Source organism: Pteropus alecto, unplaced genomic scaffold, assembly GCF_000325575.1.
Source record: "Pteropus alecto unplaced genomic scaffold, ASM32557v1 scaffold78, whole genome shotgun sequence".
NCBI classification, from domain to species: Eukaryota; Metazoa; Chordata; class Mammalia; order Chiroptera; family Pteropodidae; genus Pteropus; species Pteropus alecto.
In genome coordinates this window covers 16436678-16492307 of record NW_006443124.1, presented here as the reverse complement: position 1 = coordinate 16492307, position 55630 = coordinate 16436678, and the positions used below count along the sequence as shown (strand labels likewise).

Below are 55630 nucleotides of genomic sequence, written 5' to 3'. Positions count from 1 at the left end.
CTCCAAGGCTCCTTTCCCCACTTGTGGCACAGATGGCCAGCCAGTCCCTAGCTGCTCTCAGATGTCTACAATGAAAACCAGTTGTGCAGTGAAACTTGATCATACTCAAGATGCACAATTTCATGAGTAAACAAAAGCAATGCTCAGGTCCCACTCTATTCCCACAAAGCCACTGACACATGATGTCGGCAGAAGAAAAAGTCAACACTGACGAACGAATAGGAGCTTCAAAACAAGATGGTTGAAAATATAATGAATTTACAACTTGTGTTAAAAATACAGCATGAGTTTTATTTTTATTAGATAGCCTTAAAGTATGAAGTAATAATACCATAAAGTGGCTTCCGTTTTCCTATGAGCCATCCCACGGAAGCATCCAGAAGGATGAACAGCATGGTAAATGATGGGATAATTTCTTTACCGCTTTGGCCAATTAGCCTGAGTACTAACTAGCTACATGTAAAGACATACAAATAATATGGAAATGTGGCCACAAAAAAGGGTATGATTGTCTATCAACAGATTGAAGAGGCCTTGAGAAATAAGATGAAGCTTAAATAGCTTTGGATCCTCTGAGTCCACCATAAATCAGATGTAAAATGAATGATGCCATATCTTGATATCATGTACTTTTTCAGAAAAATTGTGTGGAAAAATCAGCATTTATTCATTCTGTATTCATATGTGATAGGGTAGGCAATTGAGTGTGCACATGGTTGCAAACATTCTAAATGTTAAATGTGAGATAAATCATACTTATTTTATTAATTTTTGTTTTCATTTTTCAAAAAAAAATCTCAATTCAGCCTTTTGTAAGGATTTTTTACTCTTTTGAAATATCAGCTCCTGTTACATATGGATTCATTTTTTTTACATTTTACTTTTTCTTATGAAAATAAACATTCAGAAAGGTAGAGGGAATATGTAGTTATTATCTTGTACTTGTTACCTAGATTTTAAAAATTGTCAGGCTCTTGCCACATCTGCATCATCTATTTTCTTTGCTGAAGCATTTTAAAGTTATAGACATATGACAAGTTACCACTTGATACTTTAATGCAGCTCTAAAAAATAAAGGTCTTTTCCTATGCACTCATAATCCATTATCATACTTAAAAAATTAACAATAATTCTGTAATATCTCATAGCCAGTCCATATTCAAATTTCCCCAACTGACAAAAACCAGTCTTTCCCAGCATGTTACCCAGCAGGTAATTCCAGTCCCATCAGGTTGCCTCTTCAGCCAGATCCAGAGGACACTGCCTCTAGAAGAATCTTGTTTACTACAGGGCTGTTTCACTTCCTCCTTTCTCCCCTCTATTTTCTGTAACCTCCAAGTTAGATCTAAAGCTGTGTTGCCCAACACAATACCCAGTGGTCACACAGAGCTATCTGAATTTCAGTTTAACTATAGTAAATATTCTATTTCTCAGTCTCATGAGCCACACTGCCAGTGCTGAGGGGCCACCTGGGACTGGTGACCCCAGACAGGACAGCGCAAACCTAGAACATCTCCATCACCTCAGAGGGTCATAGCCAATGGGTGTGTTTCATATTGCACTGTTCAGAAAAGTGATTAGACTTTAACTGGCCGTTCCTGGCTCCAAGGTACTATGTCCTGACAGGCAGGATCTCCGAGATTATAACATGCCAAACACAACGTAAACTGTGTACATGTGGGAAAACTAGTAAAGCCCCAGGCACTCTGAGCTGATGGGCCAACTTGAAGTACCAATGAGGCCAGGAGGATCCATGTCTTTGTGAACTGCTTTGGGCTCAGGCAAATCACCAAACCACCCTGGGGTACTGTGTAGCTCAATTGCTAGACCACGCAAAGCAGAAGTGAGCAATCCACACCTGCAGCACACAGACAAGACCAAGCCTCCTGCAATGGGGAAGCAAACGGAGGTTTGGAAGCAGGAAGGTGACAGAACCAGCTCTAAGCCTTTGGAAGTCCAAGGGCTGGGGTTTCAGGGACAGAACGGAGGCAATGCAGCCCCAACACACAAGGAAACACCCTGGAGGATGACTGCAAACACAGGTATCCATTTGGGCAGTGGCACTTGGAGTAGCAGGACAGGGCCAGATTTGAGAGATGAGAATCCTCCAAAAGATTAGAAAGAAAAGCAAGAGTGACAGGCGATGGGCAAAGTGGGGAATCACACTCAGGAGAAGGCAGCAGGCAGATGAACCCCAAGGCGTAAGAAACGGGGCCCAAGCAGAGAGGAGAAAGGAGCTAGGGGACAAACCACACAGAGGGCAATGGCAAAAAAAAAAAAAAAAAAAATTGGGGGGCCATGAGGAGGGAAGATCAGGCCACGTTTTGGGGGTGGGATTTTTATTGTAGAAACTTTTGAGCATATCGTAAATTATAGAAAATAATATGTTAGGGTGTCTTCAATATTTTACTATTTGGGCCTAAAGTAATCAAACACATCCTCTTCACCAAAACCCCTCTTACCAAGTTTTCTCCAAAGGTGATCTCAGATAAAGTAAAAATTGAAAGAACTTAGAATTGCTATTTGTTGCTAGGAGAATTAAGATAATTTCCTGCACACTCAATTGTCTACCCTATCATATATTTTATAGTGCCCCATTTACAATTCTGAAATGAAATTCTGAAATACATAATAAACCTACCAACACTCAAAATTTCAAAATAATAACAAGGGAGAAGGTAGATGGAGTAAAAGGGGTCAAATATGTGGTGACAGAAAGAAATCTAACTATGAGAGGTGAATACACAATGTAAATATATATACCTTACTGTTAAAATGTACAGCTGAAATTTACCAGATTTTGTTAACCAATGTCACCATAAAAATATTAAAATATAATGTCCTAACTGTAATAAGAGAAATAAGTCTATAATATGTATTTCAATATGCAAATGAGGCACAACTACCACTAAAAGAAATGTAACCAGACATTTGTACCTTTACATAAAATACCCATGATTGTGACAGCACAGGCATTGTCTTAACATCCCAAATACCAAAAGCAACATAATTCTGGGTGACCAGTTTTCTAAATTGGTAAATAATTACTAGGTTTTGAACAAATCAACTTTGTTGCATTCTGAAAAAATTCAGAGTACATTTATAGTAGTCATCGTACTGCTCACCAATATTCCCAGACACCAGTAGGATGGAACTTTCTAACTCTCTTAAACTTAAAGGTGGCATATGACTTGCTTTGGCCAATGAAATGTGTATAAGCAAAGTCTGTCACTTCAGAGCTGGGCATTTAAATGTCGATGCAAAATTGCTCTGAGTTATGGGACCTCCAACAGCCCGGATCCCCCAGTGAAGCATGATGTAAAACACACTTGTTATGTTAAGTCACATACAATACTAAAACTCTCCCCCAACCTGGAAAAAAAAAGGTGTGTTTTTGTGCAAAATGGAATTAGGCTCCAGGCTCTGATCATTATAAAACTTTTCACTTAGGTGATTGTCCAGGCACTGCAGAGTCCTAAAGGATCCTGACAATTGCTTGTCATTCCGGACTACGTATCACTCATGTCCACCCCACTCCTTGATCACTGTGACAATTCAAACACCATCCCCAACAATTCCCCACTCACTCCCCTCCCCACTGTAAACAGCTGGCCTTAAACAACCAGGCAGATGATGAAAACTAATGAATAGGGTTGGACCAAGATGCCTAGAGAACCTGGTCTTCTAAACGAACTGCCACTGCCCACTCCACCGTTGCCAAATCTTCCGATTTTTCGAAAAGACCCAAATCCAGATTTCATGCAAAATCTTTGGATTTCTAAATATCTGCAACTTAAAATTTTTAAATTTAAATTTTAAGCTCTCTGGGAGTCAAACCAAACAGTCCTATTGGTTTGTTGAGGTCCCTGTGCAGCACTTTGCAAAGTGTCAAATACTAGTGAAACTTGAGTCCCTACTTTGCAAAATTTTCTATTCCAAGTGACAAAACAGACCATAACTCCTTACTAGTGTCTTCCCCAAACCGCATCAATTGGGTAACAGCCATTACAACTACTAACGTCTGCCTTGTGCTCCTTACTGCAAAATCTTATTTAATAATGAGGTAGGTTCTGTCATTGTCCCCATTTAGCTAATAGCAAACTCGAGACTTTCTGATTTCCAACCCACCACAATGTGCCCCTAACTACAAAGTTGTCCTGGTTATTTCATTTTTTAAATCCTGTTTCCTGCCTCACCTGCTTCCTTACCCACCCTTTTCAGGGCTTGTTCCGAAGACCGCTGCAGAAAAATGACTAAGTAGAATAAGTAAAATATGAAATGAAAATGAAGAGGAACCAGTGTCAAGAAGAAAACTGAGGCCCTGGGGGCTGTGATCAGGGCGGGCGTCCCGCTGCAGAGAAACGCGGGAGAATAACTTCCTGGGAACAAGTCCACCCGCTGGTGGGCACCGGGCGCTTCCCGGGTGAGGACTGGTGTCATCCCAAACCTACTTAGAGTGGAAGGAAGGAAAGGAGGATGGAGAAGGAGGACTTGGCGAACAGGAAGCGGGGCAACGAGGGCGCGGGAGCTCACGCCCGTCCGCCGCGGACACGTGACGCGGCCAAGATGGCCGATGGGGGAGACGGTTCCCCGGCCGGGCGGGAGCCAGGGCCGGGGCCGGGGCCGGAACCGGAGCCGGGAGAAGAGTTCGAGATCGTGGACCGGAGCCAGGTGCCGGGCCCGGGCGAGCTGCGGAGCGCCGGGAGGAGGCGGGCGGCGGCAGAGGGCTGGTCGGGACCCATCCTGACTCTGGCGCGCAGAGCTACCGGCAACCTGTCGGCGAGTTGCGGGAGCGCGCTGCGCGCGGCCGCGGGGCTGGGCGGTGCAGACGGCGGCGCGGATGGCGCGGCGCACGCAGGTAGGTCCGGCGGGCACGCCCCTCGTGCTCCCCGCAGGGTCCGCGGCAGTTGGCTCTGATACACGGGCTGGCGCGACCCTGGTAGACGAGTTGTACGAAACTCACGTGTCCACATGCCTGACTTCTGTGTTTTCTTTGCACCGGGTGGCGGCCGCGGATATCCACACATGGGGTGAGGTGGACTGGGGTGGCGAATTTCACTCTGTTCCCCAGACAGCATCTTTCTTCTCATTGGTGGACCTTAAGGAAATGTGCGAGTTTGAGCTTAGCTGATCCGTATGCATTTTAAAAGCACTTAAGTTCTCTGCTGTCAGTCTCAAAATTCCAGCGAGGTGACAGCGCACCACACGCCCCATTGAGTCAAGGCACCAAGGCGGAAGTCAGGAGGTGTGGTTGCAGGCAACTTAGCTATGCACTGGACACAGCAGCGCACTTCCCAGACTGTAATGTGGGGACTTTTGATTCACCCAGTGATCTGTCATAGTCCTTTTCAGCCCTGTGTCTAGAATAATTTCAGCACATTAGTGAGAAGGACGGAAACAATGTGTGACTCGGTAGCCCACATGTGGCTTGTGGCCGCATATGGCATAGCACACAGAACACTTTCTTCTCCATGGCAGTGCTAACTAAACACTGGAGCGCTGTCTAAGAAGCAACAATGTGCCCTGGAGGTTTCTTGATTCTGTCCTGTCCACTGGACAATTTGCTACAGAAGTCAGCACTAACACAGAAACAGTGAATTGTGAGAATTTCAGTGGTTAAGAAAGATTAATGAGTAGAGTTTAGAATCTGACTTCTTTTGAGATTCTGGCAATGGAAAGTAGGTGGAGAAGGTAATGAGAGAGCCTGTTCAACCCAGGATCTGGTTCCCTCTAGCTCCCCACATTTTTATGGGTCAGTGGGGTGTCTGTGTACCCACCCACTGGCAGACAGTCCCCAGAGTCAGGCCTGGGGTCTTCTGGAGGCCTCTTGGATAGTTCATGGCATGTAGTAAGCAAATAATAAATGTTAGTTGTTCAGTGATAAATAAAATGTGCCAGTGCCTAGAACAGTGCCTAACACAATAATAAATATTTGAACGAATGCATATTTGAAAAATACTTGTTTTCCATTTATGGTGGTGCTATGAATAATAGCCAACACTTATATTGTGTTTCCTAGGTGCCAGATCTTAGTCTTAGATCTGTGCATACATTAATTCATTTAATCTTCAATAATTTTATAGCAGGACTGGCTTTATAGTGTGTAATCAATGCAGGCTTTGGTTAATGTGGTCACACAAGGCCAGACACTGAGATGTGACCCATGCTTGATATTCTTAGTAATTATATGCCCGAATTTGTGTTTTTAAGTGAAGTCCAGTGGAACAAAGCAACGTGTGGGGGTCTGGGAGCCAGGCTCGTGTGGTCCCACCTTCCACTGCCTTCTTGGGACAGATTCTCGGCTGCCCTGACTCACTCGAACTGCCCTGGGGCTTCTCCCTACACCTCCCTGACCCCACTCCATGACCACTGCTGGCCCAGGGAGGATCGAGTCACACCTTCTGAATCTCAGGGTAGGGCAGGGTATCCACTGCCATGCCCCAGGCTGGCAGCACCACAGCACACTAGGCAGGCAACTGGGCAGGGGCCTCTCACCCACCCCAACCATATACAGATAGCATCCCTGCAGGAATGTTTTTTTGAAAGGGAGACTGACTTCCTACCTCCACCCACGAGCCCGCCCCATATGATAGGTGCCATTATTATCCCCTCTTTATAAAGAAGAAGACCAAATTAAAGGGAAGTGACTTGACCCAGTTACTCAGAAATGGCAGAGCCAGTGCTTAACCAAGACATCTGCCTCTCAAGCCCACGCTCTTAGTCATGACACCTTGATGCCTCAACGTCTCTAATTTTATAAGTAAAATGTCATAACGTACATATGGATTTTTTAAATTAGACAATGTAAAAAAATATATTAAGTAACTGCCTCTTGAATCTGGCAAAAATCATGAACATGGCTTACCAAAGGCTGACATGTGGGGAACAGCTGGGAGGAGCTGTGTGGCTAGCCCCTAAAGGTAACCGGAATTAGAAGCCATCTGGTAGGACGACAGTGCGGGTGAGGAGAGGAAATGGACCCAGGGCATTGCTCTGGGCATCGTGCTGGGCAGAGGCCTCAGAACAGCAGGTCAGGGGAAGACGTGGCCCTGGCGTCAGCCAGGTCGTAGGTCTCTGTCCCATTGATCTGCTGCCACAGCAGTGAGGACAGAGCTTTTTCAGAGGGAACAGTGAAGGAGCAAAGGTCAAATGTTAGCACTCTTGCCAGATAAAATTTTTTGGTGATCTAAGTTAAAGGAAAATGCTGTGGAATGTCGTGGAATGCTCTGAATGTTTGTTTTACAGTGTTATCCCACTTGCGGTCTGGAAGCTCAGCATATCACAGCAATTGTGTTCACTTAGTTGTCTTGTTTGATTTTTTGGTTGGTTGGTTGGTTGGTTTGTTTTAAGATAAATGCCTGTAGTAAAACAAACAAAAAAATCAATCCATACTAAAGAAGATTCCGTGTGGAGGCAGTCCTCCATCCCAGACACTGTCTCCAAGCCCGTCGTGTCTTACAGAGTGTCTGTGCTTGTAAACATCCTTTCGTCTCTACACACACACACACAGGTTTCACACAAACCACAGGACATACACACCAGGTTCCACATCTTGCTTTCTAGAGTGATGCCTCCTCCTAAAACAAAACACATTTATGGAATTAATGTACCTGCCACAATGTCTTGCACATGGGTACTCACCAAAGACGGCATTCTTTGATTTTAAAATTATGTATTTGCCATTAGGTAGGTGATACATATTATGCCTTTCTCTGTTCTCTTCCATGGGAAATTTTATTTTGTGGTGCAGCTCCTTCCAAAATGAAGCACAATAACTTTTCCTACTTCACATGGCTGAACATCTTAAGTTAGCCATTGAGATGGTAATGAAAATCTCTGAAAATTAGGAAAGTATAAAATAATGGTTTCTTTCCTTGTCAGGACAAAATAACACCATACTGAATTGTAAGATCTTTTGAGAAACCTACAGTCTATTCATAACTAAAACTCAACTCTGTAAGAATCTAATCACTTCTCTATAATTCAAATCCAAACCCAGCAACAACAAAAAAAACCTATACAGCCCATTTCCCCTCCTGAGTACTTATTATCTCAACCAAACATTACAACAAACCATCAGCCCTTTGAGCTGTTTGCAACTGGTAGTTGCATTTTTTTTCCTACCCTGCACAGTATGAAAGCATTAAACAAAATTTTTTAAGGCAATTAGCAGGTTTCACATAAAAATCCAGATCACCAGCTTCTCTTGAAAACTCTGATCTGACACTGTTGACAGCATTCCTCCAGCAAGAGGGTGGCTGGCTTCATGTGTTACAGGAAGCGACCCGACGGAGGAATTCAGACACTCAGACAACTTTGTTAGAGGAAGGAGAATTTATTAGGCCGGTGGAGCACATGCACAGCTCCATGCACGAGCTCGCTCTAGTTAGATTTATTACAGTTTATATACTTCTGCAGTGTCCATGCAAGGGGCACGTGATTCCTTTGTCTGAGGCTTCACATGTGCCTAATCCTTACTCAGATGGAGAGGAGGAGCTTTGGGTGGAGGGCTACAAGCAGGGAGGAATTTCCAGACCATTGGTCTTACAGGTTGTTTGTTTTGTAGAACCCACGACCTTGGCGTTATAAGCTCCATTATAGGATTCTTGAACAGAGGGACGGGACACCTAGGCTATAATAAGCAGGGTGCAGCACTTATTGATGCCGGCACCTGCTCAGTGGATTCCTAGCCAAAGGCTGAGCTCCATTTGTAACATAACAAGCTGTTTTACACAGTCTTGTTATTTCTACACAGCTACAGAGCTAAGGAAGAACATTAGTTGGTTGGCAAGCCATGAATCAACAGATGTGAGCTGGAGAGTCCTTGAGGTGGGGGAGGTAGCTATGGGAAAACATGTTAGGGGGAAAGCACTGGGCAGAATGAGGGGAGATAGCAGTTTTAACTTGCTGAGTCTGACATTTCTGCAGGCCCTTTCCTTTGTATTTTTTCAGATGCCTCCTCTCCTCCCTCACATGTTCTCTCCAGCTCATCCTCTCTCTGCGACACTCTATAGGTTACAGGCCTGGCCCCTCTTCTATGAGGGTCAAGGTCAAGATCCCTGATCAGACCATTTATTTGGCAATTCAATTAGTGTAGAATTTTATGACATTCTCTTTGTGTGTTGAACTATTATTAATTAAGCTTAGAGATGTGACTAGCTTGGCCAAGGTCACAAAGCTAGTAAAATTGAGAAATGGAACAGCTTAAAGATCCTTCCAGCTCAAACTTTCCTTAACTCTCTAAATTGAGCATGAGTAGGAATAGGTGACTAATTCAGCAGGGATGTGGATGGTGGCTACGTGGCTGTGTTTCCAGTGGTAGGAACAACTGCCACCCAACTCGGACCACCTACAACACATATTTTGTTCACATGACCCCCTAAAAAAACTTCAACTTTTAAAGTTGACATATACAATTCTTCATAATTTTAAATTTTAGAATACATTTTCTGGCTTATTGTAAATACTGACTTTTTAAAATAAAACTGTTACATCACTTTTAAGTGTATCAAGTGGTATGTAAATAATGATTTGATAAGCACAACATTCATCTTAAAAATAAACGTTATTTAATTTTAATTTTACATTTAATTTTACATTAATTAATTTTACATTTTTCCCTTTTTTTATTCCTTGAATTTCCATTCCACTTCAACGTTTTTAAATTTTTTATTGGTCATCTTCCCATATGTCTCAGCCAACAATATGTAAATAAATTAAAATTTAATAAACTTTTCTTGTGACTAAAGCTCTAAGTGTATAAAAATTTTCCGGAATGAATTACCATTAAAATTATTAGTAAAACTCAGTTGATAAAAGGCATATAATTTTATAAACATACATAAATTTTTCTTGGAATTGCTTAATTAGCTAAATGGTATTTTTTTTTCATTAGCACATATCCATAGATGAGTATATATGATTTACTGATAAGATGTGCTAGCACTCAATATCAATTTTATTTCTATTTTCTTTATATGATCCCAGAGAAATCTCCTTCATGTAAATATAAATGGATAGTTTTGTTAGAGCAGTATTGCTCAAGTCTGTGATCTCCTTCTAAAGTTATATGCCACAAATCATGTTGATATAATGTCAGTAATTATTATTTTTTGTTTATTTTTGTTCAAAGCAAATGAAAATTATTTGACTTGCAAAAAAGGATGGAACCTCGTCATATTAAGTAAATTTCTCAACCTCTGGGAAATTCTCCCCCAAAAAAGGCTTTCCCAAGACTTATCAAATGATAATTATACTTCTCATTCTTTCACTTAAGTTACCTTGTTTAACCCAGAACACTCAGAATGGTTGGGGACATCTAAATATTGCTGATTTCATTACACCTTTTGCCGATAAAATCTTTTTTACAAAAAGATTTATTTTACTTCAAATCCATTTTCATGAAAACCTTGGAGCTACAGTTTGGTTGGGCCCATTTAATTCATAGAACTTGTCCATCAAGTTAATGGCACATTAACTAGGGTATTGAGTACTGAGACTGGCTGGAAATAATTACATATATTTGTATTTGTGGGGGGAAATGTTTTTAACTTTATAAATTAAGGATACCCCGCAGAGGTCTAGAGGTCACCTCCACCCTACACCCCACCACAGCTAGGTTTCCTTATCTAATTGCAATAAAACGAGATTGGAAGCTTTTCCTGTTGTTGGTGACTCCATTGATCATCAAAGGAAGCTCCACCACCATGCGGTGTTGTGGGACTTTTCCCCACCCCAGGTCAATGCATCAAGAAGATATGGGATAGAGAATTGACGCTCTTTTGTAAACTAGGAATAAAAAAGTGCCTGTGAGACTGAAGACCTGGAAATCGATTTCTTTAAAATATGTGGGCCTCCCTAGCCATGGTGAACTTCCTTGGATAATCTGACTGGAAGACCACTGCGTTTATAGACCAGGGTCCAGGGTCTTTAAAGTTAAATCTTAACAAATTGCTGCTATCGATCTGATTCAAGTTATTGATCTGATTCAAGTCTCTCCTTCCTCTTGATGAAGTTTTACAATATCATTTCCTTTGCCAATCATCCATGTCATTCAAGTTTGAAACTTAAAAATTAATACATGGAATTCTCTCAAAATTTAAAAATAAACCACCCTCACCCAAAAGCTTTACTTAACTCATTTTTCTGTCTCCACAACCAAGGAAATGTTTAGACAGATTTTTCTTTTCCAGTAGCTGTCTTCTTAGATTTTGCTAAGAGAATTGAGAATATTTAATCCCAGAATATCTCGTCTCAATATTATTGCCTTTATCGTAAATTGTCATACTATCGTTCTTTTTGATTTAGCTACACATATATATACTCTTTTAACTACTTCCATTTTAATGCCCATGAAATAAAAACAAGGATTAACATCCAGAATGTACAGATCAATACAAGATTTAACAAACAATTCACAGAATACTAGGAAACAATATACATGACAATTAACCTCTGTAGAAATCTGACAACAGCAAACTAAAACTGTGCGATTTCCCCCGTCACCTCCCTCCCTCCGTCCTAATTGGCAGATGTTTGAAAGATGGAAGTTGGGGCGCGCCGCCGGGTCAGGGCCTCCTCCGCGCCCTGCGTTATTTTTCCCGCCAAGACTTTATTTGGGATCTACATTTTTAACAAATTTCTAGAATGAATTTCTTGAGTTTGAAGGGAACATTTAGTAAGCATTTGTCATGGATATCTAATACTGATTGAAGACAACGTTTATAACCCTCAAAACAAAGTGAAAGGGTTAGAGTTGAAAAGGAAAGACGGCTGAGTTTTACTCTAACGGTTTAACAAAAATAAAACTGTAAAACTTGTAATTGTCCACTAATTGTAGGCGAAAGGTCGGCAACAACTGAGAGGCAGACGCTCCCCCAAAGGAACTGAAGGGGAAACTCTCAGGCAAAAAAGCGGCCCCCAGCAGCCGCCTGGGAAAACGGGGGACCACCGCTACCGATGTTGAGCGCGAAATGGCGGCCGCGAGCTCCGTGGGCGTGGCCTCGGGCTGGGCTCGCCCAATAGGAGCGTTCGGGGGCGGAACACTTTCCCAGCCCGCCCCTAGCTTGGGGTAGGGCCTCGCGGAGTTTGTGCTCTTCGGTGGGTTGGAAATGGGATGCCGCGTGTAGAAGGGGCCAATCGCGGCGAGTTTTGGTAGGGCCGTCGCCCTAGCAACCCGCAGAGCCGCGGGAGAGAGGCCTCTCGAGTCTGACTCAACGCCCAGGCTGTACAGGTGCGGCTGTCACCTCCAGGAATCCGGTCCCGAGTGACTGCGACCCCCAGTTATCCGCACGTCGGCGTTCCTGGCCCCCGCCTGGCTGGTCTTGCCTTCGTTGCCCTGCTTCCAACCTCCTCACCCTAGCACGCATACAGTCCACTAACGAAGCTCTCCTCGCTTCTGCCCCACAGCTTCCAAGTGCCAGATGATGGAGGAGCGGGCCAATTTGATGCACATGATGAAACTCAGCATTAAGGTCTTGCTCCAGTCCGCCCTGAGCCTGGGCCGCAGCCTAGATGCTGAGCATGCCCCCTTGCAGCAATTCTTTGTGGTGATGGAGCACTGCCTCAAACATGGGCTGAAAGGTGAGCCTGGAGGGGGAGTGGGGAGGTCCAGACGGAGAAGACTGGGCCAGCTGTTGCTCAGCATGTATTCATCAGTGTCACACATTGTTCTGGCTGCTGGGATAACAGCAATGAACATAATAGACAAGGTCCCAGGCTACAAGACTCGACATTCTTGAGCAGCACTGTCCAATAGAAACTGCCATGCAAGCCACATGTGCAATTTTTAATGTTCAAGTAGCCACGTTAAAAAGAAAGTAAAAAGAAATAAGTGAAATTAATTTTTATGTTATATTTTATCGAACGAAATATATCTACAGTAATATCATTCTGACATAATCAGCATTAAAAAGCCTTATTAATGAGATTTTGTATTCTTTTTTATAGTAAGGCTTAAAAATCCACTGTGTGTTACATTTCAGCACATCTCAATTGCACTAGATACATTTCAAGTCCTCAGTAGTACATGTGGCTAGTGAGTACCTTGGACAGCATAGTTCTAGAGGTGGAGACACAATAAATGGAGAAACAAACCAATGTAATTACAAAATGCTACAAATTTAAGGAAGTAAAATGGGTTAAATGATAGAGAATCATGGAAAACACATTTCAGCTAGGATTAGAGGGGAAGTTCTTTCCGGAGATGTGAAATTGTGAGCTGAGACCTATGGAAGGAGACAGCCATGCAAAGATATGGGGAAACCAAAACAACAACAAAAACAGGTGCAGAGGTCCTGAGTGGGACCACCTTGTTTTGAGGAAGACACCAGGTAACTGAGGTGTGCTGAGGGGGCAAAAGTGAGGTCAGGGAAGTGGGAAGGGCTGAATCACGTAGGCCATTATAGATCAGGTGAGGAATTGGATTTTATCCTAAGAGTATTTGGAGGATTTTAAACAAGGGAAAACCAAGACCTGGCTTAACATTTTTAAAAGAACTTCCAGCTATGTGGAGCACAGATTGTCAGAGTAGGGAGGTGACAATGTTAGGAGCAGGGAGACTCATTAGGAGATTATTGCAGCAGTTCAGATGAGGGATGGTGGTGGTGTTTGTTTGAAATCAAATATTGATTTCGGCATTGAGCAGGAAGGAGAAAGAGAAAGAATCTCACTAGTGATCATATGAGACACTTGTTTTATTTCATGGGCAAAAAATACTTGGAGAAAGAGCATAGTAGGTACATCGGAGAGTCCCTGTCTCCAGAGGAAGGGAGAGCCCATTTCTTACTTGGCCTCTCCCTGTCCCCAAAACTAAATCAGAAGGATTAAGTGGAAAGATTAAATCTGAAGCATTCATGTGGCTTTTGAAAGAGACCGTGGGCCCCTGCAGGCATTTGCAACCTGTTTTCACAAATAACACTTGTTTTCCCTTTTAGTTAAGAAGAGTTTTATTGGCCAAAATAAATCTTTCTTTGGTCCTTTGGAACTGGTGGAGAAACTTTGCCCAGAAGCATCAGATATCGCCACTAGCGTCAGAAATCTGCCAGAATTAAAGTGAGTGAGAAGTCGTTACAGTGATTGGATGTTTCAAAAAACTCCCTCGTATTTACATATTTCTAAATTCCTTGCTGAAAAACATGTTTTATTTTAGAACAAAGTGTAGCATGAGCCACACTCTGCTTAGACTTTAGTCCAGCTCTGCTGCTCATTATCCAGATGCAAGATTTACCCCTTTCTGAGCCTCAGTTTCCTTTTCTTTAAAATGGAGACAGTGATTCCTGCTTGTAACACAAGGTCAAATAGGTTGCAAAGGCATTGTCACGTGAGGAGCCATGACAGAAGAAAAGGAGTCCATGTTACACTCCTGGAATTACTGCTTCCAATACATCAGGACAGTTTCCTGGATAATATGATTCAGGCCAGATTTTAGACTCCAGGACAATGGACATTTGTGAAAAGGCTGAGACTAACAAATCATTTGCCATGTCTGGATTTGCCCTTCGGGTCCCAATCATAGGCTCAAAATCAAAAACTGGACAGAACACAAAGAAAGTGCCATCATGGAGTCTGCATTTAGAAGGGGTCCTAGAGATCCTTGGCCAATGCAACAGAGCCCCTGTGACTGTCCCGCCTCTGTCTGACCCTTCTTCTGAGGAGCCAGCTGGTTCCATTTTCAGGTGATAATAATAGCCAACATTGGCTAAGGGTGTGCTGTGTGCCAGGCATTATGCTAAGGACATTTCATTATCTCATTTAGTCATATACAGAAGCCTCTAGGAAAGCTGTTAGTATCCCCATTGACAAACATAGAAACTGAGACTTAGGACAGGTGAATAACTTGCCCAAGATCCCTTGGCAAGATGTGAACAGTGGCCAGAAAGAGGACACAGGTCTGTTCAACTCTGAAACCGCCCTAAATCCTGCTGAGACCTTTGCTGCAGAGCCCCGTGACATAAGCAAGTTGCAGGACATTGTAACACGTTAATTTTCTTTTTATAAAAAGGGAAAAAAATAAGAATTGATATTTGTTTTCATGTTCATAAAAGTGTTTTGGAAGTAAACTAAAAACAGTATATTAATGTATAGGGAAGGGAAGCAGGGGAAAAACTTAAGTATTAAACTGTACATATTGTTTTGTGGCCTTTTTTCCATTTAATGTTAGATTTTTAAACCCTTTTCCATACCAAATACTCATCTACAACATCATTTTTGAAATGGGCACATAGCAGTCTATTGTACAGCTCATTTGTTTAATGTCCCTGTGGGCTTTGTAGTTGTCTTCAAATTCTCAGTATCCAAACAGTGTGATGGTGACCACCCCCAAACTTACTTCTTATGGACATTCTAAACTATTCCCTAGGACACCTTACTAGATGCAGGGTTTGGGTAACCAGCAGCCATCAAATTGACTGCTAGACTTGTGCCAGTCTACACTCTCACTGTGCAGCATGTGTCAGTGCCCATTTTCCACATCATGCTAACATTAAACACCATTTTTTCCTACTTTATTTCCTCTCCTTTTGACTCTGGTCTAACATCATTTATTTGTGGGGAGTGCGGAGTTGTTCAGAGCCTTTGCGTTGAAGTTAGATTAACCCTTCCAGGACTGGCTCCTGCGACCACCCAGGACACACTGCAAGGCTTCAGGCCTGAGAGTCCCCACGTCTGCTGCGGTGGCTCCACACTGTCCTGGATGTTACACATGTGGTTACTCTGCAGAGAACAGGATCTTCTTCTGAAACAATGTTAGATCTAAACTTGGGAAGCTTTTTTTCCTTCTAATGTTTAAAGCCGGCCTTTTCAAAATTACACCTCTGAGACTGGTTGCACAGCAGTGAGAATGTACTTAACACTACTGAACAATACAGTTAAAAAGTAGATTTTATGTTATGTGTGTTTTACCACAATTTTTTAAAAATTGCACCTTTGAGTTAATGCCTTAGAAACCCTGTGAGACTTCAGCACTTAACAAGAACTAACAATGTTCTATCTATTAATCTTTTGAGAGACTATCTATTATACAAAGCTAATCTAATATTTCCTGGCTCCCTGTGAAATCTTATTAACATACTCAGAGTTTTATCTGATTGTATTTGTTCCAGAAATCAGATTTTTGTGGCTTAAGATTTTTTTTCTCTTTTGTCAGGAAAAACAAATACATGCCCATGATACAAAATTCAAACGATACCCAAAGGTAGGCTGTGAGCTGTGTCTTGGCCTTCCCAGACAGTGTACTCACCAGCCTCCAGAGCAGCTATTCTTACCACATTCTCTGCATTCACAAGTGTGAATATGTTTCTCTCTTTGGCTAAATCAGTTCTTTTTCTTTGTTTTCTGTTGTTATTGTTACGCCACAACAGTTCGATTCTCTCTTTGAATTCTAGGACAGCTGTGGGAAGGGGCAGAGCTTGGCTTTACCTCGCACTCATGCAAAAGAAACTGGCAGATTATCTGAAAGTGCTGATTGACAATAAACATCTCTTAAGGTATTTCATCACCTGTCTTTGCTTGTCTTTTGCTAAGGAATTCGAACATAGTTCTGTAGTTCATTTTAAATTAAAACAACGGTCTATAAGGTACAGGGCTTTTATTCAAATTATTGTTTTCATACCATGGCCTCTTACTGAATGTATCTTTACATGATGAATACTGATTTCAAATATTTCTGTCCTTTGTACTTTGAGCACAGTTACACTGAGTAACTTTTGAGTTACAGATTTTGTCATCAGGAACTAATTCTTAAGACAATAAGTTCCCATGCATCCATCCACACACACACAGTAGTGACCAAGCAGATCATTGGGGACCAGAAGCAGTCATAGGCAGGGGATGGAGCCCCAGTGCAAACTTCTGCAGTGACTAGGCGGTAAGGAAATAAAAGCCACCAGTCTTGCCTCATGGGACACATAGAGGAGGGAGGAATTTTATTCTTGGATGTGGGGGAACTGCGGGTTCCCACTTCTGTTGACCCGAGAGTAAGTGTAGAAATAGGAGCCAAGAGGAGATGAGAAGGACTGGAGTCTGGGGTCCCAACGTGGGAGTTACCCTTAGATAAGAGGCAGGGAGCCCATTCTAAGCCACAGGAACAGAGGCGAGGCCAGAAAAGAAACAGCAGCACTAGCAGCAGGAGAGAAATGAAAGGCCGAAGGAAATCCACCACCGAGGGAGCTTCTGGCAGCCAGACCACCAGCTGGGAAATGAAAATAGGGCTTGGTGGGTGGAGGCGGCACCTGAGCAGCCCCCTGCCTTCAATCTCTTTCAGTGAGTTCTATGAACCCGAGGCACTGATGATGGAGGAAGAGGGGATGGTGATCGTTGGTCTGCTGGTGGGACTCAATGTTCTAGATGCCAACCTCTGCTTAAAAGGGGAAGACTTGGATTCGCAGGTAAAGCAGCAATTTGGGCTCCATGTGAAATGCTTTCTTTAGGCCGGAAGATCTGCAGACAGTGCTGAACCTAAGAAGGGGACAAAGGGCGTCTGATAGAGGGCTGTGCGAGGCTGCGTGGGGCAGAGGGGGCGTGGGGTGAAGAGATTATGGGCAGAGGCGCAGAGGTACACAGAAGCACAGCACATTTGGGAACAGAAAATGTTCCTCTGTGGCTGGGACACAGGATGTTCCGTGAGTGAGGAGAAGTTGGAGGCCGGGCTCAGCTTTGGGCCATCAGTGCCATGCTAAAGGGCTTCACGTTGTCCCTTGAGTTCTGGGAAGCTGGTGAAGGTTTTCAAGCAGCAGACTGAAATGATCAGGCTGGGGTTTGAGAAGGATCAATCCAGCAACATTTAGGTCATGGCCGAGAGAGAGACAGCAAAAACATGGAGCAGGCACGTCTAGGAATCCCAAGGTTGGATGGGCAGCAGGGAGATAGAGTCAGGAGATTTGGGAAGTCAGGTTGATAAAATGGGGTGCAAAAGAAAGTAGTGAGGTACAGAGTACTTCATGGGGTGGGGCAACCTTCTTAGGATGGTCTTTCCTCCTGCATGGGAGCAGGTGACAGGGGCTGAGGCCTGATCTTCTGGTGGTGGGGACTATAAAACTATCAGGGAGACAGACATCCTGACCCGTCCCTGCCTCCAAGCCTCTTCAGGCCATTTGTAGCCATGGTTGGGCTGCTGCTTGGCCTTTTTCCCGCCACACATTTGGATCTGAAGAATCTAAAGCTTCTCCAACCCCTCCATGCCCAGGTCAGCTTTTTTCTTTTTTCTTTTTTTTTTTTTTTTTTTTTTGGTAACCTCTCCTTTCTTTTTTTTCAATAGCCTTGTGGTTTTTGCATGTTGAAAGTTTTTCAAAAAATGCAGAGATGTATATTTGAAAAGAAACTAAACATATAATCCCATTACTCAGAGACAACAAATTCAGTGTTACATTTTGGTATACAGCCTTCTAGCATGTAAATAAGCAGGGGGGGTGTGTGTGTGAGAGAGAGAGAGATGTTTAGAGTTTCCTTTTTTTTATTAAACCAAAATATAATTATTCCAAGCACACTATTTTATAATTTTTTAATAGTATTTCTCACATAGCTCTCAATGTCACTAGAGATGTAAGCCATTTTAAATGGCTGCATAGTATTCCATTTTATGAATGTACCATAATCAATTTAATCAATACTTATTAACTTAGGTTGTTTACACATTACAACAACAATATTATACACATCCTCATACCTCTTTGTACTCTTGTCCAATTATTTCCCTAAGACAAATTTAGGGATTGCTGCGTCAAAGTAGCCACATTCTGCATGAGTGCTATGTTGTTACAATGAGCGTTCTTGGTCTTTTTCAGTCTGACAGACAAAACAATGCTTCTCAACTTTACATTTTTGAAAACTAGAGAGGTCAAGTATTTTTTTCACGTTTTATTTGCCATTGGTGGTTCAGCTTTTGTGACTACCTGTTTATATCTTTTGCTCATTTTTTCTGAGTTTTCCATCTTTGTTGTTTCCATCTTCCACTCCTTTGTTGCAGATTAAGGATATTAATTGTCTTTTGGGATTTTTTGTTGTAATTTTTTTTTCTGGTTTCTCAGAGTAGATTTTCTCTGGACTATATGTATAGATAGATAGATAGATAGATAGATAGATAGATAGATAGATAGATAGATAGATAGATAGATAGATATAGATATAGATATAGATATAGATATATCTATATATATATATTTTTTTCCCAATCAAATTTAATGGTTTTTTTCTTTATACCTTCTGAGGTATTCTGCTTAGAAGATCTTTCCCCATCAAAAAATTATTTTTTAAATCGACTGTGTGTTTGTTTTTTTACACTTAAATAATCTGCCTGTCATTCATTTTGACATAATGTGCAATGTGAGTCTAGATTTCTTTACAAATAGTAAACCAGTTTTCTCAATATCGTTGCGATGTTATTTTTCTACTAATTTGAAATTGCACCTTTATCATGTGTGAAATATCCATAATATGCTGAGATTTATTTCTGGACTCTGTTTAGTCCCTGGATCTCATTATTCCTATGCGAGCAGCTCGGTCTTTTCATGAGTAGAGCCACATAGTATGCTTTACACTCTAATAGTGCACCTCTTGCCCACTTCATTATACCTCTTTTTCACATACAGTTCACATTGTCCATTCTGTCAGATGAACTTGAATATCATTTAGTCAAGTTCCGAAATAAATGCTGGGAATTTTATTAAATAATAGATGTGATCGAGCCCCCAACCTGTTCTTCAATGCAATGGCCTGTCATCTGTCATCATAAAGTATGAGTGTTTACTCTTGATGTCTGAGGAGTCTTCATGTTTAGAAAGTACTGTTTTATTCTAATTTACTTTGTATTTTTATTTAAAAACGTTGAATCTGTCAAATATTTTTTTTTGGCATCTATTGAAATGTCATATTTATCCTTAACCCATAAATATAATTGAATTAATTCATAGGTTTCCTGTTGTGATAGTTTGCCTGCATCTCTAAAATAAGCTCTGCTTTGTCATCCTGCATTATTCTTTGAGTGTCCTAGATTTAACATGCCTACGGTTTGTTTGGGATTTTTATGTTTCCATTTATTAGTGACACTGTTCTGGATTTTTTCTGAACTATCTTTGTCACTTTCCTCTGTCAGCATTGTATAAACTTCATCAAATAAGCTGGATGATATTCTTCCTTTTTGTTGTTTTCCACAGCAGTTTATTAGAACAGGAATTATTTTTTTCTTTGAAGTTTTGTCAGAATGACCACTTCAGCTTTATGCCTTTTTTGGTTCCAGTTCTTTGACCACATTAAGTTTTTTCATAGCTCTTGGTCAATTTATTGTCTTAGTCTTAAGTCTTAGGACAGTTTTTTAGTCATTTATATTTCTCTAGAAGTCATGTGTTTCATTCAGATCTGTTATATGAGCAGATTCTCTTACAGCTTCTTAAAAGCTCACCTTTCTCATTTGTAATATTGTGTACTTGCTAAATACTGATCATACTTGATGGAGGTCAATCTCTTTTTTTGAACTTAAAGAACCTGCTCTTGCTTTTATTAATCACTTCTCCTCTGGAAGGTGGGCTTTATTTGCTCTCTAATCCATTAATTTCTACTTCAGGTATTCTTATGCTTTCTATTGTAGTCAGTTGGTGGCCAGGGCAGAAATCACTAGAGGCTTGCTGTCACTTGGCTGTCATCTGGACTGAGAGGCTCCATGAACTGGGGGCTTCTCAGCATCTCTGTCCAGATGTGGACTCTACACTTGGTCTCCAGCATGGTGGCTTCGGGGTACCCATATTTCTCTCATGGCAACTCAGAATTTCAAAGATACATGTGCTGGGAAGAAGCCTGCGTCGCCCCATTAACCTGGATGCAGCGGTCATAGCATCACTTCTGCTGCTTTCTAACATCAACACGGCACTGAGGCTGCCCAGGTTCAGGGGTGGGGACTATAGATCAGTAGGAGGTGTGACAGAGAAGTTGCAGAAACCATTCCACATAGCTCTGTCATTACCTTCAGTGGGTTACTATAAGGAGTTAGTGCTGGACTTACTCCTCTTTGGCCTAACATTTTATCTTGGCTCTTCTTTCTTGTTGTTGTGTATTCATCTACTCTGTTCTTTGCTATGGTCACCTCTGGGTCTACGATAGGACTAGTGATTGATTAAAACCTTTCTCCACTTAGTCACGCTGCCAAGGATGGTGGCACACTAGGACCCTCACTCACTCTCTCTCAAATGCTTTATGTCCGGACAAAGCCCTTGACGTTGAGCTATGTAGGGGGTCTTGGTCCTCCCTAGGTCCGCAGAGCAGCACAGAATTTTCCCTGGAGTACCAACTGGGCCGTTTTGCAACAACCCAGGGAAAGGTAGGGTCAGTGTCAGCCAAGGCACCACTCTAGTCTAGAGGTCCAGGTCTCTCTCTCTCTCTTTTTTTTTTTAATATTACTTTGTACCCAAAGAACTTCACTGATAAACAACTCGATTTTATTGAATAAAGACACAAATATAATCTTAACTAGGTGGTGGCAAAATCTCAGACTATTCCCTTACATTCTGATTTTTAGTAAGTTTTTCTTCTAGAGGGTAGTGAGGTTGTTTTCCTCTTGGTTTGTTTGATTGCTGTTTTATAAAGCTGATTAGCCTAACTAAACATTTGTAGGAAAGAGATAGGAATGTAAATACCCAGAATTTTAAAAATCATAAGGTTTATGTGGAAAGTGAGAAAGTTATTTTTTATTTAAACTTGTGCATTTTGTTTGGATCAGGTTGGAGTGATCGATTTTTCCCTCTACCTTAAGGATGTGCAAGACCTGGAAGGAGGCAAAGAGTAAGTACTGCGTCATGCGCTGCTATTCTCCACGTTTTTAATGCAGTTCTGGCAAAGGATGCTACATTTGATTTTGCTCTATTTGAAATTTTAGTTTTTATTTAGCTGTTTTTAATTACAGAGGTAATACATTGTTTTTCTCCTTGTTTAAGGAATTAAGCTCTCAGAATACAGAATACTAGTAAAATGTCCCCATTCACACTGTCCCCTTGTCCCCCTCTCAACCCTACTCCCACCCCCTTCCTCAGAGGAAGCCACTCACATCTCCTTCCAAGCTTTTTTTAATGCCCACAGGTGTATCTTCATTGGTCCTGTATTTTGCTGCAGTTTGTTTGAATGTAAGTGGGATGGTACTAGTGTATCTATAGGTTGCCCTTGGACTTGTTCTTTGATCCCAGTGCATCTTGGATGTCTTTCATCCCTTGTGCAGTTCTTCCTATACTTGTTAACCAGAGCATTCTTTTAACAGAAGGTATCCTGGGGCAGTGGCGGGGGAGGCCAACAATGTAAATGACATGCTACCATTTACGTTACAATAAAAAAGAATATTCACCCAACCCTTTTTACATGTCATGCTTTGTGCTCATGGGCCATTTCTGGAGTGGCACATAGACCTGACAGTAGCACTGCCTGTGGAGATGATGAGAGGAGGGCATTTCAGGATAAACCCCTGGGTTGTGTTTGACTGCTTTACCCATGCATCTGTTACCTGTCTTTCAAACATCTCCCCCATCTCAGTGCCCTGGCAGCACACCTTACCAAGGACGGCACCAGTGGGAACCCCATTAATGCTTCATGCACCCTAAGTACAATGATTCACCTACTTTAAACTTAAACTATATTCTTAATGTCAAAAAAAAAAACTGGAAATAAACAGATTACCCATCAGTAAAGGAATAATTGAATGAATTATGGAACATCCATAATATTACATGTTGATATATCATGCAGACCTAACAAGAACAGGTTAGACCTACTGGTATAGTGGATTTAGGGGGATTTCCATGGGTATTATTCCCCCACCACCACCACACACAGGTATTAGTGAGTGAAAAACGTATGATACTAAGAAATATATATGTCTCATTTTTTAAAACAAACCCACAAGATCCCTAGCATATATTTTATATTTTAATTGCATATACTTTGTATATACGTGTGTGTATGTATACACACACAAGATGGATAAATAGTTAGTGATGATGATTATATGCATACATAGGATACTCACCAGGCTATGAGTTTGGGTCACCTGGGAGAGCTATGTAAGGACAGAGCAGATAAAAGGAAAAAAAATGACAGCTCTGGAAAACAAGTGTGGTACCTGTGGCGTGAACCCGTGTAGAATGATCCTGCGTATGTACATCTGTACATATGTATGTGAAGAAAGGGTGGGGGGCGAACTTTAAAATGTTAAAGTTCTTTTTTTTAACCCAGACTAGTCAGCTTTGGGATTTGAAAAGTCACGCAGTCTCCTTTTCTGACCCAGCCTTCCTCCACTATTACAAGGGCTGTTTCATCTGCCACCTCGAAGCTATTTGCATGTGGATGTTGGTGTTTTCTTTCACCTTGCACCCAATGGCATTCTCTCCTCTTCCCAAGTGCCCCGCCAGCCACAGGATTGAGGGCATGTGCAAGGAGCCTGCTGCTCTCAGGCGTGTGTTTCCACGTCTCCCAGGCCCGGGCTGCTGTCCTCCTGCCAGCCTTGCTCTGCAGACATTACTGAGTTCTGACTATCTCTTGGTTTCCTGATGACATTGCGCCTCCTACAAGGAGATTGGAAGGTTGGGGGACAGTGGCAAAGTGTCAACCCTCAGTAAAAAGGATTTCTTTTTATGTTCTTTTTAAAAGGCACGAAAGAATTACTGATGTCCTTGATCAAAAAAATTATGTGGAAGAACTTAACCGGCACTTAAGGTAGGGCCGACTCCTTCCATGTCACGGTTCGTTCTTAGTACCAGATAATTGCTTCATGGAACTTTTTTGAGTTGCCATATATTTATAACTTTTTTTCCAAACCAAGGAAAAAAATTATCATTCCATGCTCACGTGTACAGGCTGTAGAAGTATGATTTTTTGGTAAAGAGCTTTGGAGAATTCTTTGGTTCTTTGTTTTGTGCAGTTATACAATTTAGAAAGTAAATGAATAAAACCTTGACTCTCCACCTGTCAGCCCCTTAGTTGGAAGTCATTGCCATGGAAAGCACTGTTGCCACTGGGAGGCAGCACAGATCCCCGAAGGGTGTTGGGGCAGCAATAAAGGTTTGGAAACCATAGGGCTCAGCCTTCGAGAGCAGTTCAGTAGCCATAGTAGTCATCTTTCTCTTCATTTTGTATTTTAATGAGGAAGCTACCTCTGTGTCACATGAAACACTAGTCTCTGGAGGTGTTGGTGGGGTCTGAGTGAGGATCATCGGTCCGGTGTGCTGGGGAACGCTGTCCTCTCTCTGAAGCCCCTCAGAGGGTGCACAGAGCACACTAGCAGTGCTTCACAGCAGCTGCCTCTCTGGCCCCAAAGCCAGTGAAACAGGCGAGGAGCTGGCACGCCACATGTACCTAGGGCAGTGCGGCTCTGACTTCTCACATGTAATGTTGGCCATCACTTTGGATGACAGAGTCTTGATGAGTTCCTAGTTCATTGTGTTTTTATAAGGAACAGATGCTGGATTTTATCAAATGCCTTCTAGAATCTGTTCAGGCCTGGGTCCCCAGCTCCCGGGCCACAGACCAATATCGGTCTATGGCCTGTTAGGAACCAGCCCATACAGCAGGAGGTAAGCAGCAGGCTAGCGAGCGAAGCTTCATCTGTCTTTGAAGCCACTCCCCAGCGCTAGCGTCACCACCTCGGCTCCACCTCAGATCATCAGGCATTAGATTCTCGTAGGAGCACCAGTCCCTGGTGCCAAAAAGGTTGGGGACCGCCGTATTAAGTTAATCATGACTTTTATCCCTTCATCTGTTCATGTGATCTATTTTATTAATGGATTTCTTCATCTTGAGCCATTCCTGTATCACAGGAATAAACTTACTTGATCATAGCCTTAGTAAAGTAATTTAATTGTCTTCCGAACATGTCACCTGACCTAATTGTTATGTAGTTCTCTGCGGGTAGCATTGTGTCAGGGTCACGCAACTTCACGGAATGAGTTAGGGAGCTTGGCCTTATTTCAGGGTCTGGGAACACCCACCAGCATTTGGGCATGCTTTGCTCCTGGGACATTTGCAGCTCAGAGCCAATATGGAGATGCAACTTTGCCAGCATCTCATTTTTCCCTCAGTTGTTAATACATCTAGGTTTTCTTCTCTGCAGGATCTGTCTTTTTTGGTAATTTATGTTTTCTAAGAAAAATATAAATTTTATTAATATTTCCTAAGTTATACAGTTGTTATATAACTGACAAGTGTATAACCTTAAACTTTTAATTCCCTCCATATCTTCTGTTTTGTGCCCTTTTTCATTTTGTGTTGTTGTATTTTCATTTTTGTTTCACTCAGCATTTTTCTGGGATGGGAGCGTGAATCAAACCATCTTATTGAAGGGCTTCGGGGGAGGCTTAAAGGGCTGGAAGGACCATGAGATCCAGCATCTTTGGCCAGGCCTAATCTCCCCAGCTTCATGGTGCCAAATGCTCCCTCCGGCTTTGAGCCCCACCTCACTAGCTGAGCATGTTTCTGGGGCCCCCCTTGCAGGCAGAAGGCCCCGGTTTGGGCAGGAGGGTCTGTCGCCTGCAGGTGCAGCTCTGGAGCCAGACCACCTGGGCTTAGGTCCTGGGACCCCCTCAAAAGGGATGTGAACTTGAGTGAGTTTTCAGTACAAAGTTATGGCTCTTGCCTGTAAAGTAGGTGAACAATAAGATTTACCTCACAGAATTTTAGAAAGCATTGCAAGAGACGATAACCTTAAGGTGCTTAGAACACATAGGGCCTGGCATGTTGTACCATGTGGCTGCTGTGGTTATTGCTAGTGTCACTTATCAAGTCTACATTAGCTTGTTCCATATTTTTCAGTATGAAAGTGTACATATTGAAGAATATTTGAAAAATGAGGCAAAATATAAGATTTCAAAATCACCTTTGACTCTGCTACCCAAAAATATCAATATCTTGTCATGAACATTACTTTAGATCTATGACTGCTACACATTTTGGTTCCTATTTATTGTGTTGGGGAAAAAAAAACTATTTTCTTTCCAGTTGACTAAAAAAATTGGTAGCATATTTTGGGGAGGAAGCTGAAAACTTTTCAATAAATGTATACACGCGTGTGTGTATATACATAGTTAGAATTCTCACCTCTGGGTTCATTAGAGACTCTTTGCCTCTCCACTTCATACAGGAAATCTAGTCATCGCTTATTGTCATACAGGGTGGGAAAACAGCTATTATAAGTTCACATTTACTTAATGTTGTATTTTCTATAGCTGCACAGTTGGGGATCTTCAAACCAAGATAGACAGCTTGGAAAAGACTAATTCAAAGCTTCAAGAAGAGGTTTGTAATTTATTGAAATTCTTAAAAGAGACCAGCCCACAGTTAAGAGAGACGGCGTAATTGGTGTGTGTGGCCAGAGCCTATCACTGGTCGGAATGGGAACGGTTGGCCTGGGTTGAGCTGCACAGGGGACAGGCCCCCCCACAATGTGTCTGTTCAGCCCTGTGCAGGGCTCCCACAGTCCAGCGCAGCCGACCGTGAGCCAGTTCTCAGTGACTTCGGTTTTATGACTTGACAGTGACCCTCACTGGACAGCGTAGCTCCTAGGGTGGACATGCCCTCTCTTCCTCGTCCCCACCTTCCCTGTGGTGCACTAGCTCCCTGCTGCCGGGAGGGCTCAGGTCTGCTCCAAGGTCCGAGCACCCTCACCAACCCCTCCTGTGTTTCAGCCTCTCCAGAGCATGGAGCCAGTCTCCCCACAGTGTGGTCTTTCTCTGCTTTCTCACTAGGAAGAGAGAGATGAGAGGACAGGAAGAAGGCTCGCTGCCTGCTGCCCGGCAGTCCCCTTGGTGGACACGTCTGGTCTCCCGTTAGCAGGAGGGGGGTTGCCCCGCCTTTCTGAGGCTTTCCACAGGTAGCGGTCCCCGGCTGCTCGGGCCTCCCCATCAAGTGTCACTGGGGAGGAGCGGGCTGTGAGGGGCCCGGGAGCGGATCCCCGCTGTGTACAGGCAGGTGACAGCCCAGAGTTGCAGAGCACATCTTTGGGATGGAGGACCCAGTGTAAGGCCCACTTTCAACTGACTGCTCTCTCTCCTGAGAGGTCAGCTTTGTGTGAGGAGAGGGACAGCAAAAGGCGACATCCATAGAAAGGGTCACAGGAGCTGCCTCACCACACTTGGAGCTGGAGGGCTCGCCTTCACCATGGACGGTGGCCTTTGGGCCTCCAGTTAGGTGACCAGTGTTTGAATTCTCATCCCCAAATCGGATGGTAATTCATACCTTACACTATTATTGGAAAGATTAAATTAGAGTAATATTACATAAATGTGCCTAATACAGCACTTGGCATGTGGAAGTCACTGGGGAGATGTTCGTTGATTTTAGGACAAGCAGATTCACTCTGTTCTCCCAGAGGAAGCGACAGGCTTTGAGAGAAGGCCTAATTTAGCTTTTGAAACTAAACAACTGGGTTATTTTTTTCTTCAAAGGCAAACAATTGTAATAGAAAATGTACTTTAAAGAAAAGTGTACCCCGCTTCCGGGTGTACTCTCTGCATCTTCAGAGAGTGGAACGGGAATTAGTTTATGAATTTGGCCGCATTTTCCCTTGTAGCAACTGGCACCTCCTGTAAAGACTTCAGGTCCTTACTGGGCACAGCGGTGGTGTTTAGAAACCCAGTTCTGAGTTCTGAGTTCTGAGTCTGAGCAGACATAGACACTGTTGGCTGGGAGGAGATGAGGAGCCCAGTGCGTCACAGCCCGTTAGTGAATGGTGCTGGCAGCACAGCCCAGGACCAAGGGCAGACGTCTCGCTTCTTGCTCCTTCTCCAGCCTCACCTTCTCTCCTGGCTGCATTCAGAGCTGCATAAGGAAGGGTTGGTCTGTGCACTTCTCTGCCTTGCCTCTCCTGATAGCCTCCCCTCAAGCAGGTCCACGGGGCATCCTGCTTCTGTACGCTTCTCGAAACTATGATAACTCATTCAGGAAAGGGATGATGTCCTCCTCAGTCACGTCTTTGATGGTGTGGTTGTGATTTCTACCCCAGAATTCTTTCGTTCTCCCTCTTGTGATGAAATACCTTTTTGCTCATTGGCTAGAAAAACTGAAAAGAATGAAGAATCAGAAAAAAAGCCCATTATTCCTTGGCTAAGTGACAGCTGTTTTTATCATGTGGTATATAAAGTCCCCATCTTTTCTTAAGGGTTTTTAACATAGTTGCTTTTTGTTAGTTAGGGATGAGAAGATAGTATATAACCTATTTCATTTCCATATTGATATTGTAAGTATGTTCTCAAGTTATTAAAAGCTTTACAAACATGTTAATAACTACATATTTGTTTTATGCTTCCACTATAAATTATTAAACCATTTCCCTAATATTGGATATTCAGGCTGTTTCTAACACTTTGTGTCTAAATCTTTGCCCACATTATATAATATTTTATTTTTGTAAAAGGAGAAAATTTGGCAAGGGCAGAGATGGGTAGGGGTGGGAGAGAGATTTTACTATATACATTTTTATTTTTTTGGAATTTTGTACCATGTGACCATATTACCTATTCAAAATAAGGAAATAAAATTTTAAAAAATATCAAATATCAAATAAGTGAAAATATATCATTGATTGTGAAAATGTCAAATGTTAGATTTTAATTTGAAGAATAAGATTTATTGTGATGTTAAGAAATATAAAAATCTTTTTTAATCAGCTTTCAGCTGCAACAGACCGGATTTGTTCACTTCAAGAAGAACAGCAACAATTAAGAGAACAAAATGAATTAATTCGTGAAAGAAGTGAAAAGAGTGTAGAAGTAAGCAATCGACCTCACAATTGGGCAGCATGTTTCTCAGACACGTCCGTCACAAACCTCAAAGTCATGGTTTAATAATGACCCAGTCCTCAGAAAGTGCCTCCTTCTGCTGTGCCCTCCCTTGTTACTCTCAGGCCACCTGGACCACTTGGGGTTTGCCAGAACCACAGCTTCCTCACCTTTGGGCCTTTGCACGTGAAGTTCCTGTGCAGTCTTCACCTTCCAGTCACGTGCCGGGTCTTCTGTGATGCCGCCCCCAGCGCCATCCCTGCACCTGGACCCTCCTTCTCCCGTGTTCCCATAGCCCTGTGCACCTCCCTCCTTGTAGAAACCATTGGCCATTTTGTAGAATTGCAGGCTTGCAGCTGTCTCACCTAATGACTTGCTGATAGAGACTATATCTGATTCATCTCAAAATCTACCCAGTGCTAAAAATATGATTGATAAATACTGAGTGGTGGGGGCCTTTCCCACTCAGAATGATTGTTCTGTTTAAAAGAAAAGTAAATATAAATTGTTTTCTGACCTAAATTTTCTTTAAAAAATCTTTTGGCTTGTTCTCATCCTCAAATCCAAAGATATTTCAAAATATCTTTAAAATTTTAACTTTTTTCTATTAGGCTTAAAAATTGAAATCATGCTGTACTTTTTTAAATTATGGTATATTTTTAAATACTTTGCAGTTAACTTGCTTTCCATAAGCAAACCTTTCCTCTGGGTGTTCTTCTTGGATATAGATAACAAAGCAGGATACAAAAGTTGAGCTGGAGACTTACAAGCAAACTCGGCAAGGTCTGGATGAGATGTACAGCGACGTGTGGAAGCAGCTGAAGGAGGAGAAGAAAGTCCGCTTGGTGAGTGTCTTTATTTTTTCAATTTTTTTTATTTTGAATTTTTTTTTATGGTGACATTGGTTAACGAAATCTAGTAAGTTTCAGCTGTACACTTTAATAGTAAGGCATATATATATATCTACACTGTGTGTTCACCCCCCCTAGTTAGATTTCTTTCTGTCACCACATATATGACACCCTTTACCCCGTCTACCCCGCTCCCCCCACCCCGTACCCTCTGAACCATATGGACAATAGTCTATTGTCCATATCCATGAGTCTCTGTTTGTTTGTCCTGTTCATTTGTTGCTTTTAGGTTTATATCCCACATACAAGTGATACCATGTGATTTTCAATTTTTTCTGTCTGGCTTATTTCGTTTAGCATGATTATCTCGAGGTCCATCCATGTTGTCACAAATGGCAGTATCTCATCTCTTCTTATGGTTGAGTAATATTCCATTGTATATTTGTACCATAGTTTCTTTATCCAATCATCTATTATAGGACACTTTGATTCCTTCCATGTCCTATCTATGGTGAATGTCTTTAGAAAGGGTTCCCCAGAAGCCCCGTAAGTTATTTCAGTCAGTGCTTTTCACATCTGTGCTTAAACCTGCTGACACTCACAGAAAATCCAAAATTGTCCCTTTAAAAAAAAAAAAAGCTATGTTTACCAGCCCATTCTGCATTGTCACTTATATTTTTTTCAATTTTATAAACCTTTTTCAGAAATTGCTGTGAAACCAGATGCCTGGTCTCTTTGACAGTACATTTCCCTCAGTCAGAGCCTCTGGTCTGTTTATTTTGGCCCAAGCTACATGTCAGTGACTTTATTTACTGTTTGTTAATAAACAAACAGTTCTTGTACCTGCTTTGACTGGATGTGGAGAACATGTCTCCTGAATTGTCCAGGACAGAACTGCTTCAAAATTGTTACATCTTTTTTGCCATAAATTAGCAAACCATTCCAGAAATTCTAACATTGCAACATCAAATGGCTTTAGCACTGAAACAAGACAGATACTCTTTCAGGCCATGGGCTCTGATCCTAGAGTTTGAAGAACAGGGCTGCTGGGCCTCTAGGCTCATACTGCCATCTACCAGCTTTTGTCTACTTGATGCAGAGCCAATTGTCATTGAAAAATGAGAAAAGGGAAAAAGCTTAATCCAGTTATGCTTTAGACAGACTTTTCTAAATCTCCCTAACCTGTTCTGACTTTGGTTTACATTTTAGGTGTTTCCCAGGATATAACCCCAGTAAAACCATTTCTATGACTTATTTTAGTAATATTTTCCTTGTTACTGTTATTTTAAGGAACTAGAAAAAGAACTGGAGTTACAAATCGGAATGAAAACCGAAATGGAAATTGCGATGAAGTTACTGGAAAAGGACACCCACGAGAAGCAGGACACTCTGGTTGCGCTCCGCCAGCAGCTGGAAGAAGTCAAAGCGATTAATCTGCAAATGTTCCACAAAGTTCAGGTGGGGATTGGCTTTGTGTCCACGTCACAACCTGGTTCCCTGTTGCCGTCTACAACGGTCAAGCTTGTAACAGACTCCCGTTCAGTCTTATCACAGTCTGCTTTTCAGTCTTCCGTCATTCCTCCTGTAGAAAGAGAGACTAGACACATCTTTGAGGTCCTGGTGTGTGGCAGACCTGATCCGAGGCCCTACACAATGTTATTGCATTTATTTTATTTGAGTCTCCCAGCAGTCCCTGAGAAAGTTTATAAAATGGGGAAAATGTGACAAGGCAGAACTGAGCGGCTAAATCACATGCCCCTGGTGACACAGGTCATAAATAAAACTGAAATCGAACTGTGTCTTTTGATTCCAAACCTTACCCTTCTCCCTGCTGTCTGTTTCCTTCTGCTTCAGTGGCTATTGTTTACCCCCACGAAATGGAGAAATAGATTAATGATAGAAGTTGGTATCGTCTTTTCAAGGTTTGCCATTAAATTAATCTTTCTGAGTCTCCAGGCCACACAAGCCACTTACTTCACCTCACCTGTCATTTCAGAGTGGTCAAGGGAGCTATCCCAGACAGAATCCGCCATGCCAGAGTTTGAAAGATAGCATTTAAAACTGTCAGGCTTCCTTGCCCAGAAGCTACCCAGAAGGATCCCACTCTGTATCCTTCTCAAAACTTTTCTTTTTGAAGTTCTATTTCCTATTTTATTGCCAAAATAGTCTCACTTCCTTTTCCATAGATGTGGTTTCAGTCTCACTTGCAGTAACATCATCGTCAAAGACAATGTGAGTGCAGAGTTTAAGTAAACTGTTATTTTGTCCTGTCTTTTTAAAATGTACATGATCGTCTACGGCTGTGCCACCCTGAATAAGCCTGATCCCGTCTGATCTCGGAAGCTATGCAGGGTTGGGCCTGGTTAGTACTTGGATGGGAGACCACCTTGGAAGACCAGGTGCTGTAGGTGTAAAAAATAAAAAATAAGGGATTGTAAGCTGACAAGGTCCTTGCAATTGGTAAAGTCAACCAAGGGTTGCCTCGCCTAAAATAAAAATTTACATGATCATCATTATAATAGCAACAGTGAAAATGGAAGTAAAAAGACAAAAGGAGAAAAAGTTTCACCCTCCTAACAAATTATCTGTTTTAATTTTTTCATGTTTTCTTCTGGTTTGTTTCAGTATATAGACAGAATGTGAAAGTATGTTAGGGTAAACTAAACTACCCTACTAACTTAGCAGATCCTAAAATAGAATGGCTTAAAACTATGAAAGTTTGTGTCTGTTACATAATAGCTCCAAGGAGAGCATCAGGGACCCAGGCTAATGGCAGCTCCAGCTCTCAAGGCCACTCTTATTGTCATCATTCTTGTCAGTGAAAGGTGGGCATGAGAAGCAAAAGTCCAGCGCCAGGGATTCTTGCTCAAACCGTGAGACACAGTAGCACACACCCTGCCATTCTATCACACAGAGCAGGGCTAGTCAGCCAGTCTTCTCCAGGCCCTGCATCCTCAAAATCTGCACCCCTCCTGGGCCTTGGGCAGCAGTCCCCATTGGGTCACATGGCCTGTGTTTGAACCAGAAGACCCTCTGTCCTCACATTAACCTGGCCCTCCCAGCAGCAAATGGTAGAGCACAAACAGGGTAACCACAGAGAAGTGCCTGTTTGGACAGGGAAACGAGGAGAACAGCCCATGACAATCGCACATCCCCTGGGCAGGAAGTGTGAAGGCTGCCCAGTGGTCAGGGGCACCTTTTCTTAGCCTGTCTGGCTACCCTGCTTTTGCCTTCTAAAGAACTTGTCAACCTTCCCAAGTGGCCCCTGAGAGGTCTACCATCATCTGTGGCACATCTGTGGCACATTAGAGGGTTCTTGGGAAGAACAGCATTCGGCAGCTACACAGCTTTTATGGCCAGCTTCTTAGGTCAGTTTGCCGGCCTGGGCGATGTATTAGGGGTCAGTTACCGATAATTTTCAGGCCTGGCTCGCGGTTTTGACAATACATGTCCTCAGTCATAGCCTCTGGACTGTTTATTTCCATTCTCCGTGTGTCAATGACCACAGTTTATCTATTGATTTATTAAGCACAGTTGTTGTGCCTGCTTCATTTCCTTGCTCTATCAGCCTCTCCCTCTCCTATTGCTGTCCAGGCATCCTCACCCGACCTCTCCTGCAGGGCGTCGGGGGCCTCCACTGCTCAGTCTTCAGTCTCACTTCTCTCAGGGTCAGAAGCAGCTTGCTTTTCTCAGCCGTGAGGCCCCCGCCTTTGGCCTCTCTGTCCTGGTCCATCTCTCTGCAAACCCCTTGCATGCCTTGCTTGTTCAAACCGCTGGAACCATGGCACAGCTGGCACAGATTCTGTTTTCTGAGTTTAGGCAAGTGACAGTTTTACTGTTTGCCATAACTAACAAGGGTCACCAGCTCTCACCTGCTTGACAGTGCCAGACCCCTGACTGCTGAGTCGGTGCTGCATGCGTTAGACTTCCTGTGGCGGCCCCGGCCCCACGCCCTCTGGTAGTTCCTGTTTTCGCTTTTCACCCTCCCCCCAGGCTTCACATGCACAGGGGTCAGATGTGTCCCTCAGTATGGGACACGTTATAATAAAAGATCTCTCATTTTCTCATTTTCCTTTATTCTCAATCCCAACTCTCATCTTCTTTCCTCTATACCAACAATCTAAAGTGTTCATACTTGTCATTCTAAAACATCTCGTATCATTTTGAGTACGTGAATTTTTTTAATTTTATTTTTAATTATAGTTGACATATATTGGTTTCAGGTGTACGGCATAGTGATTAGACCTTACAAGATGATCCCGCAATACCTGTCATTTCAGAGTGGTCAAGCCTGGCACCATACATAGTTACGACAATATTACTGATGATTTTCTCCATACTGTACTTTGCACCCCCATGACTATTTTGTAACTGCCAATTTGTACTTAATCTGGTTCCCTTTTTCACCCAGCCCCTAACCTCCTTTCCATCTGGCAACCATCAATTCATTCTCTGTATCTGATTTTGTTTCTGTTTTGTTTCTTGGTTTATTTTGTGTTTTAGATTCTGCATATAAGTGGAATCCTGTGTCTCATTATAAGTGAAATATTTGCCTTTCTCTGCCTGACTTATTTCACTAAGCATACCATTCTCTAGGTCCATCCATTTTGTCGCAAATGGTAAAATTTCATTTTCTTTATGGCTGAGTAATATCTCATTGTATATATGTTCCACTTCTTTATCTATTTATCTATTGATGGACACAGGTTGCTTCTATATCTTGGCTATTGTAAATAATGCTGCAGTGAACACAGGGATGAATATATCTTTTTAAATTAGTGTTTTAGATTTCTTCTTATCAATGCCCAGAAATGGGATTGCTGGGTCATAAGGGAGTAGTATTTTTATTTTTTTGAGGAAACTCCATACTGTTTTCCACAGTGGCTGCACCAATTTGCAGTCCTACCAACAGTGCTCGAGGGTTCCCTTCTTTCCACATCTTCGCCACCACTTTTTGTTTGTCAATTTTTTGATAATAGCAGTTCTAACGTGTGTGAGGTGATACCTCATTGTGGTTTCAATTTGCATTTCTCTAATAATAAGTGACATTGAGCATCTTTTCACCTGTCTATTGTCATATGTATGTCTTCTTTGGAGAAATGGCTATCCGGGTCCTCTGTTCATTCTTTAATCAGATTGTTTGTCTTTTGGGTATTAAGTTGTATGAATTCTTTATATATTTTGGATATTTGCCCCTTATCAGAGGTGTCATTTGCCAATATCGCCTCTCATTCAGTTGGTTGCCTCAAACAAATTAACAAAACAAAAACAAACTCATAGACACAGACCACGGTATGATGGTTATCGGAGGGAAGGGATGATAGAGGGAGGGTGAAAAGGGAAAAGGGATCAAACATATGGTGACGGACAGAAACTAGACTTCGGGTGGGGAGCATGCAATAGAGTACACAGATGTCGAATTATAATCTTGTACACCTGAAAATTATATAATGTTATTAACCGATATTATTATAATACATTTTATTTAAAAAACAATTTTTTTAAGTTAAAAATTACCTTCAAGTACTGCTTTAGCTGTGGCCCTCAAATTTTGACAAAAATATTTCATCTAAGAAGTACAGTTTTCATTTTAGCATCTCTGAAATTAAGATTTTATCTTTTAGTTAGTGGCATGACATGTTTCCAGTAGCAGTTTTTTTCTTTTTAGTGATTTATAGAATTTGAGTACATCTTAACGTTAATGTCTGATTTTGTTACATTAAGGTCAGAAAATACAGTCTGTATATTATCTCCTAGGAATTTATTAGGACTTGCTTCTGTCTTCAGCCTTTCTGTGCCCTTTTATTTTAAGAGTGTCTCTTGCAGACACCCCAGAACACAGTGCTTTTTTGTCCCGTCCTGGGCACTCAGAATGTGCCACGGTTAAAAGCCTGGGCTCAGGAAGTCACAGTCTTGGGTATGGACTCAGCTTCCCCCGCGTTTGCATACAAACCTTCACCCAGGTGCCTTCCCTTTTTGAACCTCCCTTCTTGTTCAGAGAAGTGAGCTAACAACCCCACGGTGAGAGCCTTGCAGGATCACGTGAGCTCACGAGTGTGCCAGCACATGCGAACAGCTCCAGTTGAATCAGATCCAACTCTAAAGGTCCTTTTCAAAAAGGAGCCTGGACCTTCAGAGGAAACAAAAGCTTCGCTGCCTCCCTCTTTGCCGCTCTTTCTGTTGGTAGCGCTGAGAGCCTGGATCCGGCAAGGGCTCTGGGGAAGAACAGCAATTAACCAAACACTCTTGAAAGTGTTATGAAAGTACCAAACCCTACTTAACTGGGCATGAGGGAAACGCAGAGCCTCACCCCCTTGCCTTGCTTTTGCAGGATGCAGAGAGCAGTTTACAGCAAAAGAATGAAACCATCACATCTCTTGAAGAAAAAATCAATCAGGTTATGTCCAGCATGAAACAAATGGAACAAAGGTAACCACTCTCCCCCTATCAGGTGATCCCCAGAATGTGTGAGCATTCTCTAGACCTAGGGATTTAGAATCTCTCTCTAAAGTACAGATGGGTTGGGATGGCTAACCTTCGGTCTGTGGCCTTGCCCAGCAAGAGGGCTCAATTCCCCACTTGCCTAAGCGTGTAGTCACTTAATCAGCCTTTGGGCTGCTGTGTCACATTGACCTGTCAGGGAGTCAGGACTCTACAGTGAGCTCCTTGTCACTATCATATTTAAATATCAGATTAGTAGCGGATCAGAATACAGTCTAGAAAGAGACCCACACAAACATGGGCAACTGATTTTTTACAAAAGTGCAAAAGCAGATAAACAAACAGGAACTCTGTACACTGAAGTAGCGCTCAGCTATAGAAGGAGTGAACCACCGCTACACACAAACATGTGGATTGATCTCAAATTTATTATGCTGAGAGAAAGAAGTCAGTCTCAAAGTTTGTATGAAGTATAATTCCATTTCCACAACATTCTAGAAAAGACAAAGCCATGGTGTCAGCAGTTACCAGGGATCAGGGGTGGCAAAAGCGTGTGGCTTCTGGGGGCAGCACCAGGGAGTGTCCTGGGGTGACTGTGCTGTCCTTGTAGCCGTGGTGATTAAAACTCATGGACTGCACACATACATGAGCCAGTTTTACTGTGTGTGGACTTAAAGGAAAATCTCAAGCCAGCATGAATATGAGAAACTCCTGCCTTAGTCTTGCCTTACGAAGCTCTGCCATCTGGCCCAGGGTGCAGCACTCAGAGAGGGCGAGGCAGGGCGCTGAGGCACGGAGCCACGAGCTGCAGCGGGAGCTGGGCGGCAGGAGCCATGAGCTTCAGCGGGAGCTGTCCCAGGCACATGGGCACTGGTAAGGCACCAGCCCGCATGTCCTGAGCCAAGGCCGGGGTGGGGTGGAGCGTGTGCTCTTAGTGAAAGTGACAGAGCCAACAGAGAACCAGCCCCAAAGGGTTCGGGACTGTCCCCAGGGCCGCTCAGTTGAGGTGCACTCCTGACCCTCGGTTCCCACCCTGTCTCCTGGTCTCCTTCCTGGTCAGCTCACTCTGAGAGGGAAGGCAGCATAAGCATTGTGCGCTTTGTCCCCTCCTCTCTGGCGAGTTATGCATGTGCTCGGGTGTGTGAGAGCTCCCTCCTTTCTCTCCGTCGCTGACCGGCCAGGTGTGCCACTTGCCTTCTCCCACATGTCCCTGGTCTTCCTTACAGAGCCGCAGGGGACCCTGGGGAGAGGGGGCCCTGTTTCCATGCTTTGTTGAAGGGCCTGGAGGCCCACGTGGCACCTCAGAATCCCATGACTTCCCCATTTCCTGGGCAGTGAACTGGGTTGTGAATTTTCCGGGGAAATGTCTCATCAAGGCTCATTCACATTTGTTTTGGGAAACAGCTCAAGCCTAGAGAAAGAGCTGAAATCTGAGAAAGAGCAAAGACAGGCCCTGCAGCGAGAACTGCAGCATGAGAAAGACACCTCGTCCCTCCTCCGAACAGAGCTGCAGCAAGTGGAAGGATTAAAAAAGGTGAGGCAGACTCTCCTTGGTAGGAAAAGAGCTTTCAGCATCTCCAGGAAGTTCTGCTCAAGAGCCTGTCGGCACACTCGGCCCCAACACCAGCAGCTTGGGGCCTGAGAGTGCTGTCCCTGCACCCTCATAGCCTGTCCCTACAGTGCAGCGGAGTGATCTGAGAATGGCAGGCTGAAACTGACAGGATGAGCAAGGCATAGCCGAGCAGATTGGGGCCGACACACCAAGACATGCGAGGCTTAGTCGTCGTGGAGACGCAGAAAGAAGGCAGCGTGGCTGCAGGGTGTCGGGCAGAGGGAGGAGGCGCTGGGGCTGAGGCCTTGGGCAGACAGAGCTGACCGGGGCCTTCAGAGCTATGAACGAACTCCGCTTTAAGACCATCACCTGCACTTGTGTGCAGAGCAGGTAGTGAGCTGGCAAGAGAGAAAACTGGGAGTAACTGGTAAACATGGTCCACAAATGCCAGACCTTCACCTGAGGTGGGTCGACCACTCTGCCAAGGGCCAGGGATCCTGAGTCCCAAGACCCACCTGGTCCTGGGCCATCCCTGGGAAGCCGACTGGACCAGGGCCCTAAGTCTCCCTTAGAGTAGACCCAGAGGCACTTTGCCCCTCTGGAGGCCTTGCCTCATCTAAAGGTGTGTCCAAGATCCTGTGGTGAAGCTACAGAGAGCAAGGATGTGGGGGTGCCACCATGGCGTTGTCATCTGGTTGTGGAGGGGTACTTCTCATGAAATCCAGTCAGTCTGCAGTTCTTCCCAGACTATAAAATCACCAAGCGTCTCCCCAGAAGGCAGGAGGAGTCTGGCAGTTCTGGTTACAGCAGGCTGCCGCGTGGCGGGTTAGGGATGCCTCTGGCCTCCATGGCTTTTCCGGGTGGCACTGGTACCAGGCTCAGGGGACTGCCAAGCCGCAGGTGGCTTCCCACACATCACCTTCTCTGGAGGAGGATCACTGGGGCTAGGACAGTGGTAGTGGGTACCCCCACATGATTTAGTTTCTGTTGCAGAAGTGCCTAGAGCCTCTCATGAGAGCCTCCTAGGGATTGCTAGGGGTGGGGATCGCTAAGGAGGGGACAGGTACCTAAGGGCCACTCAGGCTTGGAGAGAGGAGAGGAAACAGAGGGCAGAAGAGGACTTCTAGAAAGTTCTGCCACATCATGGAACAGGCCCTCTTTACTCCGCTTCAAAATACTTTGGCCTAAGGTTTGAATTCCATACCCTCTCTTCACCACATGCACAAAAACAAAGTGACGTGTCTAACATCACCGGTCTGTCTTGGTGCCGTGTGCCTGAGTGAACCCCACCACTGCCCTCGGTCAGCCCTGGACCCAACTTGCCATTCTGCTCTTCGTCTTGGCCCTCATCAGCCTGTGCCTTGCAGGCATACCGGCCCCAGATTACACACATCAACATTGTCATCCCCTCGCGAGCCTTGCTCCCCAAGCGCATGGCTCATACACAGGGTCTCGCCTCCAGGTCTTGCCACACTCTGGCCATGGTGAGACCCCAGATCTTGGCCTCCATCAGTCTTGCTCATCCATTCTCAAGAACTGTGACCAGCTCCTTGCAAAGAGTTTATTCAGTAAACCAGCTCTTTACTGATGTAAGCTTCATATGATTTTGCCAAGCTCCATCTGTGTATTTTTGAGGTAGTTGTATTTTTTTTTAAATCTTTTAATAGAAATTCAGACAAAGCTTTGTTTGCCCTGTGAGGGGGACTGTTCTGGATATGCCTGGTGAACACAGCCGCTTCCTTCCCACATCTCCGTCCCTGCTGCAGAGCTGCTCACCTCCCTGTCACTCATTCTGGAGAACCCTTGAAAGAAGTTAACACAACAAAACTACCTTTTGCTCCTAGAAAATATTCTGACCTACTTGTCGCTGTGATTGCTAAACCTTATAAAAAAGGACTTTGTCAATTATGTGGTTTGTTCATTGTAGGAGCTACGGGAGCTCCAGGACGAGAAGGCAGAGTTACAGAAGGTTTGTGACGAGCAGGAGCAAGCCCTCCAGGAAATGGGACTGCATCTCAGCCAGTAAGAACCTGCTCCCACCCCATGAAGAGTCACACCAGCCTGCCCACCACATGCTCGAGCCCTACACCTGTGTCCTGCTATCAGAGGAGGGAGAGTCAGAAAGGGAGGCTTGCCAGCTGTTCAAGGGTGACACCCCTCAGGAAGCCAGGCCTCAGAGACAGTGCTGATTTAATTATTTCATTAATAACCTTTTCTAGTGACTGGAACCCTCATGTTCACTAGCTCACTGTGTAGGTCCTAAGGGAACCAGATAGGAGCTGAGGCTCGCTCGTTCAGCCTGCAGTCAACCACAGGGAGCACTGCGAGTCGAGCGTTGAGGCTCATACGCCGTACCCCCATGTCTCTCCGCCAGGTAGTGCTGAGGGAGCACAGACCCTGGGACAGTTCTCCCTGGTGTCCCAGCCCTGCCAGCACAGCCTGATAGGTCACACGACAGGTTGTACAATTTGTCCATTTGTGTGGTTATTGCATTTCCAAACCCAGTGAGCGGCTTTGTCTCCTTTGTCAGAACTCTTGGTTAGTTGCAGATGATAGAAAGCCAACTCAAACTGACTTAAGCAAAAAAAGCCATCCAGAATCAGTCTCTGCCTCCCACCTTGGCTATTCCATCTGTTGCTTACCTGACAGGTGAGCCTAGCCCCCACAAGGGCAGGATGGCATCCAGCAGGGCGGTCTCTGAGAGGAACAAAGTTCCTCTTATTCTATCGCTCCCAGACCCCAGGTCAACTCACCGCTCCCGAGTCCTGGCACAAGTATGGTAACCAAAGAGATGGGAGTCTCGTGACCAGCACAGCGCTATAGACCTGTGACCAGAAAGGCCCAGAGGTGGGGACTAACATGGGAATTCACTGTAAGCACAATAGAGAGGACACATGGGCACAAACCATGGGGTCTTTCTCAGTCTGGAAAGGTGGGTGTCTAGACAAAGCAGTGGTCTGGGTGAGGGAAGGGGTCCCTGGACAGATCGATAAGATGAGCGAGGGCTTGGTGGGAATGTGAGCTGAAGACCCTGTCCCCCTCCCCATGTCCTTCTAGACCAGCTCAGGACTGCTGACCCATCCCTTCCAAAGGCCCTGCACTGGTCTCTTCTGGCCGGTACTTGCCCGTCTCCAGCTTGAGGGGCTCCTGGAAAGTGGGCAATGCCAGCTCTGGGGTGTCTGAGACTAAACGAGCACCATGCATGGAGGCTGCTATACAGCCAGCTCCTGGGGTTTGTGGTGCTGTTCAGACAGAGGAACACCTGGGCATGGTCTGCTGTGGCCTGGTGCACATCCCCTTCTTACGTGGGTAGTGCTAGTTTCTCTCCTGCTTGTCCGCTCCATGTCACACAGCTGGCGAGCAGTCAGAGCACCCTATCCTGGGGCCACAGGCCTCAGAAACATGGGTGGGCCCTGGTCTGGAAAAGGACCCTGCTGCTACTGCCTTACCAATTGCCAAATGCTCCCCAGCCAGCCTTGGTTCTGTCTCCCCTCTTCCTCGTGAGCCCACACCCAGAAACAGAAGGGAAGGCCTGCCCTCAGACCCCTACCCAGTACAGACACAGCTGCCCAGTCGTTGCAGGAACATCCGGGTTCTTTCCCAGGTTGTTGCCCAGGGAAGCCCTTGTGTGCTCAGGCTGCCATCTTGACCTTGGTCTGTGGCAAGTTGTGGCAGGGGTGGAGAGAAAGGAAAGGAGGAAAGGAAGGGGCTCCTGAGTTCATTTCTGAAGGCCCCATGGTTTCCCTGATGCTGGGTTTCCTAAGTCCTCCCCGGAAGTCTAGCCTGTGTCTGAGCCCTGATGCTTTGACCCTTAGATTAAGCTAATCCAATGACAGTTTAGGCTAATCTCAGCTTTTAGGAAAGGCCTCAGACCATTCTCAAATTACAAATAGTTTCATTTTATCGGGTTTAATTCTGCCAGTTTAGACCATGTTCAGTCTTGTTGCATATGGGCAATAAGTTGGAGCAAGAACAAATAATGGCCATGGCCTCTGTGCCTCCGTATTCTAGATGGAGCAAGAATAAATGGCCATGGCCTCTGCACCTCAGTATTCTGGATGGAGCAAGAATAAATGGCCATGGCCTCTGCACCTAGCAGGAAAGGGGCCAGGTAGAGAGCCCTGCAGATTTGAGTTCCTGTCATGAGGGGAGGGGAGATCACACCTCCCTCTCCCAAAGCAGGTCACATGCAGGAATGGTTGCCCAAAGAAGCCAGAATCCTGGGCTTTTGAGAGATAATTGCAGTCATTTAAAAACTGATTTTAGCATATGTGCTGCCAAAGCAAGCACCATGTAAAATTTCGAAGTCATTTTCAACCCTTACAGGCTAAACAGTCTGTTTTTGGCCAGATTCAGCCCCCAGGCTCAGCTTCAGACCTCAGCATACATGAGCCAATGAAAGTTGAGGTGACTGGGATTATAAAAAGGAAAAAAGAAAGCATTTGGAAACAACTTGGGTGGTTGTACTCCTTCGAAGTTTGTACCCTCACAAAGCCAGTTGCTATGAGTTTGCTTTGTTAAAGAGCCTCTCACTGCTATGAGTGATCTCTACTTTTTTTAAGGTCAAAGCTGAAGATGGAAGACATCAAGGAAGTCAATAAGGCACTGAAGGTACTGAATTGTTCATGTTATTAGCGTAAGAAGCACTCCTTGTGTCAGTCAGCTCACACTGACACTCTGCATACGCCTGGGTTTTCTCCCAACGATGGGCACCACTGAAGCCCTGAGCAGGGCAAGTGTCTGGACCATTTGGAGGAGGGCAGAATTACACACCACTTAAGGAGCATGCGGACCAGGTGACCCAGTGCAGGTGCAAAGCTGGGCTGCTAGGGTGTGGACAGTGGAAAAGGAGCCCGAGCTACCTCCCCCTCCAGGGCAGTTCAGAGAAGAGACAGACCCACCTGTGGTGGGACCTTCAGCCCTGGGGCCTCAGCTGGGTGGTGACGGCTGTGCTTGACAGCCACTTAACTGAGGTGCCCCCTGCTAACACCAGACCTAATCACTAGGTGACTCACGACTCGCCTCCTGAGTGCATGCAGGTCAGAGGCAGCAAAGGCTAACAGCACCTGGTAGCACCTGGACTTGGCATCACCATCCACGTGTCTTTTACCAGCCCTTGTAGCATGAAAGCTCATTGTGACTGCTGAGGTGCCTGTATGTCCCTGCACTGACGGCTGACAGCACCAAAGGACAGAAATCACATGAGACTCAAGCCTTTCTCAAAGCCTCAGCTGCCTCCCACGTTGCTCTGAGCCTCAGAGGCATTGGTGCATGTGGGCAGCAGCTTCCCAGGCACATGGCCCTGTCCCGGCAGGGACTACTGTGCCAGATTGTCCTAGTCGGACTGACAGGGTTGGCCCTTTTCCCTCCATGTTCAGCCAGGGATTGGGGTTGCAAGCAGACCCTGATTCTGGTTATCTCAGCTGTTTCCTGAAAGAGGGTGGGCAAGTCTTAGGCCAACAGGAGGTTGTGGAAGCTGGGAGCCTGGAGCCACAAGGCAGGGCCCCTCTGCAGTCCTGAGTTCTAGCTGTGCTCGGTCTTGAGGCCACACCAGAAGCAGAAGGCAGTCCTTCAAAAGGAATCCAGGTGCTATGAGGGACAGCAGCTATTGGGAACAGAGCCATCAATGTTCTTTTCTTTCCTAGGGCCATACTTGGCTGAAAGATGAAGAAGCAACACAATGTAAGCAGTGTGAGAAGGAGTTCTCCATCTCTCGGAGGAAGGTATGTGGGCTGGCCCCTGCATCCACCCAAGGCCCCACTGGTGCCCGCTGGACCTCCCTCTTAAAGGACCCTTGGGGCCAGGCCCACCGCACTACGGTCACACCCACTGGCCCATGCAGACAGCTTCCTCCCAGCCTGCCCCCCTTTCAGAGGGATCTGTCCAGTCAGTCATAGGCTTTGTCCCCACCAGTCCTTTCAATGATTGGCAGATTTCTTTAGGAGTTAGGGCTGCTTGTGTGCAGAACTGTCCCAGGTAAATGTTATCATTGAAAATTCTGTCATCAACAGGACTAAAATCTGCCTAAGTTAGTCAAAATCAGGACTTAGGAGCAGCCAGGCATCCAAGTGGCACCAAAAGCTCCCAGGCCACCTGGGCAGGATACTCGCTCCCTGTGAATCTGCCTCTGCCTGTGTAGCCTGCCATAATGTTCCAAGAACAGAAAGTCCCGGGCCCAGCCTTGGGTCCAAGATTAACGGTCTTAACTGACCAATTGAGCAGGACAGGGGCAGGTTACAGATCCTAAGCAAAATTGGGCCACACTACCATCACCACCCCATCCCCTACTACGTGGGTACATGTTCTCACTTGCCTATTAAAAGCCTCTAGAAAAGAGGAAGCAAACCTCCCAAATTTTAACCAGAACTAGAAGCAGCCCTCCTGAGGCTGCCTTGGCAATCATCCCTGTTCACAAGGCCTGGCTGTCCCCACACCTGACTGGCCCAGTCCATAGTCTATCTACTAGCCCAGTGGGGATGGGGCCAGGCCAGTTGGCAGGAGTGATGCACAGAGCAGGGAGGAGCGGAGGCCACAAAGGTCCTGGGCTTGGCATCGGCCATACATGGTGCCAGGTTTGTGGCAGCTCTGCTTACCTAGCAAGATGCCCCCTCAAGAGGGGCCTGTGAGGCAGCCATGGGTCAGCACCACCAACGCAGCAACCACAAGATAACCTGGGCTGTCAAGTCTAATAACTTTAATCCTGCAAGTGCACTCTGGATTTTACAGGAACATAAATATGGAAACGAGAGGTTTAGAACTCCTTCCAAATTGGGACATGCCTCTGGGGAAAGGGTTGGAAATCTGGAGTAGGTGTGGGGACTCCAGGAGTGTGGCACGTCCTCTCTTTTCTGTCCTCTAGCACCACTGCAGAAACTGTGGCCACATCTTCTGCAACACATGTTCCAGCAATGAGCTGGCTCTACCCTCCTACCCCAAGCCCGTGCGTGTTTGCGACAGTTGCCACACCCTGCTCCTGCAGCGCTGCTCCTCCACTGGCTCCTAGGGCCTTGGGACAGTGCCAGACTCTTCGGGGCTCAGGATACTTGTTTCCCAAGAGAATCAAAGGGAACAGTAAGGTCCTTGGCCTGCTGCTGGCACTCTGAAACACTGCAGGCCACCGGAGGTGTGCACCTTTCTTTCAGAGTCCTAAGGAATCAGCTGGAGTGATACGGCCTTCTCACTTGGCTACATTACTGGTTTAGTGTCAAGTGTAACTTCGTGGTTTTGCTACCATCATTTTTCACTTTTCAAAGAATTAACCTATTGGGCAGCAGTCGTACTGGTGTAGTGAGTAATCCAATCCTCTCTGCCACTGCCCAGTGTGCCTTCCCTGCTCCAGAGTCAAGATGTGCCATTTCACACCCTCATCAAGATCTATCATTGGTCCTGCAATAAAGTCATTTTTCACTCTGGTGCAGAAAATGTCAGAGCTTGCATTAACTTCACAGTGTTAGAGGACACCTCAGAGCAATCTAGGAGCCTGCGAGTTCTGGGGTACAGGTTATACTCTGCCCAGGTGAGCCAATGACAAGTTGGGCCATTATGTTCAACAGGCACAGGGAAAGTAACCTTAAACCTATCACTGAAGCTCAAAAATTGTCCCCTTACCTACTAGGGAACTGGTAATAGATGACAGATGGGGATGCCTATGGGGAAGCACCTGTGGTTTGTATTTCAGAAGCAGTGCTAGGACAGGTGTTCTCTGTGAACTAAAAACTGGCTCAGAGCCTTCTCCATCTGGAGCCCCACCTGAGCACATGCTCACTGCCAGACGGGAGTCGATAGCCCTGGATGTTCAGTTTAAAAAACCGAAATGAGATGCTGTCCAGACTCATCAGTCTACCCGCCCTTGTCTACCCTTCAGTGGACTCACCCCTAACCCACCACCCATCCCTACCTCCCACCAGTCCTCTGGCCTCTTCCTTCTCGGGCAGGCACTCCCTACAGAAGGCTCAGGTTCCCCACCTGCTGCTCTCCCCTGGACACAGGAGACACAGGCAGTCCCCTGAGATTAGCTACCAAGATCTGGTGCAGCCAGCCTCCCCAATCCATGCTCCAAAGCCACGTGCCCTGCAAGCTGCAGGTTTTCTAACCCTGGTGGGGGCTGCAAGGGGGCCCAATTTTTCCCAAATAATTTACATACTGGTACACGACCCCAACCCATCTGGCATCAGATACACCTATGTCTTCAAGGCACTCCATTTGGACTCCAGCTTCCTGGGGGGTTCCCTTAAGCAAGTCACTTCTGCACCTTAGCTCTCATCTGTACATACAAAAGCAAAGTGACACCTTCCTACTTCTGGCTGTTCTGACAGCTCAGTATGACGTCCCCATCACCTGCCATACTGCTCTTCCCTCTATCACACCCATTTTCTCCCAACTTCACCTCCTACCCCATCCCCAAATGTCCAACAAGCATTTCTTGCAGTCTTTGTGAAAGTTGCCAATATTTGACTGCATAGGAGGAAACTTTCTACTCAGACATCAAATATTCTAGTCTGGTAACCTCCCTAACCCCCCTTTCCCAGAGGGACAGTTGGTCTAAGGCAGTGCTTCTCAAGTTTAAGTTGGTTACCTGGGGGCAGAGAGGGAGCTTTGTATTAAAATGCAGGTAAGAGGGAAGAATCCAGTCATTTCTAACATACTCACAGGTAGAGATGCTGGTCCATAGAGCACGAGGTTTCTAAGCTGCTTTTCAAAACCTAAATGGTTCTGAATTAGCTCATCAGCCTTACTAGTTCTTCTCTTCCATGTTTTCCAACAAAAATGTCCCTTATATAGAATAAGTTACTTGAAGGATTCAGAAGGGATCCCTGAACCTGCTAACACCAGGCACCTCCAATCCAGATGAGTAACTCGGCCAAGATCTAGCGGGGGGGCAGGGGTGCAGTACCACTACCATGTAGCTCACCACCACATTCACACTGTGCTCTTGAAAATTACTTTCAACCTGCTGGAGAAGCAGCATGGTGCACTCCAAGTACCACCTGCTCTGTAGCCAGAGCCGACAGTGTAGAGCAGTGCTCACCAGCAGGGGGCACGCACAGGTAAGTGTCTGCAGGGCCTCTGTAATCATACAGCTCCCATTAATCTCACCCAGAAAGCAGCGCTTTGGCACCATCACAGCAGTAAGATGTACACATGGAACTTCAAACAGTCCAGGCCTATCTGTATCTGCAGCTCAAATTCCAGATTCTACTCTCAGTACAGCTACCTCGAGTGGAGGAATGAATGGCAGCTTCCCAACTGCAGTTTAACTAGCTACTGAAGGGCTTTCTGCAACTACACCTTCAACTTCCTAACGCCAGCGTTATTTCCCAGCAAATGTCAAATGTGAGTTTTAATCTGCCAAAACAAATAGATCTCTATTACTGATTTAAACTAGTCACTTTTACTCTCAAACGCATAGTAGTTTACCTTAAAAACTTTATAAGAAATGAATTTAAGTGGACGTGATATTTAAGAATATTATTCAAACCTCAACTTGAAAGGCTTCTATGAGCTGGCTCCTAAAAGAGGCCTCATATAAACAAAATGCCATGCGAATGGGAAGGGTGGCTCCCACCACCCCTTGCCTCTGGCACCTCCTCCTCAGTCATGCCTGGAGGCCTCCATGGACATGCAGAGCATGCAGTGAGGGAACTTCCACCTCTGCTTTGTGCAAGTACTTAGCAAGTCAAAGGCTGTATAGAGACTGTGGCCTGTGCAGCCAGACCAGACACCCGGCCTCTTCCACATGGCCCCAGTGCTGTTTACCTTCAGTCGTACCGGAGGGAAGTCTGAAGACATCTACAACAGCCTCAACTGCCGGCCTCTCTGCCACAGCCAGACACGTGGGCCACTGTCACCTATGCCCTAGGCAGGAATAGAGCACCAAGAAACAGTCCACGTGACACTGAAGCACAGACAAGACAAAGTGCAATTTTTAAAAGGTTTATTTGACAAGTTTCACTTAGCGCAATACACCTAAAAGGAAATCACAATACAATGTAAAGATTTAAATCAAGGCCTCAGAATTTCATACAAACACCAAGACCAAAATCCTAAAGTATTGGTATTGCGTCTCAAATTTCCCCATTAACTTAAAAAAAAAAAAGCTTAAACTTACGTGCCTTAGAAGTTATTAAATGAAACTAGAATTAACAAACATGCCAAATGTTTCACTTTTAATTGTAGACACAGCTCCTATAGTTTTACAAAAAAAGCATGTCTTATTCAACATGCACCCAAACAGTGTTCAATGTAATGTGATGTAAGAGCAACATTTAACATAATTCAACTGCTTTAAACCTAAATACACTTACTGCTTAAGTACATCCTACAATAGAACTAACTTGAGAAAAGCTAAAAATTGTTTAACAGTTCTAGTTTACTCAACTTAGCTATTACATCCGAGATGAATGTTTGTGTTCAAAAATACTGAACCTTAAGTCTTTAAAACAATCCTGATTTCCACTGAGAGTAAGCATAAATCACAAGCTGGTATTGCAAAACTGTTAAACTTGAAGTTTTTTTTTTCTTTTAAAAAAATGCTGCCCAAGAGTCAGTGATCGGGGTCAGTTACATCCCCCACCCAGCACTCATACTAGACACGCCAGACACCCCCCCCATCCCATTCACCCCCACCGAGGCACGGCTCTCGCTGCTGTAGTAGCTGCTGCTCACCGCTCCCTGGCTGCCTGCAAAGAGATCAATTTGACAAGTCAGAAGTTTCACATTGTTAGGCCAAGAAAAATATAGCATTCCATAATAAAAAGATTTAAAAAGTATACGAGTACAAACGTCTGCTGTCCAAGTGGCGAGAAGCATGTTTGGGAAAGGGGACTCCCGACTCCAAACAAGTCTCAATTAACCCCTTTTCTCTGCAGTACCAACTTGTCAGACTTGTGCTATCATTTAAGCGGACGCTTCAAGATCAACATGGAAAATTAAGTTTAAAGGAAAACTAGTGTTTTTCAAAAATTGCAAAATTACTTTGTTTTTAAAAGCTAAAACAAGGCATTTTAAAAATAATTTACCATAAGCATTCACAATGTGTCCATCAAATGGCATGTATAAATAGGGAGCACAGGGGCAGTCTCTTGCTTTTCCTATTCATGGTGGGCAGAAAGTGAGACGACAAAGTGGGGCTAAAGGCAACTCACTGTACCCAAAATGGCAGCCACCATGGAGTTAAGTCAGAGCCATTGACTGCTACAGAAAATGTTATCAAAACATATCAGTATTTGCTATGGGGAATTGATATTTTTTGAGAAAATATTTACCTATGCAATGTTTGATTGAAAATCACTGGAGTTTTCCTGTAAAACTTGGTCTGCAAAAGGATTTTGTAGGGTAAGACTATAATACCAAATCACCATTTAGACCAATTGAAAAAATAAAACCAATCCTAAGTTAACTACTAAATACAGTCCTGAACCCAACCACCATTATTTTAAATTCTCCCTCCATCTAAAATGGATTTAATGCTAAAGAAAAAGTTTACTGTTTTAAATAAATGCAAGCAGATACATTCTAGCTCAACCTTATTCCGAGTTGTAACAATGACTATTCATAATTTATAAAACACTTCCCCCACCCAATCATTGGTTCTGAAAATTAACCTATTAAATTCTATTAGAATCAAAAAGCATACATTTTATCAACCCAATTTCACTAAAAAAGGAGCCTGCATATTCCCAACTAAAGAAACCCGTCTAAAATTTATTCCAAGTATATTAAAAACACACTTACCATATCCGCTCATGCTGCTCTGGCCACCATAGCCACCTCCATAGCCACCACTCAGCTGCTGGCTGGCCGGGCCACCGTAACTGGACTGGTTTGCTGTTAAGTTAAGAGAACATTAGAACCCTTGTTTCCTATGTAATGTGGTACCTGGTGGTACCGGGCTTGTAACTCTAAAATCTATAATTTTCCACTCTTGACCTTACTATAACCCTCAACCTATTTTCTACAACCACTCTCTCTTTCTAGTCATCACTTGAACTAGTCAAACATTTTTAAAGGAAATGGCCAAAGGTATACATCAGCAGGACTAAATCCACGATTCCATAGAGGTATTTTGAGACCTTATGAAACTGCTTAACTGGATTTAGTGGGTTGTTCCCCATGATATATTAAGGCTATGTCAATACATGGGTTCTCGCTGAACACCTGATTATGCCCACCAAATTATACCCAGAAATTTGTTATTTCGATTCTGTGCTCTTTACTAAATATTAATTTTAGACTTATACTTTACAGACAATTCAACTAGGTTCTTTCTGTAACGCCCTCCCCCAAAACTACTTAAAAATTATCTAGTCTAAGCTTTATGTAACTCACAAGAATTTAAGCCAGATAAAATTCAAATCCAAACTTCCTTTGCCTTAATTATGCTAAACTCATTAAATAACTTACATATTCGACTTATAGATATAAATGTTTTGGTTTTTAAAAAAACTAACGATATTTACACAAGCCCATGCCTCCCATCATTTGGCTACCATAAGCACCACCGCTTGCTCCTGCTGTAGAATTCAAGAAGAGTTCTACATATCTGTGTTCTGAAATGAGAGAAAAGGTATACAAGGTTAGCTTAAAAAAAGGACACTAAAGTGATATTTACACAAACCCATGCCTCCTAGCATTTGGCTACCGTAAGCACCACCGCTTGCTCCTGCTGTAGAATTCAAGAAGAGCTCTACATATCTGTGTTCTGAAATGAGAGAAAAAAAGTTTGAAAGTGTGTTGGTGAAAGAAAACAAGCAAAGGTCTTAAAACAAGTAGATTGGTGAACTTGAAATACTCTTTTGGGAAAAAGTCTAGTAGTCTAGCTGCTTCTCTCAAGTAGTTTACTTGAGCTACGTATACAGCTTTCAAAAACTAGCCTTTCGTTTTAAAGGTTCCCCTACATTGCTTTAATTAAGAATATACTTTAAATCAATGTTCATAAATCCTTCACACTAATTTTAAAAACCTAAAACTTTTTAACACATCCAAGAGCTCACCTATTATCAGTGAATTTTTCATACACCCTATTTCTCTATCACAAATGTTAGTCACACAACCACCGCACCTGAGTCCCCAAGATACTTAAATCACTTACGCATGTTTGCTTTGTCTTTCGACATAGCTGCCACAGCATCTTCATGAGTTGCAAACTCAACATCTGCTTCACCAGTTACTCTGCCATCAGGACCAATTTCAATATGTACTCTCACAGGGTTGAGCGGTGAAAAAAACTAAATACAAGGTATTTCAGAGAATCCAGTCAACTTTCGAATGTTACCAAAAAACTTTAACAGTTTCACTTAAGCAGACTAAGAACTAAATTTTTACTGCTATACTGAAATAGCTAACTTGTGAGTTCATCTTACACTTACATTATAAATGTCATTCTCAGTAGCTCTGTAAGGTAATCCCCGCATGTGTACACAGTGTCCTGTTGTGCTCTGGAAAGTAGAGCCACCATCCCCGTATCTGTGGTCAGACATTCCTGAAAAACAATAATTGAGGTCTAGATGGACAAGTGTGTAAGTATCCTTCAGTTGAGAAATTCAATTCTTACCTTACCTCTTCCAAATCTATCTGACCCAAATCCATAGCCATCATTATAGCCATTATAATCATCATAGCCTCCATAACCTGAAAGACAAAGAGTACAATCAATCAAACGAAAACACACAAAGAACCACTCTCCTGACACCTGCATATTCTCACATACCTCCACCATAAGCACCACGCCTCATCCTTTCAAAGCCAGCTCCCCTGCCGATGCTGTTATACCCTCTGCCAGCCCCAGGCCTGTCATAGGGACCTGGCCGCTGCATGGCCATAAGCTTTCGTGGTGGGTCATAGTGAGTTCTAACTTCAGCTCGACTGCTCTTAAAGATTTCGATATACCTAAAGCATTGTTCACGAGGGAAGGGAAGGGGGAGGGGAGAAAAAACATTAGTTCACATCATACAGGTATTTAATTACACAAGAAAACAATGTAGTCATAGCCATGAAACTGACTAATATTTAAAGCCAGATTTCTTATTTGCACAGGCAATGACCAGAAATTCACTCAATTGTACAATTATTTTATGTAATCTTTACAGAAAACTCACTCCTCTAAGGCAGAGAGCCCAACCTTAGGGGTAAGAGAGGAGTTACTGTCAATTGTCTTAGGAGGGAAAGAATTCCACTCAACTTTCAACTGTGTCTTAAATCCTTTGGCAGCATGTATAGCAAGTGGGCTAAAAAGCCAGCCTCCACCAACCTTCTAAAGCCCACACTACACATTTCCTTTCGCCAATACCCCAGCCTATGCTTTTAGTAGGAATCAGCATAGGTAAGCGCATGCTTCAATGAAAAATAGTCACAAGCAGAGAGAATAAAACCTTTTGTGACAATTTCTTGAAAGCTATGCTTATTAATACATATGCAGAATATTTATACAGCAAGAAAAAGTTTGTTGCATTTCAACTTTAAAAACAAGATCAGAAAGTATCACATTTTCTTATGGTAATATTAATTTACTAGGTGGGTGTTATTACAGCTAAAGCCAGGTTTGCATTACATTTTTTTTAAAGCCATAGTCTCTCAACTACATCGATTAGGGTTATTTAGAAACCTTACAAATTGTAAAGCAGACCAAATTAACTGAGAATTTCAAAACCTAAAATTTAATCTAAATGCATTATGGGACTTTGACATAGGAAAAGTTTGATAACTGTGGCCAAACATCAATTAATTGGGACTAGAAATAGATTTCTTCCTTCTAAGCAGAGAGAATATGGATTTAATTGTTTACCATAAGAAAAGTGACAAATCCAACCAACCATCCATCCCCACCTGTGCCCTATTCTTTCCTTGTGTTTCTTTAGAGCCTTTTCAGCTATTTCCTGTGAAGCAAACTGCACGAAGGCCTCCCCCGTACTCCTCCCCTGGAAGTCCACCGGCAATGTTATCCCATTTGGCACGATTTCCAACCCTTCAACCCAAGGACAAATAACCCCAGTAGGGGGGCAATATTAACATCACAAGCCCAGAAATGATTCTTCTTATAGCTTTAAATAAACCAGAATTTTAACTTAGGTGAACGGTATGTTTTCAACAAGTACTCGTTAAATATGCATTGCAGTAATATGAAGTTCCATTATTACTAAGTATAACTTAATTCTTAACACATCCCATGGTATGATATATAAGAAAACACTTGCTGGACGGACACAGGATGCATTAAGAATTCAACAATCATGAACACTTATCTATGCAACTTAATGTTGAGAATTATACAAGGATTTAATAAAATTTCAAGCATTAAATACAACAGTTTTACTAAATTCAACACACCTTTTACCTTATTTTATAATTTAATGTTTAAGTTAGTGGAACTTCAAGTACAAAAAAATTTACACATTTAAACATTTTATATACAAATTGAAACAATGCTTAAAGTAATATCATTGACAAACATACAATCTAAACTTTCAACAAACAACTGATCTACACAGCACAATCATGCACTCTTATGCTCTAACAGTAGTATGATTCACTTCTGGAAATTCCGTCTATGAAAAATCCTTTCCGTGGATACATTCCCAAGCTTACAAAAAGGGCTTAAAGCACTTTCCTAGAAGATATGAAATTATGTTCATATTTAACGTTGACAGATAGCATTCAATTCTCACCAATTTAGACAAAACAATCAAAACAGACTTGATTTCAAAAATTCTGGCAAAATACAGGACTTGATACATATCTAAAAGAATTTTAATACATACTACACTATACCATGAAAGGATTTCTTGTTTTTAATTCCAATTTATCACATCATAAATATCAATAGTATAAGATATGATCTAACACTCTGCTAAACATGCAATTTTATCAGCTCTTCAGCATAAAAACATTCAAATACTTTAGGCCCAGAACAATTTCAAAACACTTTCTATATTTTAGATACTAAAATTATACATTTAACCTACTCTTAGGCTGACTCTAAGTTTATAATTCCCTGGCTAAACCAGTTGCTTCCTTAAGAGTTTTTCTGCATAGAAAGTTAGAGATACTGTGTCTTACAACACAGACACCTGCCATAAATTACAACCGCCTAACTTGTACTAATCTAATGTTAAGGGATCTTACCTTTAACTTGAAGTACTTTGCTGAACAGCATTGTGAAGAAAGTAGTTAAGCTGTTGAGGACAATCCTCAAAGATCTACTCTGAACTACAATACTAAATATAGGCAAAGTTAGCATTTTGGAAGTACTTAATTTCCACCTTTAAGATGGGCTTAAATTATTTGAAGGTCTCCAGGAAGAAGAAAACATTTGTTCATCTGCATATATATACATATATACTCATAACCTCTTTAAATATCTAAACTACTCAACTTTTAGGAAGCTAGCCGGAACTCACTGCTCAGCAACAAACACGCCTACATACCTGAGAAGAACTGAACAATTTCTTCCTTGCTACATCCAAAGGGGAGTCCTCTAAGGCGCACAAAGCCATCATTGGCCGTGTCAGGACTATTTGGACCAGTATGCTTCAACACCCAATCCATTTCAACGTTGTTTGACTTGAATACTGAAAGAGGTGCTTAGAATTAGTCAATTTTGGAAAATTAGAGAACACAGTTCAGACTTCCTGGGTCTTTAGATAATCTAGGAAGAGCTGCCACAAACTCCCTTAGATGACCATTTCCATGCGGTCAAATACCTAAAATTCAGAAGGGGTAAGATAGAGTTCTATGTAATATTTATTTACTGTTACTAGGGCAACATAAATCAAACCTTCAACATATCTGTGTCCCATAGTTTCTCTGTCTTTTTTCAGGGCCAATTTGACTTCATCTTCTGATTCAAGTTCAACAAAAGCCTCGCCACTCGGTCTGCCTTCTCTGGTGTAGATGAAACGAATACCTTGAGCCCCATTTTGAATTTTGCAGTCTGGAAAGAAAACAACCGTTAATACAGAATTTAATACGTAAAACCACCTCTGGGTGATACAGATGAAATGCCTATTCAATGCCCCCACTACAAAGCAGATCAAAAGCAAAGCCTGCCAGAACCAAGCAGTTACCAACTCCTAGGGTCTCTGCACTAATTAAGCAGTTAGCCTCTCCAGATCAAACTTTACTCCCTAGATGATAGTCCCAATCCTTCAATGAAACCCATTATTCAAAGCAGTTACTTAACGAATTTGTCTCTAAGTTCTTTCTATCCAAATATCTCCATTAACATCATTTGTAACTTTTCAACAAATTAAGTCTGGACCCTGTTATTTTAAAGCATTTCCTGGATAGTTTCAAGTTTTGGTCTGGGGCCTTTGATCTTTAATACATTACTAGCAACAAAACTCCTTCAAATCCAAATTGCAGGTCCAATACTCACCTGAAAGGGGATCAATGTTACCAAGCTAAAATGCTCCAAGTTCCACAGCTGAAGCCAAACCCAGTCTTGCCCCTTGCAAGGTGGCTTCCAGTGTACTTGGTTCTTGTTTTACAGGTCGTTTTCCGTTACCAACGCTTAATTCAGATAGTAAGTCAATACTACAAGTGTCATTCCAAAACCTGTAATTTCTTCCAAATCAATCTTTATTAGTCTAATCTTACACTAATAGAGAACAAGGACATTTTGGTAGAAATTATTCAGGAAACCTATGTACTGGGAGGGGAAAAAAAAAGCTACACAGGCAAGTAAACTTCCCTGGGCAGATTAAGAACTAAATGAACTCTTCGATTACCAAATCTTGTTAGGAAAGTTTCTGCAATTAAGAAGTGACGATTGAACTTGCCTCTTTTTTAGGCCGTATCAAAATTTGAAAGTTAAAAAGATTTTGAATAGCATTTTTATTATTTGCCCAGCTACTGGGCAATTTTCTTAAGATTGAGAAGGAAAACTCATTTATCATTTCGAAGTGGATCACAAAGGATAAGCTACTGCTTAAAAGTAAACAAAAAACCCGCCAGAGGCGAACTCCACCCCCGAGAGCCCCGAGAGCGGGAAGGCGGGGCTTTTGTAATTTCCATTGCGTAACAGCGGCCTCCCGGGCTTGAGCAGAGCAGGAACC

General features: G+C 43.5%; 2 protein-coding genes and 1 pseudogene across 9 annotated transcripts in view; 2 read left to right on the top strand and 1 right to left on the bottom strand.

Moving 5' to 3' along the window:
* The first annotated feature begins 4340 nt into the window (after positions 1-4340).
* Positions 4341-44997, top strand: RUFY1 (RUN and FYVE domain containing 1). 3 transcript variants are annotated; one of them, XM_025040732.1, is made up of 18 exons: positions 4341-4858; positions 12409-12582; positions 13935-14052; positions 16383-16484; positions 17261-17384; positions 21704-21765; positions 23617-23682; positions 26187-26256; positions 28626-28727; positions 29465-29581; positions 30878-31045; positions 35919-36016; positions 36782-36901; positions 37433-37562; positions 39508-39602; positions 42143-42191; positions 43226-43262; positions 44440-44997. In XM_025040732.1, exons 1-18 carry the CDS (start codon positions 4477-4479, stop codon positions 44490-44492), a joined length of 2067 nt encoding a protein of 688 aa, XP_024896500.1. In that variant the 5' UTR covers positions 4341-4476; the 3' UTR covers positions 44493-44997. The 3 variants fall into 3 exon arrangements, with proteins under 3 accessions (XP_024896500.1, XP_006923316.1, XP_024896501.1); XM_006923254.3 differs by having other exon boundaries at positions 4528-4858; positions 43226-43303; XM_025040733.1 differs by lacking the exon at positions 4341-4858 and adding an exon at positions 12091-12232 and having other exon boundaries at positions 43226-43303.
* On the top strand, positions 31880-31998 carry LOC112472096 (annotated as a pseudogene).
* Positions 44998-47497: 2500 nt separating the features above from the next.
* HNRNPH1 (heterogeneous nuclear ribonucleoprotein H1) overlaps positions 47498-55630 on the bottom strand; it is a 9025-nt gene continuing 892 nt past the window's right edge. Inside the window, exons 3-14 of one of the 6 annotated variants that reach the window (XM_006923251.3) lie at positions 54352-54507; positions 54002-54145; positions 52404-52542; positions 51289-51467; positions 51138-51209; positions 50948-51081; positions 50671-50806; positions 50221-50280; positions 50039-50128; positions 49314-49406; positions 48845-48894; positions 47498-48259 (exon numbers count right to left, since the gene is read on the bottom strand). In XM_006923251.3, the coding sequence (XP_006923313.1) occupies positions 48845-48894; positions 49314-49406; positions 50039-50128; positions 50221-50280; positions 50671-50806; positions 50948-51081; positions 51138-51209; positions 51289-51467; positions 52404-52542; positions 54002-54145; positions 54352-54507 (1253 nt within the window). In that variant the 3' untranslated portion in view covers positions 47498-48259. Of the gene's footprint in view, positions 48260-48844; positions 48895-49313; positions 49407-50038; positions 50129-50190; positions 50281-50670; positions 50807-50947; positions 51082-51137; positions 51210-51288; positions 51468-52403; positions 52543-54001; positions 54146-54351; positions 54508-55630 lie in introns of all 6 variants that reach the window. The other 5 variants (XM_025040734.1, XM_025040735.1, XM_015598104.2 and 2 more) reach the window with 5 other exon arrangements.

What these genes read in the sequence shown, in the direction of transcription:
- RUFY1 (XM_006923254.3), top strand. Translation starts at nt 4,567, where the DNA reads ATGGCCGATGGGGGAGACGGTTCCCCGGCCGGGCGGGAGCCAGGGCCG. An exon ending in GACAATAAACATCTCTTAAG is followed by an intron (nt 16,485 to 17,260) that starts GTATTTCATCAC and finishes AATCTCTTTCAG; the next exon opens with TGAGTTCTATGAACCCGAGG. An exon ending in GAACTTAACCGGCACTTAAG is followed by an intron (nt 23,683 to 26,186) that starts GTAGGGCCGACT and finishes TATTTTCTATAG; the next exon opens with CTGCACAGTTGGGGATCTTC.